General features: G+C 40.8%; 2 protein-coding genes across 2 annotated transcripts; both read left to right on the top strand.

Moving 5' to 3' along the window:
• Positions 1-10,941: 10,941 nt before the first annotated feature.
• Positions 10,942-12,463, top strand: PUP4 (purine permease 4). The gene has a single exon (XM_010262516.3). The coding sequence runs from the start codon at positions 11,112-11,114 to the stop codon at positions 12,324-12,326; it is 1,215 nt and encodes a 404-aa protein (XP_010260818.1). The 5' UTR covers positions 10,942-11,111; the 3' UTR covers positions 12,327-12,463.
• Positions 12,464-33,634: 21,171 nt separating this feature from the next.
• On the top strand, positions 33,635-63,578 carry CEST (death domain associated protein). Its single transcript, XM_010262515.3, has 6 exons — positions 33,635-34,220; positions 34,367-34,411; positions 34,821-34,934; positions 36,477-36,557; positions 57,577-57,741; positions 63,342-63,578. The coding sequence occupies exons 1-6, from the start codon at positions 33,927-33,929 to the stop codon at positions 63,429-63,431; spliced, it is 789 nt and encodes a 262-aa protein (XP_010260817.1). The 5' UTR covers positions 33,635-33,926; the 3' UTR covers positions 63,432-63,578.
• The last annotated feature ends 8,511 nt before the right edge of the window (positions 63,579-72,089 follow it).

Raw genomic sequence — 72,089 nt, 5'->3', positions numbered from 1 at the left:
CCTTAAAAACTTTCCCTTAGACTTTTCTTTTCTCTTATTTTGATCCATCAAACCAAACACAGCTTAAAAAACCTACTAAAAAAACTTGTTACTATATCATACGGTATGCGTGTGTCAATATAATACATATAGTACAATACATGGCCTTCCCAATGCATGCCTACATATAGTATATATTTGGCATCAGTAATGCATATATGTGTGGGTTGGAAACATTGTTTTCTGAGAAACAATGTTTTTTTTTTTTATTGTTTGGACGTTGCTGCCAGGTAGGACATTTCCTGAGGCAACAACGATATCTTCTATTTGGTACCAGTGCTTCATATCTATTTTCAGCATCGGTACCCATTATAAGAAGTCCACATCACTACCACATCATATTCTCATTGGAAGCAATGAGCTCTAAATTGAGGAAACGTTGAATTCAACGTTTCCCTATACCATGCCTTATCGATTTTCAAGGCGTGACTTGAAGCACTGTTTTTATGAAAAAATGGTTCCAAACATGTTACCATTTTCTAAAACACCGATTTTTCCAACGTGATGCTAATGTATCACCGTTTTTTGGAATAACAACATCGGTACCAAACACCGCCATAACCATCCAACTAAGTTGGAAGCTGTTTTGGAACACTCTTGGATAATCTATTTAAATAGGCTGAAGCGAACAGCCCTAAAATTACCAAATGACATTTGATTTGGGCTTTCCGGATATTTCACCAAACATTGCTTATAAATGTCTGTTTGGGACTCACCTCAGAAATCTAGAAGCCGCTGTGATTCAGCCCTCTCAAATGAGCACTTAATTCATAGTAATTAGCATTCGATTTAAAAGTACCGTATTATCTATGAAAGAAAAAATATATATAAAGGAAACAAATGTATTTGAAAATGTATAAAAGATCTAATAAATTTATTTTGTTTTATGTAGAAACATGCAAACAAATAGATGGACCATATTATGTAGGTAAATAAGGTTATAACCATGAAACAAAGAAAAAAAATAAAATAAAATAAAAAACACAGGAATAATGTCAAATATATATGGAAATAAATATAAAATTTTGCTATGAAAATAATTTTAGTATGTATGTATAAATAATTATAGAGAAAGTTATAAACATAAAAAAAATAAAATTTAAAAAACTTAATGGTCATATTAAAAAAGATTATATGAAATAAAAAGAATATATGTAAATTAGCTGGAAAAAGAAATAAGGGTCCAGTTGGTTCGTAGTCGGAATCGGAATCAAAATCCTCCGGAATTAGAATTAGAATGGTCCATTCCCATAGTCTGTTTGGTTCAGACATGAATGGGAATGGGAATTAAAATAATTAGGAATGGGATTTCATTCCCAAGGGAGGGGCAGGGAATGGCCATTCCCTCAAATGGGGGAATGCCATTCCAGTAGGAATGGAAATGGGATTCCGATTCCGCTCAACCAAACAGTTGGAATCAGAATGATTCCAGACCCCTATTATATGTGTAAGTGCGGTGGTTAGGATATGTACGAGGGTCTCTTTGAAGGACAAAGGAAGACTGGAGGTAGGAAGTAGGTCGAAGGCTTTGGTAAATGTGAATGATAAGATGGTAGGATAGAATGATGATCCCGTTATGAGATGGACCCCTATTTATAGGGAGAGATCCCGATGTCCCAAAAGGAATGAGCCAAAAGTGTTTGGTTCCCACTAGGAAAGGGAATCTCAGATCTACTATCAGTTACCAGGGAGCACTGTTAGGGTTTTACCATGTGTCTTACGAAATATCTTTAGGGCGAACTTTCCTTTCGTCTGAAGATTTTCATAACCCGCGTGTGTTACTTCCTTTCGTGACCCATTTAATCAGTGTGGAGTAAGTGATGTCATCGTTTATTTGGCGCGCCTTTGTAAGGTCCACGAGGCATCATGCTGCGCGCGTAGATTAAAGGTGCACGGGCAACTGATATTTATTACCAGTTTACAACAATTCCTATGTTTGCCGCAATTCTACAATGATTTCGAACTCATCGCAGCTCTATGCATGTCCAAAGTTTATCGCAAGTTTGCACGTGTCTAAAGTTCATCGCAGGTTTGTATGCGTCTAAAGTTCATCGCAACTCATTTTCAGTACGAGTTTGTTGTAGCCATGCGATGAGTTATAAGTTCATTGCAGATGTTCGATGAGTTATAAACTCATCGCAAGCGTTCATATAGTATAAATTTGATATCATCTGTGCTTTGATGGTTTGAATGATCACTATATACCTATAATATGTATCTACATGAATATATACATAAATATTGTGTATTATATATATATGCATAAAAACTTGAAACTATAGATATACTTCGACACTTTGCCTTAGGCTTATGCATTACCTCTTTGGCATCCAACCATATTGCTCATGCCTTTAGGCTTCTAAAACCTTGGTTGCAAACCAATAACATCTCAATTTGTCATATGAAATTAAGGTACTTAAATTATAGACCATTTTCTATTCTGATGTAGAACAAGTTGAAAGGTTTTTAGAGGCCCGAGATTGCAAAGAAAAGAGGCCAAAAAAATCTCTGAAGCTTCAAGCAATCATAAGTTTTGATTCAGGTGTCCATTTTCAACATATATAATGTGAAAAATGATCATTTCGATGAGCAATATGCATTGACAAATTAACTCTGGATTCATTTTCGTTTTTGGGCCCAAATTCCAACGTTTTGACCTCAAAATGTGGGTTTCTATAAAGATTCCATTCATAATAAGTTTTATAACTTTGTTGTTTTATCATATTTTGAGTTCAAGTTTGAATAGGAAGACTTCTTTCAGTATGTTTTGGAAGTTTGAATCTGTTCTTCCTTTATGCATGCTTCTTGTTACATCATATTTGTGTATGTTTTGAATGGCTTGGGTTTTAACTTTTAATATTGATGTCAACGTTAATGTTAATAGCCTTTACAATAACTGAAATGAATCTTTAATCTTTAATCGATCTATATTCAATAAATCTTTATGATGCACCTAAATTACCATCTTTCTCATTAATTACAGGTTTGATTTTGTAGATTTGACAAAATAGTTACTGTTGATTTTGATCAAGGCAAAAAAATGCCGCTACATCAACGTTACATAGGCGTTGGCGTTTATTGCATATGAAGCAAAATGAAACAACTATTTGGTTTTACCGTTTATCAAATAAACTGTAAAAAACTGAAATGCTTTGATTTTTGTGCATGGGGTATTTGGGGAAACACCAAATTCTTGTTTCCCCTAACGCCCCATCGTTTCTTGAAACCAAATGCTGATGTGTCACACTTTAATGGGTATTAATCTGATGTGGAGAATAAAAAATGTTTAAAGTGAAGCCCAACCAAACAACAAAAACATGAAACATTTAAAGTAAAAAAGTATAAATAAATGTTTAAAATAAAAACACAAATAAACGGCCACCCATAAATATAAGCGTTACCAAACACCCTCCAAATCTATTCCCAATCTACTTCTTCTCTAAGACTTGCACTCCACAACAATAGCAAAAAGGAAAAGATGTGGAAGGGGTTTGCAAAAGTTGGTAGGTGATCAAGCATTTTCTTGTTGTGAGAAAAGAGGGGCAAAGGGAATAGGACAGAGAAAGGGAAGGGAAAGAGAGAGTCAAAGAGAGAAAAGAATGAGAGACAAAAAAGATTTTTCTTTTCTTTTTTTTTTTTACATTTTCATTTTGCAAATGCTTCTTAATGCATGTTAATAGAAGACTATCCAAAACACCTGCTAGAAAATATAACTTATTACAAGCTGAAGGGGCTAAAAAAAGCTAGGGCCAGACCAAAAATTTTATAGAATATTTAGAGCGAGAAAAGCTCTAAAATAGTGGGGAGTTTTAGTTAATTATGTTCTTTGAAATTGTAATAGAATTGCTCGTTTTCCAGCCAGTTTTGGAACAGGAAGCCAGCGTTGCTGGATTTATTATATTGGTCCAATCCTTTACTTCCTTCATACCAGTTTGGAAAAGGAGTGATGATGTACGCCGTGACTTAAATATTTTGATCAATGGAATGAATGAGCCTAAGGGCTTTTAGAAATTTTAGAAGAAAAAAAAATCTTATATTTTATAACCTGATCTTGAGAATTGTGACCCAGTGACTTGATCTAAACTTTGGAGAATGATAAAAACCTAGAAGAATCGATAAAAAATTAAACCTTTTGATGATTGAGATATGTTTAATCTTAGGTGTCCACAATGAGTTAATTTATCATGGCATTGGCATCAAACAAATGAAATGCTAGATGGGTAGGCGAAGCAGCCAAAAATAGGATGATTTTAATTAGTCAAGTTGCTAGTTAATTTGATTGCTACTCCACCACCCCAATTCACAACTTGTGTGATTGACGATTAACTCAAACCATTCTTGTTGAAGGTCCTAAAAGGGTTTCAGTACCAAGATTAGAATCAAATAACATGATCTTGCCTATTGGTTGCAACTTAGTTGTTCCAAGATACACAAGCAGTTTACGGTAGTTAGATTTCAAGTTGGTAGAATGAGAGTTTGAGATCATGATTAAGAGAACAAAACAAGTCTTAGAGAGAGAGAGAGAGAGTCCTAGTCTCTTTTCTCCCCTCTTTAAGGAGTTAAAAAGAATTCTAAGTCATAGTTCTAAGGGGGCATTCTTTTTTTGGTTTTTGAGAGGGGGGAAATCTGGTCAATGCGATTTTGGTTCCTATCACTTACTTAGGTAAGTGGTACCCATCTCCTAGGTGGATAAATAACTTTTTCATTTGGGGGAAAGTTTCCAATACTTGAATGGGACAAAAATACCTCTTTAATAATGAATTTTTATGGTTAAAATGACAATTTCCTTTTTTACTTGAGAAATAAAAGCATATGGGTAAATACACTTACCTGGGTAAATGTTTTCCAGAAAAAAACTTACCCATTGCATTTACCCGGGTAAGTAACTTAACGAAAAGCGATTGGGGCCTAAGATCAAATACCTAGAGACTAGGGCTACAAATTGTACTAAGATCAAATACCTAGTGACTAGGGCTACAAATTGTATCTGTTTCTTTGAGTTTGAATTGGATTCTTATCCCGTTAATGATGATCTGGCCTTGGCTTATTTGTAATTGGATTGCCTATGGATCCATCTCTATATTAATCAGATGATTTGATCATGTGCACTGAAGATCATCAACAACACCAATTAGAAGAAGTGATTTGTTACAAGTTGATGGATCTAGAGAGGCTAGGGATAGATAAAAAATGCATGGCATTGGTAGAACTTAGAAGTAGTAAAAAATGATTTAAATACTAATAATTTATGGGAGGATATGGTGACTTTAAATAGAATTGATTGGTGAAACAGGATTTGTGTATAACAAATCCCATATAACTGGGATGGGATAAGGCATAGATGATGATGGATCCATCTCTCTCTCTCTTGTAAAAGAGTGCAGACATATACAAATATAAAATTTAAAAATGCTATCTATATAATATTTTACATTGCACATATTTGTATTTGCACTCCTCTCAAACGGAGCAAATTCTATTAGATCCCATAATATTTAAATGTATGTATTTATATCAATATAGAATTTATATATATTTTTTCTATTAGTATAATAGTTTGAAATTTGTATGTTTGCTAAAGGGTCATTAGTTCATGCCTTATAGAGGAAGTTGTTTTCAATGTATTTCATTTGTGACATACAATATCGAAGTTATTTTTAATCTAAATCCAATGGATTTTAAATCTGAATACTAACAAATAAAATTTGGATCTAGGAATACCCCATTATTTGATCCCTTCCATTAACTTTGCAGCCCAAACTTTTATATCGATAGAATGAGTAAGTCGACCTAAAGAGCTTTCTACCGCAAATCCAGATTTCTGGGTTTCCTATATTATTAAAAATAGAGTGATGATTCCTTTTTCTTAACTTCTCAAAAAAGAAAAGAAAAAAAAAAAAATCCCCCAAAGAACAAACTACTGGGCCCTCCTCTCTGCAGACGTCGCATGTCACTCTGTTCCTCGCATAGTCCATACCCTGAACAATTATGTGCCTTGTGTATATATATAACATTGACTTTGCCTCTGGTTGGGTGGCCCTACTTGTTGGATTTTGTTGGGTTCAAGGCAGCCCTACCCACTGTTTGTACATGGTGCTATCTACTTGTTGTTTTATTATGAGGAAGGCCATCATCCTATGTTGGTTCAAGTTATATGGGTTTTTGAGAAGAGTAATCGGATACAGACCTAACATGTTTTTTCACTGGTCACTCTCAGACTCCAACATGCATCCTCGTGTCTGTCAGCCTGAGATTTTACTATTACATCAATCAATGGTTAATTATAGTTTTATTAACATTAATGTAAGGGCATGTGTAAGAGAATCTACATATGGGTATTAATTAATCTCATGTGATATGATATTATGATTTAATTTTTATAATTTACATTAAAACCGAGGCAAGTATCTATATTATATATATATATATATATAGTATAGATGGATGTTGTAACTTTTTTTTTGATGATATTGTAAATATTCGCAATTATTATCTTATGAAGCCTATAAGTATTGTCATATATGTTAGCTGATGTTGATCCCTCATCTACCAGGCAAGGTAACTTTTGGATTGTGTCTATCAGTTTCCTGTATCTTATGTCATCAGAAAACAAAAACAGTTTTTCATACCCCTCTCCCTAAAAGAAAAACAAAATCCTTATATTTAGTAATTTATCCGGAATTTCTATGTATTAGAAACTAGAAGAGACCTGTGCGATGTATGGGCTGGTTTTAAAAAGATCTCCATTTTACATTTCAGTTTGTTTTTAAACCGAATTGGTCGAGGGTGGTTTTAAAAAAAAACCACAAATTTCTAAAGGGGTTGGGGAAGCAATTTTAGATTTCTCTGGCCTTACTTCAAGTTGTTTGGTAATGTTTTTGCGAAATAATTAAGATGGAGTAGATACATAAAAGGGTGAGCAGATGAAACTGAAACTTATTGCTTTGTTTTTTAGTGAACTAAGTTATCAGGAGGTTGCAAACTCCTTGATAGCTGAAACTGAAGTTGGGTTGATTAATTACAAAATTTTTAACTGTCCATGTTGAACAACTTGTACTGTCCACAGTGCTTTTTTCACATGGTAGTTCACATGAAGTCCATGTGACAGTAATGGTACTGGAGGCATGGCTGTGTGGGTTACCATGTTAGAGGGAGAGAGAGCCTGTGTACAGCCCATACTTAGGAATATAAAGGCCATTACCCAATGTTTGTCCCAACTATCTGGGGTCTTGGGAGGGGTTGATTGGATACCCTCTTAACCTTTGACATTTTTTTTTTCATACAAAGTGCGTCATTCTCAGACTTAAACCTGCATTCTAACCCTCGATAGCCCAAAGGTTTTACCATTATACCAAGTAATGGGCCTTGTACTTGGGAACATGGACAGAGAAAGTGTTTGTTGATAAACATACTCTTCAATATTATATTATTTGAAAAAAATTATAACACCAGAAAGTCGTCGACCAATCAAACCACCATGAATTTTGACAAAAACCCAATTGATTGGTTACAAGTTTTTTTAGTATCATAGTCGAACCCTTATTATTTAATTATTTTGATTAAAACACAAAAACAATAAGTTCTTCAGCTCATCCCTTATGAAATTGTGTAGGGTCACTCACTACTAGATCCCTTTTTGCCTAGATTGAGAGTCAAATTTCTGCTTGATAATCGTAAGTTCCATTTAATCAATACAATTGAATTAGTCCTTACATTATAAGCAGGAACAATATGGAATTTGGGTTGTGCTAGCTTGTTTGCTTAAAGCTTCAAAGCAAGCACAGTCCTATGGTACGGGTGTCTAATCTGTGACTCCATGAACAGAGACTGAGAGACTTGAAATGCTTTTTTGCTTTCAACACACATTAGTACATTATCATTTTATATATTTTTGTTTGACTAGTAAAAACAAAAGCCTTTTGCAGACAGTACTAAGTAGTAGCTAGCTCTTGACTGCTAGTGTTAGCCCATCAAGAAAGCAATGTTCAGGACTTGACTTCTTCAAATTAAAACTTGAAAGGAGATGATGAATCACTTTTCATTTCTATGTGCCAATGCAGAGAGCTTAAATCAACTGTAATCATGTCATGATGCTGGTGGCTGTACTGTTTGTGAGTCAGGACTCCTCATGCCCATTGTCCAATTGGCCATGGGGTCTTTTGGTTGGTTGGGATGAGAAATCCCCAAGAATGAAATTCGTGGTCCATAATGAGAAAATCCGCCCAAGAATGGAATATTGGAGTGAAAAGTGAAGCTGCAAAGCTTCAAAGCAATTGAAGGAGATTCATTCATTAATCATCATTATCATGACTTGCCTTTTTTTTTTCTTCTTCTTTCTTCTTTTGGTTTCTCTTCAACTTATAATTATTGCATTTATGTCATTAAGCTGTTACATGTCCACTCTTAATTACTCTTAATTGGGTTTCTTTCTTTTTCTTTTTTTTTTTTTAATAGTAATGCAATACATATCACTTGAGAAGTAGTTATGGTGAAAAACAAATAGTAATGCTTTTATAAAATTACAAGAGGAAGGAAAAAAAATAATATAATGATGAATTAACTTTCTTGAATCCTATAATCCTTACCTCTGAAAGAAATTCTCATTTCATGGATTGATTCTGATGGGATCAATTTCATCCCTATCTCTAAATCCAACCAAGCAACATTGATAGAAATAGGGCACTACACCCATTGACCCCATTAAGCTTTATTTTTATATATTCCTCTCTCCTCCTCCTCCTCCTCCTCCTCCTCCTCCTCCTCCTCCTCCTCTTCTTCTTCTTCCTTCTCCTCCCAATCCCAATCCCAATCCCAATCCCAATCTCAATCCCAATCCCAATCCCACTCTCAGTATCAATACAAAATCCAGGATTTGGCAGTATTGTAAGTAGCTCACATTTTTTCTCTCAAAGTGAAGTTAAGCACCCCACCACCTTCCCTGAATATCCAACCCCCACTATAAGTAGAGAAGAATTTAGTTGTATAGATGGGTCCCAAAAAGCTATGATTCTCCAAAAGCTAATGAGTTCTAATTAGTTGGGTGCCTTGGTGGTAGCATAGTTGATTAGATGAAGATGATGTATGAGGGGGGCACTCCCCTCCCCATTCCAGCATGGTGTTGGTTAAACCTTATCTATCTTCCAAAAATGGGATGTGATGGTAGAATAGACTCGGAACCTCAGCCGACTCCACTGGATTTGGAATCTTTTTCTTTTCGCTCATAGATTGATGGAACGGTGAAGAAGAATTGGGCGGAAGATCAGTACAAAGCACAGTGGAGTTAAGAGCCCATTAAATTAATCTAAAGATTTCTCTCTCAACTCTCAAATGTGATGGATGGGCTGATGATGGCTTCAATTTTGTCAATATTTACAAGTTACAACCTTGGATAGTTGGATTGGATGTAGATACCCCGTCAATTCCATCCATCCATCCATCTCATCACCTACATGATTTCCTTCAAATTCCAAGTGTAAAGGATTCCCTTTTTTTATTCATTTTTTTATACAGTTTCAGACGCGTGTGTCCCTGATAAAGGAGGGTGGCCTGGTCGGTCCACTGAACCACATGAACTTCCACTTCTCACTTCTCTCTCTCTTTCCCTCCCTCCTTTCAACCAATTTTAATTTTCAACTTTCAAGATAGGAGAAGAGAGAAAAGACTACAAATGCAATTAATTACTATAAAGATAGAGAGTCGGGAACGTTCGCACTTCGCAAGCAAGCATGAGTGCATGACGAGAGGGAGAGGAGTGATGAATGAAACAATGAAACAATCAGCTGGGAAAGGCGAGTAGGAAAAGACGGCGAATGCCTCCACCTCTCTCTCTCTCTCTCTCTTTCTCTCTTGAGCTTTAAGTTTTAAAGTTTATCTATCTCTCTCCTCTATTTCTCTCTCCTTATCCTGGGCCTGGCGCCTGGGGCCTGGGCTCACCACACCCTGAAACCTGGTTAATGCAGCCGCTTTAAATCATAAACCTTTCTCCATCTGTACTTTTAACTCTGACACTTCTGACTGCAAGCGCCAACCAGCCTGCTGAAAGAAAAAACAAGGAACCCCAGACCCAGAGAGATAACATCCAATCTTTAATCCCTCAATCTTGTTAGAAATGAATGGGCAAAAAACTAAAAAGCCACCCACCCACCCCCAACCCAGCCAGCGCAGCGCAGCCCACAGTCCCCCCACCCCCCAGTTCTAGGCTACGCTAGGCTAGACTAGGCTAGGCTAGGCTAGGCTAGGCAAGGCTAACCCCCTAAGCCTATTAACTCTAGCCTACCACCAGTACTGATGATCCACAACGACTAAGCCTCATCATCCTCACTACACATCATCTCCTAATGAATCAAATTCTGTACTGGGTCTTCGGCATTTTGGCCATTCAATCCAATATCCCAATTGGAGGGTGGGAGTGGGAGAAGGACAGTTGTATTGTATGAGTCTATGAAATCGGCAAGGCCCGTTCGAACAGTCTTTTCAGCCTTGCATCGGCAACATCTATGTACTTTTATGCTTTATTTCATGGGAATGGGGAGATATTCCCAATCCAAGGCTATAATGATTGTTCGAACGGGCCTTGCAGTGACTGAATCCAATCACGTATTGATATTGTATATGCTCTCGCCTTTCGCTCATACAGGATACAGCCAGCCACCACTATAATAAAATTCTCATTTCTGTCTGATGTCTGAACCAAAAGGCTCAACAAAGGCTTGGAATTTTCTTTTTTAATCTCCTGCTCTGGTCTGGTAGCCCAGCTCCAAGTATAGTATAGGAATAGGATCCCTTTCAAGCCGTCAAAAGGTTGACGAATCCCTCTCGTTTCATTTATATATATATATTCTTTTTCAGTTGTAAAAATCTAAACTTTATTTATTTATTTATTTTATTTGGGTTCCCTACTTCCCTTTCCTTTTTGTTTGATTATAAAAGCAAAGGCTACTCACTCTGGGAAATCAATTACCAGCCAGTGAGTGTCCAGTGAGACATAGATAGACAAGTGAGTGAGAGAAGTGAGAAGTAAGAAACGAGAACCCTCTGCGCTGCCATATTAAAAACCAGGATAAGCAGCATTAATGGAGATTTCCTCACCAGCATCTCCCCAAAATCCATCTCTTAACTCTATGAATAAGCTAGAAAGGGAGGGGAAAAAGGAGGATATTAAACAAGATCAGTCAACCAAGAGTACTGATGGTTCGGCTTCGATTCAATTCCATCAAGAGAAGGAGAAGGAGATGATGCAGCAGTCGACCAAGCAGAAAACCGGTCTGCGTTATTGGCTTCTCCTCCTGATCAACTACTTCTCTCTGTTCGCGGGTTCCATCTCTTCCAGCTTGCTCTCTAGGTACTACTTCATTCATGGCGGTTCAAGCAGGTGGGTGTCTACATGGGTTCAATCCGCAGGTTTTCCTCTCCTGCTCCTCCTCATCTACCTTCCTCGCCTCTTCAACTGCACATACCGACGCCCCTTCTCCCTCTTCACACCCAAACTCCTGCTGCTATCCGTGTTGATAGGTCTGGCCATGGGCTTAAACAACTTTCTCTTCTCGTGGGGAATCTCCTACCTCTCCGTCTCCACCTCGTCTCTTCTCCTCTCCTCCCAACTCGCATTCAACCTCCTCCTCTCCGTAATCCTGGTGAAGCAGAAGCTGAGCTTCACCAACGTCAACTGCGTCTTCCTGTTGACCCTGAGTTCCATCCTCCTGGCCTTGGGTTCCAGCCATGACCGACCGGAAGGCGTCACCAAGACCCATTACTTCCTGGGATTCTTTTCCATTCTGGGAGCTGGTTTGCTCTTCGCTCTCTACCTACCCGTGATAGAGATGGTGTACAGGAAGATCCACAGTTACGAAATGGTGATGGAAATGCAGGTGGTGATGGAGATTGCAGCAACGGTTTTGGCCACCGTTGGGATGGTATCGAACGGCGGATACGAGGATATGAGGAACGAAAGTAGGCTGAGATTCGATCTGGGTCCGGTGGGGTACTGGCTGACGGTGGGATTTAACGTCGTCAGTTGGCAGATGTGTTTTATGGGGACGGCTGGACTGGTTTTCTTGACGACGTCACTCACCGGAGGGATTTGCATGACGGCGTTACTGCCCATGAACGTGGTGGGAGGCGTTTTGGTTTATGGGGATAGTTTTGGTGGATCCAAGGCGGTGTCAACCGTTTTGTGTTTGTGGGGATTTTGTTCCTATGTGTACGGGGAGTACGTGAAGATGAAGAGAGAGAGGGAGGAGCTCAATCAAGGGATGGAGATGGCTGATAGTGCTAGTGATTCTGTGTGATTTTTTTTTTTTTTTGTTTTTATTTCTTTGAGTTGTATTGTAACTTGTTTCTTTGTGTTTTTTTTTTTTTTTTTCCTTTTTTCTTTGTAAGGGGCCGTTTGTGGGCTACTTAATTAATTAGAATTTAAAGGCCTTCAATGTCAGTCTCTCTCTCTCCCCCCCCCTGTTTTTAATAAATTTTCATATATCCCCCTATACCCATTTGAGTTAATTGATTGATTAACACTTTGACAGAAGATAAGTTGTTAAACAAACGAACAAACGAGAACGGGAATGAGAATTTGAAGAATGGCCCACCCCCACCCACCCATGTGGTAGGGTCCTTCACTCAAATCGAAATCTATGGCTGGGGATTGATGTAAAGAAATGAATTAACAAATTAAGGCTTTTGGGCATTTGGGGGTGGGGGGCATCAGGGCATAAGGCCATCAAGCCATGTAATGTAAGCGCTGGAGAGAAAGAGTGCTGAACAAAGTACTAAGTACAATTCCGTGGAACCAAATTCCACTGGCGAGAGAGTGAGACCCTACACTAGAGAAAAAAAAAAAAAAAAGAGAGAAATTAAAAGAAGGGAAGTGCATCTCTGGATGGTGATTGAGTAAGTGGGTGGCGCCCAAAGGAAGCTGCGGCGGATTAACGGAATCCTTGTCGGGCTGAGCTGGTCCAAGGATTTATTCTTATCTCACTTCTCACACCCACCCATCACTACTGATCACCCATGCAAATTATGCAATTTGTACGACCCACCACCACCACCCCTATCCTTCATTCACATTCACCTCTCTTTGCCTTTGCCTTTTCTTTTTTGCTTGGTGCTCACTGCTTCTCTCTCTGTTGCCCTCATGTTCATTTCACCCAACAACTGCCACAATTGCACCACCACGTAATGGGTTAAACAACCCGGATCATGTTTTGTACAATCAATTCTACCGAGTTGTACATGCATCTCTATTTTCCTTTCCCCCTTAATATTCTACATCAATCTCCCATTCGTTGAATTGAATGACTTATTACTTTGTCTTTTAGTGAATGAGCTGTTAAAGAGGTTGGTTACCATCTCTTTAATGGTTGAAACTGAAGTTGGATTGATTCCTGTTCACGGGAATACTTTTATTGGTTCATGATTTGATCCATTATGGGACAAATCATAAATCATTCCATTACCCAACGACATTCCTTTATTTCACAAATTTATTATTTTTAAGCCCCAAAAGGAAAAATTTTCATTCAATAATTCTCAAAGTACAAAACAAGATCAGATCTGAATTCTGTTTAGTCATTCTATTTTGTTTAATGCCATATCCATTGTTAAATTATGATCAATTTGAAAAGATACTTTGACAAAATCAGATATTAAATAAACTTCTTATTATGTGATTTGTGTCAAAGAAAATACTGGCTTAAGGAACATACATTACTAAATATAATTTGAAGTTTTTTTTTGTGATATTATTATTGCATATGATTATTCTATGGTTAATATTGGCTCATAAATATGCAAATAAAATAGTGCATTGAATAAACAAATTAAAATCTTAATTATAAGATTAGCTAAGTTTTCTTATATATTAATAGTTGGAGTAAATTGCTTTTAGTTAGAAAATAAGATTTAGTTATGTTGTACATGGTGAACTGTATCATATTCAATAAAGTTGGGTATTTTAATTTAATGTTTATTTTTGAAGTCTATATTATGATTATTTTAATCTCTCTGCTTGTTGCAGAATACATGATGCAGAGATATTATATAACTTAAGATGCTTTGTGATTATAAAATATCTTTGAAAATTTTTATCTATTTTAATTTATTACAAAAATGTTGAAAATTTTAATAAATATTGCCACTGTTAAAAATTAGGAGTTTTCCTTCACTTAATGTACATAAAAGAATGTAATCCATATGATTGTACATTAGGTTTTTCTTTCTTTTCCTCTTTTGACTATTGATGCATGTTATGATTTTAATATTAGATATTTATATTAACAATTTTAATATTTTTTATTTTTAAGTTTTCAACTTCAACTATTTTAAAATTGATGGTTTCATGCAAATAAATAAACAAATGCCTTATATTTAATATAAAGATGCCTCAAGAAGGTTTGACATGCAACTAGAAAAAAATAATTAATTTCTATCAAGTACAAAAAAAAAAAACTATGATCTAAAATGCAAAAGATATTGGCCCATGTATTGATTTCTCTACTTTCCCTTATATATGATGCATATAACAAAATCTTCACATAGTCAAAATTCTCATGTATTCAAACAATTATAATTATAATTTTAATGTTCTTAATTAATGTTTTTATGAATTTTTTTTTATCAAGACTGTTTAAGAAAGCTCATCAAATCCAACAAATTGTATTTATGAATCCTGTTTTAGATTCTTGTAAAAGACTATTTCTAATATTCATTTTAGCATGGTTTTCTAATACATTCTTATTTAAAGAATCTTTTCTAATATGTTTCATTTATGTATAAATAATTTATTTATAAAAAAAAACAAACATTTAAAAAAAATGTCTATTCAACCACGATGTGAGGTCAGAACTAACCAACTAGAGCTTAATACTTAAGTTGACATGATTTGGCTAATTTTGCCTTTCATTATTCCATGTTCTCTTTGCATTATTGTCAAATTAATAGACACAAATTAAATGACCAGAGAGAGAGAGAAACCACTGTTGTGAACAGAAGTTACTAACATCATAGAAGATAGAAGATAGAAGATAGAAAATAAAAGAATAGGAATAAGAATAAGAATAAGAATAGAGGATCATCAATCCCTCTTTTCTAGATATGCTTTCGTCTTAATTGATTATGTACATTGAAATGTATTATGAAATATTATAATTTAGCTAAGAGTTCTTTGGCATAATTAGTAGTTGATGGACAAAATAAGTTACAGAAGTATATGAAGTTTATCTTAAGGGATGAAAGAAAAAAGAAAATGGAAGAATCATCATGGCTGTAAGCGTAAGGGGGGTCATTGTCACTATAAAAACATAATAGTGAAAAGGAAAGATGAAAAAGACTAACACTGAAAAGGTGAATGTTCCATTTTTTTCTCTTCACATGTTAATGTATTGCTTGTACAATATGACTCCTTTATGCCTGAATTTCTTTTGGAAGGCATAAAGATCATACTTTATAAACCGTTGTTATTGTCACTGAATATTTTTTGTAGAATACAAGTACTGAACTCAACTGAGCCTTTGTCCCAACTATATGGGGAATACAAGTACTCAAAAGAAAATTTAATAAATCATCTACCTTTCTTTACCAGTAAGCAATATGATTTAAAATGAAACTTTGTTTCATTGCACTTGTATACATTGTATTACTCATCAAACAGTATTTATTGAAATTTATTAATTTTAACTTATTGTTTTTAAATACCAATTTGGAATTTAGGTCATACTACCCCATAATTTTTGTTCTACAAAAATAGCATGAGGAGGATTTGAGCCCAAGTTTTCAAATGAGAAGAAAACAAATTAAATCCACCATCAAGCCATGCTTTACGTAGTTGTCATAATTGCATGTGCTTTTGACATTTTCTTAGGGAATGTCTATCAAGAAAAGTAAGAAAGTTATTTATTTATTAAAATTTATAAAGATTAATAAAATAATATTAGTTTCCTAAAGATTAAGGTATACGACTTAGGCTCAGTTTCGAAGGAGTATAAGTGTAAATTTGTAGAGTGCAAAACCTTGTATTTTGTATGTATTTGTACTCCTTCCAAACTGGGCCTTAGATTTAGTGTTTTTGATGTATTTTTGTTAGGGATTTGTTTGAACTTTCCTAACATATCCATTCATATATTAATTATTTTCTATATTAATATCCATGCGTATCTAAAGCATATCCCAATATCTCTTAAAATTACATTAGTGATACTTAAAATGTTCTTAGTAATTAGTATATGTGTATTTTATCATATCTATCAGTTTTACTTGTTAATTTTTTATAAAGTTAAGAGTTTAATTTGCTTGTTAATGGTTGTTCATAAGCTTATCTATGCAAAAAATAGGGACCAAAACTTGGACAAATCTCATTTGGTTTTCTCTTTAAAACTTTTGTCAAAGGTACAAGTTTACCAATTTTAAAAAAGGGGGATGATGGTAGACAAGAGCTTGTTAAGGGGACACAAAAGTATTGTAAGTAATGAATGCAATGACCCATAAAAAGGTGCCAAATGGTGTCCCTTGATCCTTCTTAGACTCATATTTATAGGTATCCTATATATGAAGAGGTTAATATTTTATTGATTTCTCTAGGTTGATGAGTGAAAGAAAGTGGGGGGGACATAGCTAGGATACATGACACTCTCCTCACTCTTAGGCATGGGGGGTATTTGGAACCATGCACTTGTTTCCATTGCATCCCTATTTAGAGTCCATATATGCATGCATGTAAGTGCCTTGTACTAGTCGATCGTCGTTTTAATTAGTTTGATCATACGTGCCGAAATCAAAATCATGTTTGGTTGGACTACTTCAACTTAAAACATTTATACCAGCCTTATTTACTTTGGGTAATATACAATATGGGGTGTTTGGGGGTTGTCTTTTTTTTTTTTTTTTGTGTTTCCACTTTAGTTGTCTTAAGTGATGCCTAGTTGTCACGGGGATAGTTCTACAGCGGAAGAAACCCGTGCGGTGTCCAGGCCATGGTAGGCCAGGACAAGCCTTCATGTGTTTAGAGGCTAGGAGTTGCCCGATGAAATGGCTCCACCAAGATTTGTGTCAGACCGTAACATAGTGGTGATTAATTATTTATTTAAAACTATAATATATATATATATATATATATATATATTATTATTATAGTAGTAATAATATTTATTTAAACCATTGCATGTTATATGACATTATTACTTTCTAAATTTCTAGCTAGTGCTATATATAATTCTAGTGTAAATTAACAACATTGAGACTTAAAATACCAACCAAACACCTACACATATAATAATCAATTGGATAGTGGACATATATAGTTGCACCTGAAAATAAGGATAATTAAGGAGGTAGATAAGATGATTGATATGGTTGTAAAAGAAAATAATTAAAAAAAGAAAGCCAAAGCCCAAAGGATATGATATGTCCAAACTAGTCGGAGTTGAGTTTGGATGTGCCCTTTGATTTTTGAGTTTGGAGTTCTCTCTCTGTAGTAGTTGAATGAATTAGAGTCACACAACGACAACCAAGTGAGTGTATGGTATACATGTGTGGGCAACCTAACTAGGTGGAGGAATTGCTGAGTCAAATGAAGGATATGATACGATATGGCCAATTGGCTATGCATGCAACTTTGATAGCCGCTAACCCAGGCAAAGGACTCGACTCAGGTGGTTAGACATGCAATAGTAGTGATGGGATATATATGCATGTTAGTTGTGTGGCAGAGTAGGGGCCATGTGAAATGCAGATCAGCAGCAGCACCCTCCCCACCACTGTCTGTGCTCTGTGCCAGTGGTGTGTGTGGTCAGGCATAATAGCTTATGTGATGTAGTGGATTGGGCCCACACCATTGGCATGGGAGTAAGGTCCTTGCACCCCATTCACCATATATCCTGCTAGTAATCAATCCGTATCGTATCGTATGTTATGGTATGGTTAATCTGACTTAGACCATAAATACGAAATAAGTGTTTATTTGAGTCGGGACCACATCATTAACTACTTATTTATATTTGGGAAATAAGTTTTAAATAATGCTTATTTTTTAAGTCCAAAATTTCAATTTTTTTTAAGTGATTATACAATAAGCACTTGTTCAATTCTCTTTTTTGTTTTCTTTCAAAATAATCCCTAGTTCAATTATTTTGTAAAAGTGCTTTCATAAAAATACTTTCATAAAAGTGTTTTCATAAATAAAGTATTTTTATAAAAATGCTTTCAGAAAAAGTGCTTTCATAAAATAAAAAAAAAAATGAAAGATAAAATAGTCACAAATGCTTATTTAAGTGCTTATTATAGAAAAAGACTACCAAACACCCAATATGAAATAAGTGTTTAATTTTAAAAATAAATACTTATTTTGGTATAAGCACTCTCAAACATGGCCTTGACTGAATGCAATTGAGTGGTGTTTAGCTAACCCCTGTGATGGAGCGCAATCCGGCCGATCCGACCTGTCAACGATCTTACCTCTGGCTGGAGCAAAAGGTGCCTGAAACAGAGAAGAAAGCGAGTAATCTTCGGGGAGGAACTCGGTGAGAGTGCTCCGAAGCTTAAGTTAGTATTTCCTCAAAGGCAAGATAAACAATCAGATGGGGCAAAATTATCACATACTTCCTTCTTGGGAGGGGAGAGAGCCTTTTATAATCACTTCGCGCACTCACTCCCAAGCTCCTATCAGGTCGGGTATCATTGCCTCTGCACTTCTGCTAATTCGGGTGTCATCACCTTTGCTGGGGCAGACAACCGCCACTGCTTTCTTTGTCGGAGCCATCTCTGTGACTGGAGGTGGCGGTGGCAAGTGGCCGTTGAAGTGCAGCTGTCAAGTGTCAGATCCTAAGTCAGTTAGGTGCGCTGTCTCAGGATACGGACTCCTTTGGTGTCAAGTCAGGTACGGTCGTTTAGTTCGGTGTCCTGAAGACGAAGTGCTGGGGTGGTGTGCGAGGTGAACTCTTGAGTTCGGATAGAGGTGTGGCCCGAATTGCCCTGGGGCGGGCCAGTTCGGGTTGCTGCCCTTTGCGCTCCTCGTAAGGCTCGGGGTCAAAGGGAGAGTTCGGGCTCCTTTTGGGGAGCTCAGACTGCTGGTTCCTCCTCTCAGAGCTCGCGCCTTGAGCGTACTGCCGTGCCGAGCTGTTGCCTCTGCCACGTGTTGAGTGGTCAAGAGGTCGGGCCAAATCTTCCTTCATCAATTGCCCCCCACTCCTCGCGCTAAGGGGCTTGCCCTAGCGTGGGGAGTTCGCGAGGTGGCTGGTGGATTTGACCCGTACTTCGAACTGGTTTGACTGATAGCGCGAGGTGCGCGTTCGTCAGGAGATTTTCGGGTTTCTCGAGTGCCAAAAAGTCAGGAAACGTGCCAATCTGTCTTTAAATGCTGGGAGACGTGATAGCGCGCGCTTATTTCAAAATTTAAAAAATGTGCCACTGGGAGACGTGACAGCGGGTGTTATTTCAAATTTGAAAAAACGCGTCGCTGCCGCCTTTAATGCGGGGAGACGTGCGCCAGCGCTGCTTCAGTTTCAAAAGACGTGCAGCTAGTCACGTCTCGGTCTTAGGAGGCGTGCGGTCAGCTTGATCGTGGGCCGTTGGATTTGCCTCGATCAGAACCGTCGGTTTTCGGTCACTATGGGTATAAATAGTGGGGGACCCCAGTCGCTTTTCATTGCCATTCTCCTGCATTTGCTTCTTGAGCTCGCGTCCAAGTTTTTAGCATGCGTCAACCTTCCGTAGTCCGTTGGCTTTTTCCGGGTGAGTCAGTACTTTCTTCATGGTATTCTTTTCCTCCCGATGTCTAGCTCGGACAGCTTAGACAGTTCTTCGAGGGGGTCAGATGCAGGTTCTACGAACTGAGTTGCATCCCCCGACAGCCTTAGTGAACCCGAGGTAGAGCTCGAGGAGGAGCTCGAGGAAGAGTTCAAACCCGCAGGCCGAGTCACCTCGGGTAGTTTGGCATCCTCCTCCCGTCGAGGCCGGACATTAAACAAGTTTGGGCCTTCAACCATGACGCCTAGGGGGCTTTACTCCCTTATCACCCAGTTCAACCTGCCTAGGGAGTACACTTACTTTATACCCTCGGGCGACTTCCCTTGGGAACACGGTCCCGACGAGATCGTGATATTCCGGGAGAAGCTCGTCGCTAGGTTGCGCCTACCTTTCCACCCCCTCATCATCGACGTTATGAATCACTTCGGCGTTACCGTCGGCCTGCTCCACCCGAATTTTATCCGTAATTTGGTGGGGACTATCTCTTTCTTTTGCGAATAGATTTTGCCTTTAGACCTGGAGATCTTTTCTTCCAATCTAATGCTTAAGAAGAAAGCGGATCCCCTTCCCGGGCGTAGGCGGGCGTACTACCTGTCTCCTCGCCCGGGTTTCAATCTTTTACACGATATTCCCAACAAGGTCCCGGCGTGGAAACGTGACTACTTCGGGGTGTGAAGTGCAATGGGGTGGCCGTTCCAAACCAGGTGGGGGATGACTGCCCCCGATGCAATGGGCTAAAATGCCACCATTATCTGACGGAGGCCAAGATCATCCAAGCCGGCCTGAGTTCGGGTAGGTTCCTTTCTCAGAGGCTTGCCTTTTGTTTTGCTTTCCGTTCTTTCATTTTCCTGATGCCAAGCTCTTTTTGTAGGTGTGATGGACGTAGAAAAGACTCGCGGTGGGAACCTGTTTCATGTCATGAAGAGGAGGAAGCGAGTTGCCAAACGGACTTGTGCCGAACTGCTCCGAGGTACCGGGCTACCCGCCAGTGGATCCGCCCAGTGAGCCCGAGATGGCCCCTCCAGTACAAGAAGCAGCAGGGGCCCCTTATGCCGAGGCTGCTTAAACGGGGCTCCTCCTTACACCGAGTCTGCTTATATGCGAGTTGGGCCTTCAGGCTCGGGAGGCCAAGGTGAGTTCATGATCGTGTTGTCGTCGAACCACGCTCTTCAAAAAGTAGGGAGGTCGTTTACCCTGAGGAGGCCGCGGAGTGAACCGAGATTCCTTTGAGCCAAGTAGCCGGGCGTGCTGCCTCTTATGCCATGGTGGTAAGTCAGCGACTTCTTGTTGGGCTCCTTGTCATTACCTTTCTTGCTATTGCTCTTTGAACATTCTTGTTATTTTTCCTTTTGGTAGGTGAACTCCTCCATCCATGCCTTAGCGGCCCAAGCAGAAAGGAGCTCGAGGCGGGCACGAGCTTCCGAAGAGACTTCTCGCGCTGCACAGGCCAGGCTGGCGAGGTCTCAGAGAGACACCGTGGCCATGGGAGTGGTGGTGAAGCACATGGAGAACCTGAGGCTGGACTTGCAGCATCAGGTCGAATACTTTCAAGAGGATATTAGGGAGAGGACAGAGATCTTTTCTCAGGGCATCGAGGATGCGAAGAAGAAGGCCGTTGAAGACTATATCGCCTCGCCGCGCTTTGACGACCTGATGGTGGGCTCGTACAGAAGGGGTTTTAAACTGAGCCGGTGGATGATCAGGAATACGTACCCCGAGCTCGACATCAGCGCCATAACTACTTCGCGCATTACTTAGGAGATGGCCAACGCGGCTGATGGTGAACCGGATTCTGAGGATGAGGCAGGACCCTCGGGTATCGTCGACGTGCCTTCCGAGGGTGAGGACTGAGATTTGTCGGACTACTGGAAATTATTTTTTTTTGGAATGTAAACAGAGTATTTTGTAATGAAACGTTCTTTTGATTAAGTTGTTGTCACCCTCTTTTTTCCGAACTGACTATATTGCCGAACTTCCCATATGTCTCTGATGATGAGATGCCGAGGTCCTTATCAGTTTGTTGTTTTCACTTTGCTTGTCACCTTGATGTTAGCATTTTGCTTTTGCGTGCCCATGCCGAAGGGGTGACTAAGTCTTATGGTGCCGAGGTTCTTGTTAGCTCGTCATTCTAACCCTCAGGCTCTAATGGTGACTCCTAGTCCACTTCGCTTGGTAATTTATAGGTAGTATCGTCTTAAGTTAACGACGTTCCACGCTCGGGGTACTTGTTTGCCCTCTATTGTTTCGAGCTCATATGCTCCCCCGAGAGCTCTCTTTACTCGGTAGGGCCCTTCCCAATTCGGTCCAAGTTTGCCCACACCGGGCTCGGGTGCCATGATCTTACGGAGAACCAGGTCGTCGACGCGGAAGTTCCGCTTTTTTACTCTAGCATTGTAGTACCAAGCTACTTTTTGCTAGTAAGCTGCGGTCCGGATGTATGCGAGGTCTCTTACCTCGTCTAATAGGTCGAGGTTGGTACGTAACTCGTCTCCGTTTGTCTGATCGTCATATACTTGTAGTCGCAGTGTAGGTACTTTGATCTCCGCCGGGATTACCGCTTCAGTGCCGTAGGTGAGGTTAAAGGGGGTCTCTCCCGTGGCGGTTTTTTCCGTAGTTTGGTGAGCCCATAGAACACTTGGTAGCTCATCCGCCCACAACCCTTTATCTCGGTCTAGTCACGCTTTCAGTCTGCGGAGGATAGCTCTGTTCATCACTTCTGTTTGACCGTTTGCCTGCGGGTGCGCAACCGATGTGAAGTTCTGCCGAATCCCCATATCTTGGCACCATTACTGAAACTTGATATCCTCGAACTGCTTGTCATTGTCAGAGATTAGTACCCGAGGTAACCCGAAACGACATACTATGTTCTTCCAAAAGAAGTTCTGTATGTTTTGAGCTGTAACTGTTGCGAGAGGTTCAGCTTCTACCCACTTTGTGAAGTAATCTTCTGCCACCACTAGGAATTTTCTCCCATCTGTTGCTGGCGGGAATGGCCCCAGGAGGTCGATGCCCCATTGCGCAAAGGGCCATGGACTGGTGAGATACTTGAGGTCGGCGGCAGGCTGATGGTGGATATTGGCATGCTTTTGACTCTTGTCGCATTTTCTAACGAGCTCGACGACCTTTGCCTTCATCGTTGGCCTGTAGTACCCTTGTCGAAGTGCCTTTTGGGCGAGGGCCCTACCCCCCAAGTGTCCACTGCACAAACCTTCATGAGTGTTGCGGAGTACGAGCTCGGCTTCGGCAGGTTGCAAGCAACGCAGGTAGGGGAGCATGTAGGACCGTCGGTACAACCGTTCGTCTATTATGACATATTTGGCTGCCTGGCGTTGCACCCTTCTGGCTGCATTAAGGTCCGTAGGGAGGGTCCCAACTAGCAAGAAGCTCGCAAGTGGGTCAATCCAGCTCGGCTCTGCTTCAAGGACAGGAGCGACCTCCTCTGCCCCACCGAGAATGCTAGGCGACCTCCTCTGCCCCACCGAGAATGCTAGGCCGAGGTAAGTCCTCTATGTACACAGTTCTCATGGCGTTGTGACTGATGCTAGCTAACTGGGACAGGGCGTCGGCCTCAGTGTTCTCTGACCTCGGGATTTGCTTGATGAAGTGTGACTGGAAGTTGAGCAGAGCCTCCTTTACCTTTGCCAAGTAGGCAATCATAGTTAGCTCGCGTGCTTCGTATTCGCCCGTAACCTGGTTGATCACAAGCTGGGAATCGTTGCAGATAACTATGTGTTTCGCTCTTACCTTTTGCGCTAGGGCCAGCCCGGCTATCAATGCCTCATACTCTGCCTCGTTGTTAGATGCCGCGAACTCAAAGCGTAGCGCGTATTCCAATTTCGTGCCACCCGGGCCATGCAGGACTATTCTAGCCCCGCTGCCCTGTTGGTTCAAAGAGCCATCTATGTGAAGGATCCAAGGCTCCTCATCCTAGTTCACGTTTGGCATAACTAGGAGAGATACCACCCTGGCTACTACCTCACGGGGTTCAGACTCTATTGGCCTGGGGGCTCCGGGCTCACCCGAACTGGGGATCTCGGGCTCAACCGGCCTAGGGACTCCGAGGTTGAACGTGCACTCGGCGATAAAATCTGCTAAGGCTTGGGCCTTAATAGCAGTTCATGGCTTATACTGGAGGTCGTACTCGCTGAGCTCGAAGGCCCACTTCGTCAGCCGACCGAAAACCTCGAGCTTGAGTAAGACTTGCCTCAGAGGTTTGTCAGTCAAGATGATGACAGTGTGAGCCTGGAAATATGGGCGGATGAGCTACCAAGTGCAGGTATTTCGTCTCTGCTCCCTACAGAATTTTACTAACATAATAGATGGGTCGTTGGACCCGATCTACTTCTTTTATTAGTACCGAACTGACCACCTCGTTGCTTGCCGAGAGGTACAGTTCTAAGACCTCGCCCTCCTCGGGCCTGGTTAAGACCAGCACACTAGCGTGGTAGTTCTTTAGCTTGTCGAATGCGAGCTGGCAGTCTCGGGTCCATTCAAACCCTTTGCCTTTAATTGCTTTAAAGAAAGGCAGGTAGCGGTCTGCTGACTTGGACATGAAGCGGCTCAGAGCGGCTATGCGGCCATTTAGCCTCTGAACCTCTTTTACTTTTCGGGGTGGTCTCATATCTAGGATGGCCTTTATCTTGTCCAGGTTGGCCTCAATACCGCGCCGGTTGATGATATACCTTAGGAACTTACCTGAGGTGACTCCGAAGACACACTTGTTTGGGTTCAGTTTCATGCTAAATTGACTTAGAATTTGGAAGACAGAATCTAAGTCTTGTATTAATTCATGCGAAAACTGTGGCTTAACGACCATGTCGTCTACATAACATTCTATCTTCGTGCCAATTAAGGGCTGAAACAACTTATTCACAAGTCTTTGGAAGGTCGCCCCAGCATTCTTCAGTCTGAAGGACATGACCTTGTAGCAGTACAGGCCGAACTCGGTTATGAAGGTGGTTTTTTCCTCATCGGACTGGTCCATCCTGATTTGGTTGTAGCCCGAGTAGGCGTCCAAGAAGCTTAGCAAATCACGTCCCGAGGTCGCGTCCACTAGGCGGTCAATTCTGGGGAGGGGGAAGCAATCTTTCGGGCAAGCTCGGTTCAGGTCGGTGTAGTCGACGCACATGCGCCACTTGCCGTTTGCCTTTTTTACTAGCACTGGGTTGGCTACCTAGCTCAGGTAATGAACTTTCCTTATGAAGTTTGCTGCAAGGAGCTTTTCGACCTCCTCGTCGACCGCCCTCCAGCGCTCTGGGGCTAAGTTGTGTTTCTTTTATCTAATGGGTCTGACTACAAGGTCAGTATTAAGTTTGTGAGTTATAAGGCTGGGGTCAATACCTGGCATATTGGCCGCGGACCATGCAAAAATATCTAAATTTTGAAGTAAGAAACTCACTAGTTCGGTTCGTAGAGGTTCCTTGACGGAATCACCGATCTGTAGTGTCCGAGCCGGGTCCGCAGCTGAAGTTGGGATTACGACTGTTTCTTCCGTCGGCGAAGCTCGTTCTTCACCTTGCTCCGTAGGCCGCTCCAGTTCGAGGTCGTCGGCCACCTTGGTTTTTTCCTTCAGGGCGACAACATAGCACTTGCGGGACTCAAGCTGGTCGCCCCGCGCTACCCCCACACCAAAGTCTGTAGGAAACTTCATTGCCAAGTAGTAGGTGGAGACCACTGCCCGTAGGACATGGGTGATTGGCCGCCCTATTATGGCATTGTATGGGGAGGGGGTTGCGACCACCAGGAAATCGTGGTTGAGTCTGACCACACAAAGCCGTGTGCCGACTTCCACAGGTATTGTTATTTTCCCGAGGGGCCTGATTTCCTCTTCGCTGAAGCCCACCAGAGGAGTGTTTGCGGGCTTCAACTCGCTTCTCTACAACTGAAGCTGGTCAAACGCCGATTTGAAGAGAATATCCGTCGAGCTGCCTGAATCAACAAGTACGCGCCTTACTTCGAAGTCGCTGATCCTTAGTTTTATGACAAGCGCATCATCGTGGGGGTAGTGGACCCCTCGCGCATTGTCTTCCGTGAAGAAAATCGGTTCCTCCGTCTTTGGCCTCTTCGGAGGGTTCTGTTCTTCTCGGGCAGCTTCGTGAACTGACGCCCGAGCCACTGCCGAAGTACAACCCGCTACCACCGAACCTCCCACTATCACGTGGATGGTTCCCCAAACTGGCATCTCTTGGAGGCTGTCTTTGCGACGGTTTGGCCGGCCTGCTACTAGACTCGGGGGCATCCTTACCATGCTCCCCTTACTGACCTGTCTTATTATTATTATTATTATTATTATTATTATTATTATTATTATTATTATTATTATTATTATTATTATTATTATTATTATTATTATTATGCTGTACAAAATTTTCTCAAGTACCTGCGACGGATGAGTCCCTCTATCTCGTCCCGGAGATTATTACAATGTTCGATACTATGACCGTGGTCTCTATGGAAACTGCAATACAAGTTTTTGTTCCTCTCGTTTGGGTTCCCTTTTAGGTGAGGTGGCCATTTTACGTACGGGGCGTCTTTGATCGTCATCAAGATCTTAGCCCGCTTCGCGTTTAAGGGTGTGTAGTCCGTCCGAGCTGCTAAGGGAGCTCGGAACGGCTGGCTCGGCTTCGTCCCCCGGGCTGGATCTTTCCTTCTTCTGTCATCTGGGTTGGAGGGCTCGCCTTCCCTCTTCCTTTTCTCGATCCCGCTTTCGGTCCTTTGGTTGATCTCCTCCTCTGTTCTCATGAATTTATCTGCGAGCTTGAGGAATTCAGCTATGGTCGCGGGCTGGCTAAGTACCATGTGCCACTTGAACTTCTTGTGTGTCACTTCTCTCTTGGCTGCCGCGAGCTGCACCGCGGGGTCCAGTCGCGGTATCTGCAAGCACGCATCATTGAACCGCTTGATGTAGCCCCGGATGGACTCTCCTTCCCTCTGGACTACTCCGAAGATGCTCTCCTCGGTTCTGGGGCACCGCTTGCTGGTAACGAGGTGCGCGGTGAAGACCTGCACGAACTTGGTCCAGCTTCTTACTGATCTGGGGGCCAGGTTCTTGTACCAGGTGCGGGCCACCCCTCTGAAAGTGGTAGTGAAGGCCATGCACATGCATAATTCATTGGCCCTTTCCAGGTGCATTTGGGACTGGAAGGCATCGACATGGTCGTTGGGGTCGAAGGACCCATCATACTTGTCTAAAGGGGGGAGTTTAAAATCTCTGGGCATGGGGACTGCAAGGAGTTCTGATGAGAGGGGGGAAGGGACTGAGAGAATAGGGGCAGCTTTTACCTCGTCCGAGCTTGTCTCTTCTTTACCTCGGAGCTCGGGCAGGTCACGGGTGGCAGTTCGACGACTTCGCCGGCGTCTTCGTTGTTGGGTGGGCCTGGTACTAGCGCTGCTGGCCTTTGTGTTGCCGAGCTCGATGGGCCCGGACTGTTGGTAGTCCGCCGCTAGGACACTGAATCGGTTCTCTGTGGGCGGGAGCCCAGACTTGGAGTGCCGAGGTGCTGACTTGGCAGGCGAGGTTCCCGACCCGCCGGTGAGCTGCGAGGCGGGGGTGATTTTTCTTTCCCCCCGGCCCGGGGATGAGGCCTGGCTCTTGGGAGGGTTCTGAAGTTGGGAGGTTTCTCCTCGGTGATTGCGTTCGCCCTAAGGGGAGGGCTTAACCGGCTTTGGAGCGGGGTGCCGAGGTGGAAGCTGTGGTTGGTTCAGAGGCAGTTGGGGGAATTGCTGCTGATAGTGATAATGAGAGATGTGGTGCAGTACTTGATGTTGTTGGAGCTGATGCTGCTGGAACTGCTGCATTTGGGCTTGCATTGCCCGCATGCACTGCATCAAGTCATCAAAGTGGTTTTGGCTAGCCGCCAGGGGGACAGCAGTTGGTTCGGTAAAGGTTGTCTCGACAGGGAGAGGAAGGGGGACGTTCATGGCGGGAAGGTTCACGGGCGCCACTGTTCATGGCGCATTCAGACCGGGGATCCCATCCTCCGGAAGGGGGATGGTGAACTGTCCGATGCACACCACGAGGACTTGAAGTTGTTCCCCGGTGGCATTCATCTTTGTGCTACGTCCGGCATTGCTGGAAGAAGCCATGAGTGTTGGGGTTTCTTGGAAAAAAGGGGTTATGAGAGTTTTAGAGGGAGGCTTTTAGAAGCGTATTTCCACAGGCGACGCCAATTGATGGAGCGCAATCCGGCCGGTCCTAGCTGTCAACGATCTTGCCTCTGGCTGGAGCAAAAGGTGCCTGAAACGGAGAAGAAAGCGAGTAATCTCCGGGGAGGAACCCGGTGAGAGTGCTCCGGAGCTCAAGTTAGTATTTCCTCAAAGGCAAGATAAAAAACTAGATGGCGCAAAGTTATCACATACCTCCTTCTTGGGGGGGGGAGAGCCTTTTATAATCACTTCGCGCACTCACTCCCAAGCTCCTGTCAGGTCGGGTATCATTACTTCTGCACTTCTGCTAGTTCGGGTGTCATCACCTCTGTTGGGGCAGACAACCGCCAATGCTCTCTTTGTCGGAGCCGTCTCTGTGACCGGAGGTGGCGGTGGCAGGTGGCCGTTGAAGTGCAGCTGTCAAGTTCAGATCCTAAGTCAGTCAGGTGCGCCGCCTCAGGATACAGACTCCTTTGGTGTCAGGTCAGGTACGGTCGTTTAGTTCGGCGTCCTGGAGACGAAGTGTTGGGGTGGTGTGCGAGGTAAAGTCTTGAGTTCGGATAGAGGTGTGGCATGAATTGCCCTAGGGTGGGCCAGTTCGGGTTACTGTCCTTTGCGCTCCTCGTAAGGCTCAGGGTCAAAGGGAGAGTTCGGGCTCCTTTTGGGGAGCTCGGACCGCTAGTTCCTCCTCTTAGAGCTCGCACCTTGAACGTACTGCCGTGCCGAGCTGTTGCCTCTGCCACGTGTTGAGTGGTCAAGAGATTGGGCCAAATCTTCCTTCATCACCCTGTTCATCTCGCAGGCCATTGTGAGTACACAACCACGCCATTAGTATAGATTGTTATACGTAAGGAACCATGGAAAAAGGTTACTTATGGTATCCTATAGATTTGGTTGATCTAATCTATGCATGGACTAAAGAAATCTGGTTTACCAATTGATATTTAGCCATTTAGGCTGTGTTTGGTTTGATAGAAAAATATGAAAGAAAAAGTTGAGGGAAATTTCTTAGGCTGCATTTGATAAGAATGCCACAATAGGTTTAGCGCAAGTGTAAATATGTTCGGTTCATAAAAATGTAGACTTGGTTTAGCTTTGAGTTAATAAATTTTGTTTTCTTACCTCTCAGTTCGGAAAGATTACAAATATAAATACGTGTAGTGCAAAACTTTGTATTTTGTATTGTAAACCTTGTATCTGCACTGTACATATTTGTATTTGTATTCTTCCCAAAACAAATATAAAAATATACAGTGCAAAACCTTGTATTTCACTATTTTGTACTTTAAACCTCGGGTAGATTGCTGAAATCTCCCCTGAAATTTCTGATTGTTGCTGAAACCTCCCCTGAAGTTTAGTAATTTTTATAACCTTCCCTGAAATTCCTTATACAATTGCAAGTAGACCCCTTTGGTAGAATCTTCTAAAAAATGCATAAAATGTCCAAAATACCCATGTAGTTACTATTGAGACTGATTTTTAGGGAAAAAACAATACGAACTTTATGAACACCAAAAACAATGAGAATTTAAAGTTGCAACTTTACTTTTGAGTGATTGATATGAAGGGAAAATTTGGAAAATAAATCAATTTTAGAAAAGAGATTGGAAGGGTTTGGGGTAATGATTCATATGAAGAGAAATTTTGAAAAATAAATATTTTTGTTAAAAGTAATTGTATGAGTATTTTGGACATTTTTATGCATTTTTTTAGAAGATTCTATGGTTCTACCAAACCTTGCAACTATGTTAGAAAGTTCAAGGGAGGTGATTACAATTACCAAACTTTAGGGGAGGTTTCAGCAACAACCAAAAACTTTAGGGGAGGTTTCAGCAATTTACCCTTAAACCTTATATTTGTACTGTACATATTTCTATTTATACTATTTCCAAACTGAGCCTAAGAATGCCTTTGATTACGGTGTAAGTTGATACAAAATTATGGTAATGAAAATGATTTAGGTGCAAATTCTGATTTATTTTTTGTTTCAAATTGTATCTTTTTTTTTTTGTTTTATTGCAATACAAATGAAGAAAAACAAGATCCGAAGAAAAATAAAATAAAACACAAAACAAAATCAAATCAGAATTTTCAATCTTTTCATTTGCACTTCCAAAAATTGCGCTGCAACCAAACACAACCTATGTTGCAATTGGTACAACACAAAACCTAACATTGAGTGCAAATATTTAACCTATTGCAAATTAATGTATAAATATTACATAATGCATTAGCCGTTTATACTTTATAGATGGGATCTGAAAACCAACAATTCAAGTCTACTTAATATGCCATATAATTATTTGTTATTCATTCTGATCTACAATTTTTCTTTTATTTTCAGTTATTTTTTTGGAAAAATATTTTAGTTAAATTTAATTAATAGATACATTTAAGGCTTCGTTCATTTTTCGGTAAGTTATTTATCTGGGTAAGTTTTTCCTGGAAAACACTTACCTGGGTAAGTGCATTTACCCATGTTTTTTTATTTCCTAGGTAAATAAGGTAATGACCATTTTAGCCATATAAATCCATTATTAAAAGGGGCATTTTCGTCCCATTCAAGTGTTGACAACTTTCCCTCTATGTGGGAAAGTTATTTACTCATCTAGAAGATGGATACACAGGAAAATAAACTTTCCCTAGTTTCCACATAAAACTGAAAAAAGAATATAGGATTCTTCATTAATGGGAACCAAAATCCCATTGACCAACTTTCCCCCCTCTCAAAATCCAAAAAAAAGGAACGTCCCTGTAAGTTTCACATGAAATTGTATTTAGATCCATTGTTGTCTCTACCGGTTCTTATTAACCTATATATCGATCTAATACAATGAGAACTATATGGAAATGACCCTGATTTTGGGGTTCAATGGGTGTATATGAGTTGGAATCTCCTACCAACAAAATACGTTCTAACGTCCTACCAATATGATCTAACACCACACATTTTATACATGGTGAGTTCCAGTCTCATGATGAGATGTGCGGTGACCGATTTTATTGGTAGGGTGTTGAAATATGTTTTGTTAGCAGGTGATCTGGATTGGGTGTATATTGCCCCTTGCAACAAAAATTGATATGAGGGACTATTTTTTCTAATCCAAAATGAAGTAATGTCCAATCTAACTCGATGTCACCTTTGTATCGGGAACACCCCGATACGCCCCTATAGAGGGTATATTGAGGTTTTGACCGATTCAAGGGGTGGAGGAACATTAAACCAGCCGGCCTCCTGAACCGAATTTGAAAAAAAAAATAAATAAAAAAGTGCCGATGTCCAATATGCCCCTACTAACGTATCGGGCGTATCAATATTTAAAACCTTGCGTGAATTAGAGATTCAGCATCTTAGACTCGGATTTGGTGATCCAACTTTTTTTTTGGTTTTGCATTGACCGTGGTCCGACAAAAGTTGCATTTCAGTTTACTTCGAGTCCGGATCTCCTCTCTACAAAACACTCCCAACACCCTATCAGCATGTACTATGAGACTGAGACTCGTCATAAAAATAGGGGGCTGGATCTAGGGGTGTTAATGGACCGGTTTTGGGTTGGACTCCATTCAAATCAAAATCCATTTGGACGGATTGGATGGACCAATAAGACATATTGAATTTGGATGGATTGGACGGACCAATATAACATATTAGATTGGACCTGGTCCCTTCATAATGAATTTATATTAGATTGAGCCAATTTCTGGTCCATTGATAGAAGATTAGAACATAGGTGTCAATGGAGCAGGTTTGAGTTGAGACCAATCTAATTTAACAGGAATTTGAACAGATTGAACAGTCTCTGGACTGGTCCAAAATGGTTCAAAATATTCATTGGACTGGATTGGACCAGGTCCATTTGTAATGGACTCACATTGGACTGGACCGGATTGGACCAAATCCAGTCCAATTGACACCCCCAGCTGGATCTGCTCATAACAAAAAGCTATTGCAACACATTCCAACATAATATATGTCCACACATCACATGCATGGTGGATCATAGTCTCATGATGGGTGCTAGTTTTATGGTGAAATGTGTGAACATAAATCATGTTGGGACCATGTTGAGATAGCTTTTATTGTGAACAGAATCAGAATGGAAATCCCTCAGAATCCAAATTAGAATGAGAATCTTTCAGAATCGGAATCCAATGATCTATTCTTATAGTCTATTTAGTTTAGATAGATGGGAATTGGAATCAGTTAGGTTGAGATCTCATTCCTAAGAGATGGGAGGGAATTGACCATTCCCTCTGATTGAAGAATGCTATTCCACTAGGAATGAGAATGAGATTTAGATGGAAATTGGAATTAATTGGGATGAGATCTCATTCCTAACAGAGGGGAGGGAAATGATCAATTCCCTTTTGAAGTGAAGAAATGCCATTCCACTCAAATTGAAGAATGCCATTCTGATTCCAATTGTAGACCCCTATTCCTGTGAACCAATATGAGATATGTTGAGTCGAGTCTAGATCTCCTGCCCACGTCTACCCACATAACATCGCAGTCACACATGGAGAACATCTCATCCTCCTACATAGTATTATGCAGGGGGAGATGTTACCAATTCACGGGGGGTAGTGTGTTGTGGGTAGACGTGGGTAGAGTTCTTGTTGGCAGGAGATCCAAAGTCTACTGGGTCTGAGACCCACCATGTGTGTGATGTTTGGTGTTGGTGTTAGAACTTGCTGGGAGGGTGTTGGGTGTTGGAATGTCTTTTATTGGCAAGTGATCCCAACTTGAAGTCAAGATATGCAATGTCAGATCATGTTAATAGGGGATTGGAAGATATCAGATTGATGCCACACAAGTAGGGTTGGCCACGAGCCGAGCCTTTCACGAGCTATTTGAGCTCGGCTTGGCTTGGTTTAAACTAAGCTTTGAGTCGAATTTGAGCCTGATATATAGGCTCGTTTGCTAGTCGAGCCAAGCTTGAGCTTAGTGAAGCTCGACTCGTGAGCCTAGAATTAAATAAATAATTTTTATTATATATATACATACATATAGACATACATACATACATATAATAAATTATTTTATTATATATAATAATATTTTTATTTTTATGCATAATAGCAAATAATTTTTATAATCTTAATTTTTTGTTTGAAAAAAAATTATACATACAATTTTTATTTTTCAAAAAAACTTAGCTTATAGTCGAGCTCGGGCTCAAGTCTCTATCTCAAATCGAGCTTGAGCTCGAACCTGATACTATTCCTGCAAACCGAGATTGAACAGTTAAGTATTCGGCTATGCTCGACTTGAATCCATCCCAACCCACAAGCACCTCATGTACACATCTTAGCATACATTGGGAAGATCTTTCGTACTTGTCATGGGGAGATATTCCCAATACACAGATGGGATGGGCTGTGGGGTGCTGATGAGAATTCGTATTGAAACGTCGAACGTGTTTTGTTGGCAGAGATCCCAACTCGTTCACTTCCTCCTCACATGAGCAGCTGATTCCGACGTTCCGTTATGTCGCCTTTCTCACACGTGTCTGAACCTATGATCCAGTATTTCTATTAATAGAGTGACTGGAAACCCTGGCCACGAAATCTTTATATCGTGTGAGCAAGAGGAGATAAAAAGTGAAAGAACTAAAATCATCAACTAATTAACGGGTTTGCTTTCTTTGGAGAAGAAGTCAAAGAAAAGCTGGTTTCTTACTTCTTTGGTTAACCTTATCGAAAATCGAAATTCCAAGCAAATGTATTATCTAATCAAACCGGCAAGAACTTGATCCGACGCTATAAACCACGAACCGAACGGAGTGAGAGTCCGAGAGAGACGTCACTACCTCACTACCAGTCTGTCACTGCTACACGCCACAGCATAGCCATAGTCTTTCCGTTTCAGCTTCTCTTCCTGTTTTTTCTTTTTTGGGTTCTTCAGATACAGTTTGGAATGCAAAGCTTTTAGATTTTTTTTTTTTTTTTCGGAGAACCCAGCTGCCCAGGAAGGAGATAAGCCCTCCTCTTCCTTATCCTTTTGGCCTGTCATGGCTCTGCAATTGCTTCACCTGCCAATAGCTTCCTCTTCACCTTCAACTTCTATAGAAAGCCCACTTCTCTCCTTACGCCACCAACACCATTTCTCTCCCAATTATCGATCTACCTGCGCCAGTGGTGTCACTGCCATTTATTTGAACCGCCGCCGAAGAAGGGCCAATGGCGTTACCTTTGTTGGCAAGGAAGAGACAGAATTACGTCTCTCGCCCGCAGAAGAACAACAAGAACAAGAACAACAGGACCCAAGTCCAGAAGACCTCGAATATGTGTACCAGATCCAAAGAGTTATCCTCCCTTCTCTCTCTCTCTTTCGCTTTGACAAAATAAATGGCTACCAACCGCCTGCGTTTTTATGAAAACACTTCAGTTTCTCTCTCATAAATGAGATTCTCTTAATAATTTTCCTTTTTTGGATATTTTGTTTGTGTAGGTGTTGGAGCTTCTCAAGAAAAACAGAGACATGCTTTTCGGCGAGGTGAGTTCTATGCAGTTTTACTTGCATCCCAGTTGCATGAAGTCGTTTCTTTTAATTTTCTTTAATTCTAGACATAATTATACATTTTCCTTTACCCACTCGTGATTATAATTATTGGTATTTACTTGAATCATGAGCATATCTAGAAATTTGATATGCTGGATTTCTTTATTGACTTAATTTAATTTATGATTCTTTGTATCCATGTTTATCCATGAACCGAATTTTGGGTTTAAGATATAATTGCCATTTAAATTTAAAACTATAATTATTTGTTAATAGTTACTAGCTATTCTTTATTTCATCACTCTTTCTCATGCTCGGCTTGCTGGTGAGCATTTCAAATCCTTCTTGGGCACTTTGTGTGCAAATGAACTGTAACCAACTCTTTGTTCCTGCCTTTTATTAGGTTAAATTAACTGTCATGATTGAAGACCCAAGAGAAGTTGAGCGCAGGAGATTACTTGGCATAGAAGATGAGGATGGTCCAACAAGGGATGACTTAGTTGCTGCTCTAGAAGATGTATGTACTTCACTTCTTGATTCATACCTAATTCATGAATAAAATGCGATCAGTTAATCAACCAACAAAACTACTTGTTATGTATAACAAACTACAAACTGTTTGTTGTGAGGAGGCATATAAATATTGACTAATTTGGCTAACGTTGAACTTGGTAACATGAAAAGGTTGAATAATTGAAAAATGAGACCATACAGGAATAGATATTGAATGTTGAGGTTACACAAGTCAATTGGCCAATGGATCTAACTTTGCATAATGACCTTGAGTTCATGAAGTTGATCTCACTTTATTCTCTTTTTTTTTATCGCTACACTATTATGTTTTTTTTTTTGAAAGGTGATGAAATATTACATTAAAGATGAAAAGGAAAGAGAGAGGATCTCTTTGTACTTTGTACAAGCACATGGAAGAGAAAACAACAAGATTACTTCAAATTGGAGAAGTGACTGAACTTAAAACCCCTGAAAAGGCTGTGAGTAGAATCCCATTTCACTAATAACCTTTCCAATTAACTGCAAACTTTCTCCACTGGCAAAGCTTGATTATGGAAAGTTCTCTAATTCCTTTCTTTCCACACATCCCAGCATAGAGCACCAGGCGCCATGCCCCACATAATCTTTCCCCTGTTTGACAAGCCTACTAATTTCCAAGAGGAGACAAGAGATTCTAGGTCTTGTGGGGCCACCCACGAGGCACCAAAGGGGTTTAATAAGTGAGATCAGATTGCACAAGAGAATTTGCAATGGAGGATGTGCTGTACATTCTCTGCTGCCATCCCACATAAGCAGTAGTAGTTCACCAGGATCATACCTTTATATTGCAAGAAGTCAATAGTTTGAATCCTACCCTTACTGCTGCCCACAGGAAGAAAGTGACTTTAGAAGGGGTTTTGGCTTTTCAAATCTAACTCCAGGTCACCCTCTCAACAGGGGCAGTTAGCAGGCTTCTGAATATTGAGCTCACAGTGAAGCAAGAGGATTTATCGCTGGACCAAACTAAGCTGTCCTCTAGAGCTGGATGAGGTTTAAAGCCTCCCGACAAAAGCATCAAATTAGATAAGGCATCAACATCCCAATCATTAATTTCCCTATGAAGCTGGGGAATCCAAATCTGTTGTCCCCCCAAGGTTTCAAAACAATCACTTACTTTAGCTGATCTGTTTGAAGCTAAAGAATAAATGCTTGGAAAATCCAGGACACACTTTATTATGTTTTCTAGGAATTCCTAGTTTGGAGACAGAATTATATCAATTTAGGCAGTAGGATATCCCTTTTGTGTCCAAAATTATGCCTCATGCATCCGAAGGTTGTAGCATTTTGAGTCACAACTTCACCTTTTAAAAGATTCTTTAAGTCTTAGTAATTATTCTTGTTATGTTCTTAAAACTTTGGTTTTACTGCTGACCTCAAATAATCCCACATCAAGTTGACTTTCTGCTTTGCATATTGATGAATACCAAGAAGACCGTGCTTAATTTGATCTTCAAGGAAAAAAAGCTGTGTTATTGCAACATTTATGAGCAAATTCATACTTATACAGGTGAACGAAGGAAGAATTCCTGAAAACCGTGTTGCCCTGCGTATGCTTGCAGAGGAAATGGTTCAGTGGCCTAACTTGGAGGTATTTCTTCTAAACATATTTTTCATATAAATTAAATAATGAATTTATTTTAAAATTATATTGTGTGTATTTAGTTTATCTATTCTATCAATAATTTGTTGAAGTAGGCATTTCCTCATGATTGCAGACATATGGGTGAAAAGGTAATGTAGAGTTTTTAGCTCTAATACCAACTAACATAGGGACTGGTAGATGGAAGGGAAGCTCAATTGGTTGTCTTGCTTCAAAACCCAACAAAATATGCTCTGAATCTAAAAGAAAATCCAGAGAATAGTTGTTGGTTTTCTTCTAGTGTCAGAGAATCACTAGAGTATTACAAAGAGACAAAGAAGAAATCATGTATTTTTCCGAACTGATTTCAAGAGCAACTGTAGAGAGAACAAGAACTAACTCATCGAATTTTGCTGTTCTAAACAGATTTACATGTATATATAGACTCCTCAAAGCTTAGATTTAGCAATTACTAATACTCCACTTGATTCCTAATTAGAATCCTTGAAACTTCTAACGTAGAAACCAGTAAATAGAAACTCGAAGAATAGAAACACAGAAAAATAGTAGTTGACTGAACTAATAATTTCCTAAACAGAAAAAAAAGGAAACTACTAATTGCAGATTTTTTAAAACAGCATCAGGATAAAAAAATAGAAGCCATAAATTCAGAAACTGCTGTTAACTTTTAATCTGGGTGCAGCCATTAGTTTGTCCTTTTCTCATATGTTTCGGTAACTTTGGGATGCTCAAATCTCTCCAGAAATTTATTTGTTGTATCTTCTATTTCTTAGAGGGCTGTACTGCGTCAGTCACCCCCTCTTGAAAAGAAGTCGCCCTCGAGTTCTGACTGTAATGCTCCCTGTAATAAGGTGAAAGATGCTTCACATTGAAAGTGTCTTACAAATCTTGTAGCAGCTTCACTTTGTAAACATGGCAATTAATTCTTGCTAGAATATCAGGAGGATCAAGCTTCTTAGGATTGAGGTTATGATTTCCTACACTATGACACCTTTCTTTACAAAGATGCACCCACACTTCATCTCTAACGTCAAAGACACGTTTACAACAATGTAGATTCACTTGTTTCTTTAGAGACATCCTATAATTAGACTTATTGGAAGAGCTTCTTCAGGTGTAAGATTAATATGGTGTTGCATGCTAAGTATCAATTTAGGTGGCAAATCTTTAGTGAAACCATCCTTAAACTCTTCTAATAGGGTCTTTACTTGTTCTAGAACACCTTGCTTGTCCAAAATATATCCGTTTTCTACACAAGCAAATATCATCTCTTGGTCTTCCAGATCAAGTTTAAATTCAGGTTTTAGAAACACATACCATATTCTCTCCCTTTTTGAGTTCATTAAACTAGGACCATAAGAGTCTTCATAGAGAATATAATCAACATCCACTGCCTCTTCTTCATTAGGAACTTCAGGTTCTTCTAGCTGATATTGATTGACAAACTCTCCACCTTCTTGCACCAGTAACTCTTGTTGGGTGTGCATGCAATCTAATTCAATGTGACCCCATTCTCCATAGAAAATCACTTCACACCAATCTTATTAGCAGCTGGTTTGCGAAAAGTGGCTCGTTTGGCAGTAGAGAAATTATTTTGAAATCTTGTGGACTGAAGAGGGCCTTGACTAAGGTTGGGGCAATGAAAGTTAGAGATAGGCCTAATGGGTTGGTAATGTAGCTGAAAGAGATTTTTGGGGCTGGTTTGCTCCACAAACTCCGTGGCTGCTTAGAAAGTTGTGGTCCTTGGGGTTTTACCAACTGGTGAATTAAGTTGCTAAGCTATGCAACTAATTCTTCTTTTGAATTTTGTGTTTATGTTTTTCTTGTCACCGTATCATGTCTAACATTCAATCTTCTTGGTGCTGCAATAACTCCTTGATAATTTTAATATTATTTTCGTTGGTTTCCTTGTTGGGAGAAGGATTGAAGGCCATTTTAGGAGGCATCTTTGCTTTGGTACCAACTAATGTAGGGTTGCTGGTAAATAAAGGCAAAGTCAATGGGTATCCTTGTTTCAAAATCCAATAAAGTATGTTCTGAATCTAGAAGAAAATCCAGAGAATAGTTGCTGGTTTGCTTCTAGTGGCAGAGAAGCACTAGAACATAACAAAGAGAAAGGAAGAAATCTCATGTTTCTCCAACATTGATTTGAAAGACAACTGTAGAGAATAAAAACTAACTCATTCAATTCTTCTGTTCTAAACAGATTTATATTAGGGTAAATTACAAAGACCCCCCTTGTACTATGGGGTCTGTGACAAAGACCCCCCCTGTACTTTGTTTTGTGACAAAGACCCCCAGTACTATGACCGTGAGACAAAGACCCCCTTCCGTTAGCCTTCTGTCCAAAAAGGCCGTTGCAATATTTTTTAATCCCCATACTATCCTTATAATAACTAGGAGAAAAATACTGTTCATCTTCCCCGACCTTCCTTCACATTTCTCTCCCTCTCTCTCCTCTCTCTCTCCGATGTCTGTCTTCCTCTTTCTCCTATCTCAAATGAATCTTCTCCTTTAAGAATCCAAAGAAAGATATTGAAACCCACCCCACAACACCAGCTTTATCATCCGCGAGATCGTCACAGCAACTGATGCCTCAACCTATTGTCTCAGCTTCCCCGCTCAAGAGACCAATTCCTTCTCATAAAGAGCCCGATAGCTCCGTCGACCAATCTTCGTTTCCACTCCGATACGATATATCCCCCTGCCCTATATGCAGAGAGATTTTCCCCAAAAACCAACTTCTCGAACAACACCAATTTCTCAAGCAGGCCGTTTCAGAGCTCGTGGATGGCGATTCAGGGAAAAATATCGTTCAAATCATTGTACGTGAAACTGAAAGCTGTACGAAACAGGGTTAGAAAACGAGATGAAAGGTGCATTGCAGATGGTAACAAACTGTTGAGATTCCACTGTTCGACTTTTGTTTGTGATTTGGGAATCAACGGGAATTCTAGTCTCTGCACTCAGCAGTACTGCAGCATCTGCGTATCATAAGGTCGGGGTTCTCCGCCAAGATGGATGGCATATTGACGCTATCGAGCAGCTGGAGATCACACGTGGCGCTGCCCGATGAGATCGAAGAGGAATTCGCCTTCATGAATTTGAAGCGTGCCATACTGGTGTGCCGAGTTGTGGTGGGTTGCATTGGAATCATCGGATGTGATGAAGATGTGGAAAAGGCAACTATGAAAGAAAGGGCAAAGGATTTTAGAAGGTTAGTTCACAATCCGATGCCATCAACATAAATTGCTCAATTAATTGATACCTACTTCACAATTTCGTGTTTATCAGTTTAACAATGAAATAAGCCCAAGATGTTTTGAACCCAGATGAACGAAGTTAGTGAAACATTGGTTAAGATCGGAGCATAAGAAGGCTAGCGTACCCTCCGACACCGGCGAAACGGATTGGGAATGGACAGAGCTTCTTAAGAGACGCCATGAGATGAGAAGCTATGACATCTCCTGAAACTTCTCCAGAGACCATGAAGATCCTTAACTCTCTGTCTTTAGCAGCCATTTCCACTGCAGCTTTGCTACAAACAGTTAGTGTTCCTCCCAGAAACCTTGCTAACTTCTTACCCAACTTACTCTTCACTTGTCCAATCGTTCTGATCAACATTTTCAAATCAAGTTTTGTGTCACTTAGAGATGAAAGTGAAGCAGTTAAACTTCCTCTGCTACCGTGCTCAAGGCAAAAATATTGAAGTACGATTCTTTAACAAAATATTGAAGAATCTTCTGCTGTATTAGAAAGTAAGATGATCATGACACTCTATTTCTCTGCACTACATGGATTATACGGCTGTTGATTTAGAAAAGGGAACCATGGGCCATGAGGGGAAACTTCATATACGCTCCAAATTTGGGTAAAATACTTAATCCAAACTAGAAGGATTAAAAAAATCACTTAAATTATCCCTAAGTTTTCTTCAATCCAAGGGCTGTACTTCCTTGCTTCATTATTGTATACAGTGCGTATCGGTGAGTGTGATTTTCCGGAGCAAACGTGAAGGAAGGTCGGGGAAGATGAACAGTATTTTTCTCTTCGGAATAGTTATTATAAGGGTAGTATGGGAATTAAAAAATATTGCAATGGCCTTTTTGGACGGAAGGCTAACGGAAGGGGGTCTTTGTAATTTACCCTTTATATTATATATAGACTCCTCAAAGCTTAGAAACTTATCAATTACTAATACTGCATTTGTCCTCCTAATTAGAATCCTAGAAGCTCCTAAAAATAGAAACTTGTAACATAGAAACCAGGAAATAGAAAGTCAAGATATAGAGACACGGAAAAATAGACGTTGACTAAACTAATAATTTCCTAAACAAAGGAAACTACTAATTGCAGATCTTTTTAAAATAGTAGCTGAATAAAAGAACGAAGCCATAAATTTTAAACTGCTGTCAACTTCTAAATCTGGGTGCATCCATTAGTTATTCCTTCTTCCCTCATATGTTTTGGTAACTTTGGGATGCTCAAATCTCTCCAGCAATTGATTTGCTGGATCTTCTATTGCTGTAGTCTGTAGATGGCTGCACTGCATCAGTTGCAATTTCAAGGACCTTTTTAAAATAAGTTTTATTTATCTTAACATTTGAGAATAACTTATTCTCCAAAAAGTAAAAGAAGATTTGATTTTTCTCATCTTGTGCATTTTGATGTTTGGCAACCTTGCTCTTTTCTTTGTATGGGTGGATGTGGATATTTCATTTTAGGAGCAGGGAGGAGGTACCTCAAGTCATTAAGAACTTCTACAATATTGTCTAGACGCAATATGAGAAGAAAATAAAAGCATTTAGATCAAATAATGTAAAAGATATTTTGAGAAGAGTTTGGAAAAATTTTTAGAAGAGAAAGGAGTATTATATCAGAGTTCATGTGCTTTTACATCCCAGCAAAATGGTGTGGCTGAGAGGAAGAGTTGGCACGTGGTAGAGGTGGCAAGAGGATTGTTGTTCCATATGAATGTTTCCACTTGCTTCTAGGGAAACAGTCTATTTCATTACTAAATTCCCATCCAAAGTTATATGCCATGAACCTATTTTGACTCTTCTCTTGAGTTTTGTGTTTGCTTATTTTGCGCATGATATGAATCCTACTAGGGTCAAGTTTAATCCCAAGATTCTCAAATGTGTCTTTTTTGGTTATTTCTCTACTTAAAAGTGGTATTGACATTATGTACCCACTTCTAGTAAGTGTTCTGTTTCAAAATATGTTATGTTCTTTGAGTTTGTATATTACTTACCTTTCAGTGTCTTTATTTAGGGGGAGAGTACAAGTGAAGGGAGTCAATTTTCTTGTCCTTGATCTGTTCCTCTTCCTAACTCTTCCTATGTTCATATTGTTCATACTGCTATTGTGTCCATTGGTATGCCAAGAAGAGGTTTTTAGGTGTATGCTAGACAAAAGATGGTGACTCTAGAGGTTGATCAGCCAGAACTGTTTAACACCTAGGGCTTAGGTAATCCAGGTAATTGGTCTCTTGATCCTATTGCTGTTCCTTTAACATCTTTGCCTTGTACCTATTTGGACATTGATTTACCTATTGCCTTGTGTAAGGGAAAAAAGGAAGTCCACCCGGTCTTCTACTTGTATGTCCTATTTTTCTTTGTTTCTACTCTATTTTGCTTTCCTTTTCTGATGTGTCCTCTGTTTCTATTCATAAAAGTGTAAAGGAAACTATGAAATTTCCTTAGTGAAAGGATGCCATGGGTTAGGAGCCTCAAAAGAATTAGACCTAGAATCTAGATGATCTTCTGATGGGCAAAGAACTTGTAGGATTGTAGGATGAAAATGGGTGTACAATAAAGTATAGTATAAATATAATATAATATAATATAATGACTTGAAAGAAGAAGAAGAAGAACTGTTTACTGTATTACAGGTTTGAAGAGAAGAAAAGAGAGAAAGAGAGAGAAAGAGAGAGAGAGAAAAAGTGAAGAGAGGAGAAAAGAAAGAAGGGGTTCAGTGGTGAATGATCTGCTGCCCCATACACTCCTTTATTTATAGCTTTTAGGATCCTTACAAGAATAGGAAATAAACAACAAAAAGAAACAATAGGGCCAGCCAGCCCAACTTAACAGAAATTAGAAACTTCTAATAACAGAAATTAGAAACTTCTAATAACAGAAATTAGAAACTACTAAAAAGAAATTAGAAACTACTAAAAGAAATTAGAAACAACTAGGTGTGGGTATGAAACCATACACACTAGAGCTTGAGTGTGGGTATGGAACCCCACACTCGTGGCTAACCAACTATTTCTTCACTCCCCCTCAAGTTGGGAGTAGATATTTGTCATGCCCAACTCGCGTAGATCTGTCTCCAATTTGCCTTTTGTGACTGCTTTGGTGAAGAGATCAGTTAACTGCATGTCTGAGGCAATGTAAGGAAAGCATACTTCTTGAGATGCGACTTGCTCTTGGATAAAATGTCTGTCAACCTCGATATGCTTAGTCCTGTCATGCTGTATTGGGTTGTGGGCAATATTAATTGCAGATTGATTATCACAATACAACATCAGGGGCTTCTCATAATCAACCTCCAACTCATTAAGCAAGGATCTCAGCCATAACACTTCTGCAACACCATTGGCCATGGATTTGTATTCCGCTTCTGCATTGGAGCAAGCAACAACATTTTGTTTCTTGCTTATCCAGGAAACAAGATTTCCCCCCACAAATGCATAATATCTAGAGGTGGACCTCCTATCATCAACACATCCAGCCCAATCCGCATTTGTATACACTTCTATTTTCATATGACTATTATTCTTGAAGAGTATACCTCTCCCTGGACATCTCTTTAAGTAGGCAAGAATCCTTTCTACTGCAAGGAGATGGGTGGTCTTAGGAGAATGCATGTATTGACTGACAACATTGACGGCATAAGAAATATCTGGTCGGGTTAGACAGAGATAAAGAAGTTTCCCAACCAGCCTTTTGGTACATAGCCCTGTCCTTAAGGAGCTCTCCACTTTTTGCACTTATTTTATGGTTAGGCTCAATGGGAGTATCAGTAGGTTTCACTCCTAACTTGCCAGTTTCTTCCAATAAGTCCAGAACATACTTCCTTTGGGAGATGAAAATGACATGCTTAGATCGAGCTACCTCAATTCCTAGGAAATAGTGTAACTTTCCTAGGTCTTTCACTTCAAATTCCTTGTGAAGGTGCTGTTTAAGGGTTTCAATTTCACTAGTGTCACTTCCTGTTATCACAATGTCATCTACATAGGCTGCAAGTAGAGTTAGGGAATGACCTGTCTTCTTAAAGAAGAGGGTGTGATCTGACTGAGCCTGTATGTATCCGAATTTTGTCCAAAGCTAGTCTAAACCTATCAAACCAAGCTCTCGAGGATTGTTTCAGCCCGTACAAGGCCTTCTTCAAAAGGCAAACTTTCTTTCTTGCTTCTGTACTATAAAAACCATGGGGTATTTCCATGTATACTTCCTCTTGCAAGTCTCCGTCGAGGAAGGCATTCTTAACATCCAGCTGAAATAGTGGCCATGAGAAGTTTGCAGCAATGGATAGAAGAATTCTGATAGTGTTCATTTTTGCAATAGGTGCAAAGGTTTATGTATAGTCTATGCCATAAGTTTGTGTGAATCCCTTTGCAACCAATCTGGCCTTATACCTCTCTATAGTACCATCAACATTATATTTCACAGTAAACACCCATCTGCATCCAACATGTTTCTTCCCTTCAGGCTGGTTAACTAGTTCCCATGTGTTGCTCTTGACAAGAGCATCCATCTCTACTTGCATTGCTTCCTTCCATTCAGGTACGAAAAGAGCTTCTTGCACTTTTTTGGGTATAGGAATAGAAGAAATAGATGCCAAGTAAGATCTGTAGGATTTTGAGAGACAATTATAGGAAAGGAACTTGGAGATGCAATGGGTAGTGGATGAGGTGCAACGACACTTCCCTTTATGAACAGCAATTGGAAGATCAAGGTCATCTGTCGTGAAGGCTGAACCTCTGTAACAGTGGGATCAATAGTGGGAGCAGTAGTTGTGTCTGGATCTGGAGCTGTAGAAGATGTTGGAACTGGCCTAGGTTGCTATTGAGTACGAGAATCAACCTGCCTCCACCACTTTCTGTGATACACCCTCAACTCCCTGCATTTTTGACAACCTTCTTTGCAATTCCCCCCCTCAGTAACCGGGACAAGTAAATGAACTCTTGGAGCTGGAACTGAAATTCCTTCCTCACTATTCTCTCCCTGAGGAGAAGCCTTATGATAGTAGGGTATATCCTCAAAGAAGGTGACATCCATGGACACAAAGCGCTTCCCTGAAATTGCCTCATAACAGCAGTATCCCTTTTGATTTTGTGCATACCCAAGGAAAATACACTTAGTGGCTTTGGGATCAGACTTGGAGCGATGAGGTCCAAGGATTTGAACAAAACAAGTACACCCAAAATTTTTGAGGGGAATAGTGAATAGGTCCTTATCTGGATATAGAAGACTGAACGGGGTTTGCATGTTTAGGACCCATGAAGGAACCCTGTTAATGAGGTATATGGTTGTACGGGTTGCATCTCCCTAGAAGTGTATGGGAACATTGGAGTTGAGCGTGATGCTTCTGGCCACCTCTAAAATATGTTTGTTTTTTCTCTCAACAACCCCGTTTTGCTGAGGTGTCTAGGGACATGTGCTTTGATGAACGATCCCATGATCAAAGAGATAGGATGCCAAGGGTTTTGTAAAGTATTCCTTGGCATTATAAGATCTAAGAATCCTGATCCTGATTTCAAATTGAGTTAGAATCATTTGATGGAAAGCTTGGGTCAGAGAGGGGACTTCATCACGAGAGTGCATAAGATAGACCCATGAAAAACGGGTATAGCCATCAACATATAATAAGAAATATCTGTACCCCCCCATGGTGGGAGTATGGTAGGGCCCCCAAACATCGGTATGCACAATCTCAAAAGGAATGTTGCTTCTTTCATTACTTAAAGGATAAGATGATCTACTATGTTTTGCAAGTTCACAACTTTCACATTTTAACCCAGACACTTCTACCGACTCAAACAAGTTTGGAAAAAGACTCTTTAAAGACCCAAAAGATAGATGACCTCAGTGATTTTGAGGCACGCCTAGGCGCACAAGTGAGGCGCATTTTAGGGTAGGCGCCTCGCCTAGGTCTTAGGCAAATCCCATTCAAAAGGCGCATGCCTGGTGCGCCTTGCGCCATAGCCCAGGCGTGCGCCTTTTGAAAATTTGTTGCCTTTTCCTTTTTTTTTGAGTCTAGCGACTGGGCCGGGGGCTCCGCCCCCGGACCCCCGTGCTACGCCCCTCGAAGCCAACCGAAACAAGTCTATGTTAGGGTCTCAAATTCTTAGCTTTCACACAAAAAATAATAATTTTATAGTTTTAATTGCTTTCACTTGCTCACCGAAGCTTCAAGAATCCCCTATTCAGTAATGTTGTCCATTCCTTCATCCTAATAAAATATTTTCTTAAAAGCAATTAAAACTATAAAATTATTATTTTTTGTGTGAAAACTAAGAATTTATGATCCTAACATGGACTTGTTTGGGCTTGCCTCGAGGGGCGTGGCACAAAGGCGGCTCATAGAATTAGGAATGTAATATGTCACAGCTATTTGATGCAATTGAGAAAAAAAAAAGAGATTGTGGGTTTTATATGCTTGAAAATGTTTTATATGTTTGATTTCATTTTTAAATTCTCATTTGAATATGCTTTACATATTATATTTATGTATTTTACTTTTAGATAATAGGTTTTTTAAAACATTTATTTTAAAACTTAAGTTTATATTTTTATTAATATTATGTTTTATACTTTTTTGATTTTTTTTTGAATTTTAAGTTTTTTTTTTAAAAATTGTATGCCTTGCCTTCAAAAGGCACGCGCCTCACCTTGCGCCTCAGGCGCAAAATGGCCCTTGTGCCTTGCGCTTTTAAAACACTGAATGACCTAAGTGGTTGTGCCAAAGCATAATCTTACTACAAGACTGAGAAACAAACAATTTCCTTGCTTCACTCTACTCCCCCTGTGAATATTCCAGCATGTTGACTCCATTCATCTCACGACCAATCCCAATCACCTTCTTTGTTTCCAGATCCTGAAAAATACACTGATCTGGGAAAAACGTTACCAAACAGTTTTGATTTTTAGTAATACTACTAATTGAAAGTAAGTTAGCACTAAGCTTGGGAACATGCAAAGTTGAGGATAGGGTGATGGTATCTGATAATTTGATGTCTCTCTTGCTAGAAATTGGTACAAGAGAGCCATCAGCAATAGAAACTTTATCTCTCTCAGAGGATAAACAATAGGTGCTAAATAGAGTAGATATGCTGGTCATATGATCTGAAGCACTTGAATCTATTACCGAGGAAGGTCTAGTATTATCTGGGACAGAAGCATGACAAGCAATAGCTCTTGTACCTGTATGAGCAAGGGCTAAAGTAGGTTGTTGAGCTGATGTAGGCTGAGCTGAATTACTAAATTCATTTTCTATCCGAGTCAGAGCAGCTTGGACTTTAGCTAGGGTATCTAGAGGAGTGCCTCTTGTGCTTGATGAAGTTGTACTATCAGTGTTGACAGCCATATTAGCATTCCTTTTCTTATTTCTGAGCTTTGCTGGAACTAAATGAAGTGCAACTTCCAACAGGTGTCCTTAGTATGTTTAGGTTTCTTGCAATGTTCACATACTAAGTCCTTCTTAGTGTCCTTCTTCTCCTTATCCCCCCTTGATTTAGGTCTAACTACTACCAAGGCTGATTCGGAGGGTTGTTGCTGCAACATAACCTTTCTCCTAGTTTCTTCACTATGTACTAGGGAATAGGCTTGTGATAAAGTCACACTATCTCTTGTCAACAACTATTGTTTCACGATGTCATATTCAGAGTTCGGACCAACTAGGAACTCAAAAACTCTATTAGTTTCAACCTGCTTTCTATATGTTTGTGCATCTTTCTGACTCTCCCACTTAATTGTTTCAAGACGGTCAATTTCATGCCACATGGATTTTTAGGTTGAAAAGTAAGCAGAGACCTGCTTCTCTCCTTGCCTCAGATTTTGAAACTCACATTTTAGCTCATAAGCCCTAGCAATATTAAGAGGCTGAGAGTAAGTTTCCTTCATAACATCCCATATTTCCTTAGCTGTTTTGGCCCAAAGTCGTTTCAGCTGATGTGTGGCTGCATAGAGTTGTATAGCCATGTCATCATCAAAAAATTTTCTTGGACTCACTTAGCATAAGTAGGGTCCTCCTTGGAGGGTTCTTTCACATCTCCTAGCAAGAAATTCAATTTTCCTCTACCCCCAGTAGCCATCATGGCTGCTTGGGTTCATTCCAAGTAGTTTGATCCATCAAACTTAACAGTTGTAATCTGAAAGGTGTTTTCAGTCATGTTACCTGAACCACCAGTCCCAAAAGCACCTTCCCCTTGGTTCTTATACTCCATTCTAAGTTAAGAAGAGGCTTTAAACTACTGTGACAAGAAAAAACCGTATTTCAAGGCTGATAACAGCCGACCTAGGACAATGATTTTGCAGTTAGATAATAATCAACTACTGTCTCCTGGACTGATTGATATCAGTCCTTAGATTTTTTATCCGTACCTCTCTGAATGAATAACAAAGTCCTTTTGAGTATCAATCTCAAGAAAGGTACTTTATGAAGAAAAAAGCCCAAAAAACTGAATGCTACCTTCAGTCTTCAAACTTGACCAATCGATTACTGTCCGCACTTTGAATCTTGATCAAAGAACCAAGAAAAAAAAACTGATCGGCACTTCCAATCTTGATCAAGAATCGATCTTGATCACTCAATTCCTGCCTGATTCTTCCTGATTACAAGAAGCTCTCTCCAATCTTAGGATAGCTGCTAAAGCCTTCTTGCAACCTCCCAGAATCAGCCAAAATAAGGATCTTTCTGAACTTTCAGCCCTAAACAATTCTCATGTGGTCGGCTGAATTAAATCCACATGAGAAACCGTAGATCTAAGGTTCTGATACCAACTTGAAAGAAGAAGAAGAAGAAGAAGAAGAAGAACTGTTTACTGTATTACAGGTTTGAAGAGAAGAAAAGAGAGAAAGAGAGAGAGAGAGAAAAAGTGAAGAGAGGAGAAAAAAAAGAAGGGGTTTAGTGGTGAATGATCTGCTGCCCCATACACTCCTTTATTTATAGCTTTTAGGATCCTTACAAGAATAGGAAATAAACAAAAAATAGAAACAATAAGGCCAACCGGCCCAACTTAACAGAAATTAGAAACAACTAGGTGTGGGTATGAAACCACACACACTAGAGCCTGAGTGTGGGTATGGAACCCCACACTCGTGGCTAACCAACTATTTCTTCATAATGTAATGTAATATATATATATTCTTGAGTCTTGGATACCATTTAAATTTTCTGACTTCATTTCTAAAGCTCCACACTGCACTTTCATTCTTCGCTAGCCAACTGATCACCACTTTGGAGTCGCCTTCAATAACTAGCCTTTCCACTCCCATTTCTTTATCCTTTTGCACCCCCAAAATTGCTGTCATTACTTCTTCCCTAACTGAATCTCCCTCACCAATTGGAGCTGAATACAACGTCCTTATGGTTCCATTTTAATCCCTTATAACACCCCCAAATTCCAGAAGGCCTAGGATTACCCAATCCGCTACCATCAAAGTTCAATTTCATCCACTCTCTAACTGATGGTAGCCACTCATTTCTAGTCTATTAGAATTCTTCTATCTCTTGCTACATATTTGGCTTGTCCTCTATATAAGATGGCTGGTTTGGTAGATTCAAGGGTGCTATTTAGAGGGTTGGCTTCATGTATTCTCATTCAAATAATACTTTCTTCATAAGGAGAGGCAGTAGTTCTATTACTATTTTCATAGTTTATGTTAATGACATTGTTGTTATAGGAAACATGCTAGAGATAACATAATTGAAATAATATTTTGCCATTGAGTTTGAAAGCAAGGATATTGGAGATATCAAATACATTTTGGGCATTGAAGTTGCAAAGTAAGAAGAAAGGTGTTTTTATTTCTTTTAGAAAATGTGTTCTTCATATTTTGAGAACTACAAGGAAGTTGGGAGCTAAGTTAGCTGAGGCATCCATTGATCCTAATCACAAGATGTGTTGATAATGGTGATTTAGTACCGAATAAGGGTGTATATCAGAGACTGGTGAAAGATTTTTATAGTTGTCTTGATATTTTTTCATTTGCTGTCAATGTGGCTGGTACATTTATCAGCCTAGATCGACTTCCTTATATGGTTGCAGTAATTATGATATTTTTCTACTTGAAATGTACTCTTGGAACGGGGTGAACTTCTAGGAGTTGAAGCCTATATTGATGTTGATTGGGAAATGTTGGTTGATGAAGAGAGATCTACTTCAAGATATTTTTGTTGGGGAAACCTTGTTTCTTGGAGGAATAAGAAATAACTTGCAGTTGCTAGACGTTGAAACTGAGTATAGGGCTATGGTTTATGGGGTTTTAGAGTTGTTGTGGTTGAGAACTTTATTGACGGAGTTTAGGTGTTAACTTTGAGAGCTCAATAAAATTATGTTATGATAGTCAGGTAATCGTAAACACTGCAGATAACCTGGTACGATATGATTGTACCAAACATATTGGAAGTAGATAGCATTTTATTTGTGATATTGGAGAAGCATGTCTACCTTTATTTAAGTCCAAATCTCAACTGGCTGATTGTTTGACAAAGGATGTAGTGATGTACCATAGTCCAAGCTTGAGGGGGAATGTTGAGGACTAATCACTAATATGTACATTTATGTCTTAATATTTGCTGGGGGGATATTTTAGTTAATATACTAATCAGTGGTTATATTGTAACTTATGTTCATTAAGTATAAAGATGAATGAGAGGATTATGCCCAATTTTTTTTTTTCTCAATGGTTATCTTGTCTTGTTTTCTCCTTTCTTCATCTTCTTTAATAATAGGTCTTCTTTCTATATCTCCGAAAACCTGTGCAGCTACTGCACTACTCACTTTTTGGAACTTCCACTTCTATTCCTAATCTGGTCATATTTGATTGATTTTAGGTTATCTCATATCATACTGTCGGGGGGGTAATACTAAATTATATTACCAGAAGTGTATAGCAGAATGTAGAGCAGAAATTTTTTCTTTTCCCTCTTCATTTAGCACAGATACAACGGGGGCTAGCACTGGATCTGATATCTGAGTTCTTATGGGTGTAAATTGTGTAATTGACTTGAATAATTTACAGCTTCAAATTTCAAAAAATGCTCAACCTGAGCCTTCCAAACCCCTATGAGTCCTCCCATATGAACATTTGGACCTGGAGTCGTTTCTTGGTGTAATGGTAAAATCTTGGGCTGAAAAGTGTGAGAACATGGGTTCAAGCCTGAGAGTGGCCACAGCCGAGTCCCATAGAATCATTAGAAGTGATTTCCAGTTTCTTGATTATTTATAGTACAAGAAATTGAAATCTCCTTGGAAAATTTTCACTCCCTAGATTTATTGACACAAGATACTCTTCAGTCTTCAGTGGTATATCTATTTATCTATTTATCTATACTATTTGAGAATGAGTACGCATGAGGTCTCAGTATTTCTTTCTGTGGTTTGTCGTCACCATTACCTATATTTATCTCTACACAAAGATCTTGCCACGTGGCGAAATCGACAGTATGCAGTGTGCCTCGTGTATCTATGAAGTCTGACTGACTACGGAATGCATACTGTCCGACTGACGTGTACACAGATAACTTGCCACATGGTGAAAATGCAGCATGACTCACGTATCCATGTGGCCTGACTGACTGTGTGCCGTTTGTCTGGCTCGCGTCACGAGCTCGCTTTACGTCTTGTCTTCGCTGTGGCTGTGTAAGAAAAGGCTTGCGGAGGAAGCCATTCTGGAGGATGCTTGGCAGGATTCAGAGAGGGGTTTCATCTGTGGAGTGGAGGATTCTTGGGAGGTTTCATCTATGGAGGAAGCCATTCCGGAGGATTTTTGGGAGGTTTCAGAGAGGAGTTTCGGAGGTTTCAGAAAGGGGTTTCATTTGTTGTTTTTTCAAGGACCGCCTAGGCTTTCTTTCTTATTACTGGCTATTTGAGAATGACCTTTCCCTGCACGAGGACCGCCTAAACTTGCGGAGAAGCCATTGATTCTGAACAATTGCTTAAGGATCCAGCTTCTGCCGTCACGGTCTACACCTCTCATTGTGTCCTTTTTCTTCTTGTTGTTCTTTTCATCCTTCTCCTCTATCGCCGTTGTGGGTCCTGTTCCTATGTGGACGGTGTCGATCAGAAAAAGCACGCGATAACTGTTGCCGTGGCAACTACTGTGGTTGCCGCAGTTGAAATTGACGAGTAGTGGCCGCTGCAGCACGGTGTATGTTAGTGGAACAGTGGGAGGAGAGATGTATGGTCAACTATTAAGATTCAATCTGCTTTTCGAGGATATCTGGTTAGTATTCACTTCTACTGATCTTTTTTTTTTTCTCTCACAAACCCACAGAAATTTTAGAAACCACACCCGATACCCCATCTGTTGGGCTGAAAGGATGCGATTTCCTTGTTTTTTAACAATTGATCAGCTGCACTCTTCTTCATTTCTGTCTTGGAGTAAAAAAAAAAGAACAGTCTACAGCCAAACTTGAAACTACGAAGCTTCTTTGCTCAATAATCTCCCGAGGAAAGCTGACACATTTTCTGTTCAAACCCTTTTTAACTTCCTTTTTGTTTCATGTACAGTTTGAACAGTCCCATCTGACTGCCGGAAAATGATGTCTTAGCTTGCCAGAAGAGCTTATGTTTGTCTATGGAGTGCCTTTTTTTGTGTTTCTCTCGAGTAAAAGAAATAGAAAGAAAAAATTCTGGAGTAGGAGTGGGGGAAACCCATCTGCAATGTTACTCTCTGGGGAGGAACCCATCTACAACATTGTTTTCAAGTTAGTATGGTACAGCTGCTACACTTTCAGTGTGATAATGCATTTTTAATTCTGCCTCAACCATCCTATGTTTCTTTGTGTATAATTGATAATGATGAACAATCTCTAGGAAGACATTGAAATGGGGTTCTAGATGTGGAATGAGAACCAGATAGTCAATAAATTTGAGATTCTAATTATATGGGGTTATATTAAATGCATTTTGGTGTTTCATAAAAAAAGTGCATTTTAGAATTTTGGGTTTAGGGAGTTACAATTGGAGTATTTTAGGCTTCTATCCTAAAATCATCACACAAGTCACTGGAAATGATGAGAAATCAGAACCCCTTTTGTTTTGGGTTTCTATAGGCCGGGTGAGGGGCATATATGCAGCTTGTGGGATTTGAAAGAGTTTAGTATCAAATTGGAGTTAGTGATCTGAATGTGTATGAAAAATTATTTTTCTTCTTCTAAAAAAAGGTTTTTACGTGCTACGGATTAAAATGTGAAGATACGTCTATACCATGTTTCAGCTCCCTGAATATTTAACTGGTGATGAGCTGCTCTCTCTCTCGTTTCCACATTTCCACCCTAATAAGAGCTACCTTGGCTAACTTACCTACCTATTATTTGTCTGTCTTTAGGATACCAGTTAGGGAAGCCAGGGAAGCCAGGAAACTGGAGAAGTTGATGAGAGACTTCTTATGGGAGTCGGGACAAGAAAAAAAGGATCACTTGGTTAATTGGGAAATTGTGTGCAGAAGTAAAGAAGAGGGGGGCTTGGGAATTGGGAGGGTAATTAGAAAGAATCAAGCTCTGTTAGGGAAATGGTTGTGGAGATGGCCTTTGGAAAGAGAGAGATTGTGGCATGAGGTGGTGGGAAGCATTCATGGGAGGTCAGAGAACGGATGGGATGCTGGTGTATCGAGGCAAGCTAACCTAGCAGCACCATGGAAGGCTATTCACAACACCCTTCCTCAATTCCTTATCAGGTATGAAGTTTGTTCTGGCAACTCTGTTCTTTTTTGGGAGGATATTTGGGTAGGAGACTCACCGTTAAAGGACTTGTTCCCTTCGCCCTTTTCTATTTCTTTGTACAAAAAAGAGGTGGTCTCAAAATTTGTTTCACCTTTGGGAACACCCTTAGATCCTACTTGGGATTTTGGGTTTCGTAGGGGACTTAGGGATGTTGAAATTGAGTCTCTTTCTATTTTGCTTGGTTGTCTTAATGAGGTTTGTTTGGATCCCTCCAAGCCAGATAAGAGAGTTTGGACTCCTAGACCCATTGGAACCTTCTCTTGTGCTTCTTTCTTCAAGTCCATCTCTCAACTTTCTTCTCACCAATCCTTTCCGTCTAAAGAAATTTGGTGCAGGCCAGTCCCCCCAAAAATTATGGCTTTTTGTTGGGAAGTATTCCATGGGAAAGTAAACACTTTAGACAACCTACAAAAGAGAAGACCTTTTCTCTGTATTTCTCCTAATTGGTGTATCCTCTGTAGAGCTCACGGTGAGGATTGTTACCATCTACTAGTATCTTGTTCCTTTTCTGCAGACCTTTGGGTTTGGCTACTTTCGTTGTTTGGGGGTAGTTGGAGTCTACCAGCAGAAGTTCACATGCTCTTCAACCACTCTACCTTTTATTGGCCTACAAAAATAGGGAGAATTATGTGGAGATGTGCTCGTGCTGCTTTGACTTGGACTCTTTGGGAAGAAAGGAATCTCAGAATTTTTCAAGACAAAGAAAGGAACAACCAAGATTTGAAAGACTGTGTGTTAAATAGGGCAATACATTGGCTGAAGACCTTGGAAATCTTCCATCAATTCTCCTTTAATGACCTTTGGAGAAATTGGTCAGCAGTAGCGTGGTGCTCATCTTTAAAGGACAAATCAATTACAAGCTGGTCTCCTCCCCCCAAAGGCTCAATAAAGTTGAACTTTGATGGAAGCAGCATGGGTAATCCAGGATTATTCGGAGTGGGGGGTGCTTTGAGAAATGAGAAGGGAGAGATTTTGTTGCTCTACTCAGGTCCCTTGGGAATTGGGAACTCCAACAGGGCAGAACTCTTAGCTGCTGTACAAGGGGTGCAATTTGCAAACCAGCTGGGGGTACAACACCTAATAATCGAGGGGGATTCCAAAGTGGTGGTGGGTTGGTTAAAAAATTCTGAAGAGGCTATGTGGCGATACAAGAATGAAATGAAGAAATTTAGTTGGTGGTGGGTTGGTTAAAAAATTCTGAAGAGGCTATGTGGCGATACAAGAATGAAATGAAGAAATTTAGTTGGTTGACAAGGAATATGTTGGTCACTGTACAGTGGGTGGGGAAATCAACAAATACTTTGTCAGATGTGTTAGCTAAGCAAGGGGTAAATAGGGAAGAATTATTTTGGGTTCAGTTGTGATTATTGTTTTTCTTTCCTAGTTTACTTGTAAGACTCAAGGAGGGGCTGCAGCTCGTGCCTCTCGTTGGGATGATGTATGAACTCTCTCTAAAGTTGATTCTGAATCAATAAACTTATTATTATTCATCAAAAAAAATTACTTTTTGTTCCTGGGTTAGCCAAATAGGTATTGACCATTCAGATTAGTCTTATTCCAACTATTTAAGATTTGATACATGAACCCTGTTCTGTTTTATTCTAATCTACCTAGACCCTTTTTTCTTAACCAATACAATACTATTCAGATTAGTCTTCTTCCAACTATTTAAAATTTAAAAGCATGTCTGAACTTGATCTGAACTGCATATTCTAAATGATTATTTATCTTGTAAAAAGAGAGAACAGAATAATCTCAAGAAAAGTCTGGAATTAAGAAAAAAAAATCAAAACAGTAAACCTGATTTCAGGTCAGGTTTCTCTCTCAAAGCTAATTTTGGGTTTTGAACTTCAAAGAAAGACATGATTAAAGATTTGGTTTCAAGTTGTCGAGCAAAGGTAAACCTAAATCCAGGTCTGAAGTGTCACTTCTAAATGACTTCTATCCTTGAGTTTTAAGTTTGAAAAAGAATAGTAGGTTTTAGGTTTGGTTTCAGATCTGGTTTAGGATTGACAGGAATTGAGACCTAAAGGGATGCATATCCATAGAAGAAAGAAAGAAAGTAAGTTTTACATTTGGAGTTATCTTTCCCATTTAATTGATAATCTAAAGGTACTTCTTGCTTGGGATTTGTAAACTTGTGGTTGGCTTGGTAGCTTGAATGCCCCTGGAGAAAGTGGAACTTAGGCTTTTTTATCCTCTATTTTTTTTTTTTTAAATCCACCTGCTATTTCAGTTTCATTAGACTTCTGTAATTTCAGACATTGGTTGAACTGAGCCATCAACTGCAGTACCGCACCCATCACTTTATTTTTGTTGCATATAATTTATATTAACAATGAGAATTGCATATATTTGACCTTTAGATTGGTAGAGGTTTGACAAGCCCTCAACCTAACCTAATTTTGTGGTGACGAATGTTTTTGGAAACCTACATGAGCTGCCACCCAAACTTAAACAAGCTTACCTCAGATAAGTTGGTTATGGTGAACGTGCTTTGAATATTACCTGAAACCCCAGTTTCTTGCTACTTATATCTGCCTTGTTAGGTTCTTTTGATTGCTGATTGCTAAACATTTCTTAATAGAAATGATGATTTCGATTATTTAAAATTTAACAGAGAATTCAGTCATTGTCTTTTTGTTTTTGTTTTTGTTTTTCTTTTTGTAGAATGTAGATTAGATCAAGTACTCAACTCTGACAGGGGTATGGAATCTTGCAATGTTTTATCAAATCCAAGTTGTCAAAATAATGTAAATTTTATGGGGGGCATTATAAAATTAAAAAAAAAATAATGTAAATTTTAAATGTCGTCATTTAAAGTTGAGATTGTATTTGAATCTGGTAAAATACAATTGGACCTTATGGTTAAAATATAAAATAGCTAGAAATTCATTTTATATACGAGATTTCATTGTGAAAAGATGTACACAGTTCCACCAAGTAATGATGAAGGAAAAGAAAAAGATCATCTCTAATAACTAACTAAATTTTACACCTTGTACGTGATTAAGACCACATTTGATGACAAATGTTCAAATATTCAAGGGTTTTTCCTTTGTAACATGTTTAAAGCATTGAGTCCATGTGAAGAGAAGTGCACCAAATCTGTATTTAAGTAGGACTGTATGGGACAAAAATGTTAAAAATGTATTTATCTTCTCTATTTTTTAAATTCACCTGCTATCTTCTCTATTTTTATATAAAAATGTCACACACTTTGATTAATGATACATGAATAACCTATCCATTGATAGTCTTTTGGCCCATGATAAGCACGGGCCCCCTTCCACTAGTTGTGAATCTAAAATTTAAGCTAGCATTTTGGGTCATATACTTTTTGAGAGTCTACAGGTAGAGTACATGAAGATGCTTTGAACAGAAGTATTGATATTGATAATCGTATACTGCACTGGTACATCTAGGCAAATTCCTTGTTAAGGAAAGATGTTATAAATACAACACCTTGAATAAAATTCAGCATGGTACAAACACCAAACCATGATATTGGTGTATAGATTGAATACTAGGATCTATATTCTTGTCCTGGATTCAAGGGAATTTTATTGCATTGCACTTTCCTTTATCAGTGGAGATCCATTTTCCATATATTGGTAGCTTAGCTTAGGAAGCTTCTTCTAACTAGCAACTCATCTTGGTGGGCACCTAATATTTATTATTTGCTAATAACTTGAAGAGGGAAACTAACTGGAAGTAACTTTTGCTTCTGAAAGTTCCATTTTTAGATCGTTTATTTACAACTACCTTTTTAGTTGTGGCAATTTCTATGGTGCTGGAAAGGTATGGGACCTGAAAAACTTTAACCAATCAGAAACCCACATGACTTTGGATGAATACCAGTTGATTGGTTATCAGTGTTAAGGTACCATAGTATCATAGTGGGACTCATTTGTTAAAATTGTTTGTGGATTGGGAGAAAAACAACTGAATAGATTTCTGTTCTGAAGTGACTTGTTTGAGAAGTTTCTTATTTTTCCCTTGGGGATTGTTTTTATTTTTATAATTTTCTTGATGCTCTGTTTTTTCATAGGTTGAAGCACCGAAGCAAAAACCCAGCAAATCTCTATATGCAAAAGCCACTGACACGGGTGTTAATCCTCAAGAGGCTGCTAAGAGACTTAACGTTGACTGGGATACAGCTGCTGATATTGATGAAAGTGATGTCAGTGATGAGGCAGAGGTTCCAGCTGCTGTGGTTAGTTTCCACTGCTCCTATAAATTTTTGATTATATATTTTACAGAGTGGAGTTACATTGGCCCAATTTCAAAAGTCAACATTATGAAATCTGGCCTTGGTATCAACCCATTTTTCTTGTCTGATGATTGGTAAATCAGGCTGACCTGCATTTCACAAGTTCGTTAAAATAAAAAATATAATAAAGTAGTATATTATGTATGCATTAATACCCAGAGTTTATACGTCCTTTAGTTGCTGCTATTTGCAGGTTTTTTACATTTTTAATAAAGTTTTAATGATATTCTTATAATCGGTAAAAAACATCTAATAATTTAGTATACAATATTATTGAAAATCTATTTCTCAAAAAATATTATTAATAATATATTTACTTTATCTTATCCTTGAAAACTGCAAAAATATAATTTTAAATAAGGGAAAATTCCCGGTTAGTACCCTGTACTTTGGGCCTAGTGCCACTTTGGTCCCTGAACTTTAAAACGCGACAATCAGTACCTAAACTTTCAAAATGTGCAATCCAGTACCTCTTGTTAACCAGCCGTTTAATCAGCCGTTAAGTGGCATTTGAAAGACACAAATGCCCTTCAAGCGTCATTTAATTTTCTTTATCAACCATCCAAACATTTACAAAAAATGAACAGTCCCAAATTCTTGCCTCTTCTATTCAAGAAAGTTAGTCACGTCTCAGTGGGCATTCTAGTGACCCCAGCTTTCTTGAATAGAAGAGGCAAGAATTTGGGACTGTTCATTTTTTATCAACATTTAGATGACACTTGAAGGGCATTTGTGTCTTTTAAAATTCCACTTAACAATAACATCAAAGACATATGGGGTTTTCTCTGTATGACAGTTGTTTAAACTTTAATATGTATATTGCAAGGTGCCAACCAGCTGGTCGGTAAGGTCTCCTGTTGGTTGTAGTGGAGACTTGGGATCAAATCCTGCCTGCACCTGGGTTGGGGGGGTTATGGGTCGGGGGATGGGCTACCCCAGTTGTGTAGCCCTTCAAAAGATATCAATTTAAAAAAAAATGTATATAGAAAATGGTGAGATACCGCTCACCTCGGAAGCCCCTTCGAGGGTGGCTTAACCTCCTGAAACAGAAAATGGAGAGGAAGAAGAGAAGGGAAGGTAGGAAAAGAGGGATTCAGTGAAAGAGAAAACAAGGGATATTCATTCATGCCTTCTTTAAAAGAGGGAATATCCTCTGATTGGCAGAATAACTAACTGATAGCAAACTCTGGGAAATATCATGGAGGGAATATCTTCTGTCGACAGAATCACCCTCTCTGTGTGTAACTAATTCTGAGGCTCCGTCGCCTGTCCTTTCTGCTTCCTTGAGAAGGGAAGGTAGGAAAAGAGGGATTCAGTGAAAGAGAAAACAGGGGATATTCATTCATGCCTTCTTTAAAAGAGTATGGCCTTATATATCTGGCCTACAGGTGTAATCATAGAGGGAATATCCTCTGATTGGCAGAATAACTAACTGATAACAAACTCTGGGAAATATCATGGAGGGAATATCTTCTGTCGACAGAATCACCCTCTCTGTGCGTAACTAATTCTGAGGCTCTGTCGCCTGTCCTTTCTGCTTCCTTGAGTACTACTGATGGGTAGTGGCCTTAAGAAAGGCCTGAAGATGTCATTCATGAGGGCCTGAAAGGTGGAGGGGGCATTGGTAAAACCAAACGGCATAACTAGAAACTCATAATGGCCATCGTGGGTCCTAAAGGCTGTCTTGTGGATATCAGCCTGGTGAACCCGGATCTGATGATACCCGGACCGCAGGTCCAGTTTGGAGAACACTTGTGCTTCCCCTAACTCGTTCAACAGTTCATCAATGAGAGGTATTGGGAACTTGTCCTTCATTGTAATCTGATTCAGGGCTCGGTAATTTACGCAAAACCGCCAACTACCATCCTTCTTCTTCACTAGGAGTACGGGGGATGAAAACGGGCTGGTGCTGGTCTGTATATGCCCCTTGTCCAGTAGCTCTTTTACTGCCTTCTCAATTTCCAGCTTTTGGAAATAAGGGTATCTATATGGCCTCACATTGGCTGGTTTGGATTCGGGTAAGAGGGGTATCTGATGGTCATGGGCCCGGGGTGGAGGTAACTGGTTTGGTTCCTTGAATATGTCACCAAATTGATCGAGGATCGATCTTAGGCTCTAGTGTTGGGCTTTAGTAGGTTAGTCATAGTCCTGATTGTTTAAAATTGGAACTGTGGGCCGAATGCTTAAATGCATAAACAAGGGCTGTCCAGTATCCTTGGAGGCCCGTATTATAGAGGCTAAGGTATCACCTCGGGGACTAGGGGGCTGCACCCCTTGCAAATGGTAGGTCTGTCCATTTTGGCAAAAATCCATTGTCATTCTGGCCCAATCACACAGTGTAGGACCTAGGCCACGTAACCAATGGATTCCCAAAATAATATTAGCCCCCGAGAATTCTAATGGGTGGAGATCTACCACGAAATTATGGCCTTGTACGAGGATCATTTCTTTCTTACGTACACCATCACATAACATCCGATTCCAATTAGCCACATGGATTGAAAAGAGAGGAGTGGGGTGTATGTATAGTCATACCTAGTTGCTTTGCCAAACGGCAAGTGATGAAATTCAAAGTAGAGCCACTATCAATCAAAACCATCACAGATCGGCCACCCAATCTTCCTTCTACTCGCATGGATTGAAGAGGGTTGAGGCCCATGAGAGTGTGTAGAGAGATCTCGGCTCCAACCGGTTCTGGTTCGCCTGATATCAGCTCATAGTCTTCGAGGTGCTCTGGTTCTGTCCCCTCCGGTTCTCCCTCTGTTTGAAGGAGAAATACTCGCTGGACCCGACACTTATGGCCCGGCCCAAACTTATCATTATAATTGTAACAGAGGCCCTTCTCGCGTCGGGCCTGCATCTCAGCCCACGAGAGGCGCTTGAAAGGCACAGTGGGCCTGGGCAAAATGGGCTTCTGAGGATCCCCAACTTGTTTTTGGGGTTGTTGTTCAGCCCGCTGGAGAGCCCTCACATTCAGATAGGATGGCTTGCTAGTCTTGCGCATGCTATCAATCTTCTCTTCTTGCAAGCGAGCCTTGCCCACCGCTGCCATGACTGTCGCTGGTCGAAGAGCTCTCACTTCCAGGCGGATGTCTTCTTTGAGACCTCCCACAAAACACCCAACCAAGGCCTTCTCCGGCCATCCGTGTACTCTGGTCGCCATTCTTTCGAACTCGAGCTGGTAGTCTACTACTGTCTCTGTCTGTTTTAATCGAGTGAGGAGTTCGTCATAATCCACGAACACCGTCGGCCCAAAACGGATGCACAGAGCTTCTGTGAACTCCGCCCAAGCTACCTGAGGATGGGTTTGTCGATACCACTGAAGCCAGAGAATAGCGTCTCCTTCAAGGTGAATGGAGGCGATGGCGACGCGCTGGTGTGCAGGGGTTTCATGATACTCGAAGAATCTCTCTGCTTTGAAGATCCAAGGAATGGGATCTCCACCGGAATAGTTGGGAAAATTGATTTTAGTAACCTTTCCAGCGGGGTAACCCCCAGTTCCCTGGCTACTGGAAACAGAGGCGTCGGCCCCTGTTGGCTGAGTGGTCTCGCCGGACTGTTGTTGGGAGGCGAGGTTTGAGATGACCACCTTGAGATCCCTGAGTTCGTTTAGTACTTGGTGGAACCCAATCTCAAGTTGGTCAACTCTGTCTTCCATGGTAGAGGATCTTGTCTGCGGCATAGCTGGTCTACAACCTTGCTCTGATACCAACTTGGTGAGATACCGCTCACCTTGGAAGCCCCTTTGAGGGTGGCTTAACCTCCTGAAACAGAAAATGGAGAGGAAGAAGAGAAGGGAAGGTAGAAAAAGAGGGATTCAGTGAAAGAGAAAACAGGGGATATTCATTCATGCCTTCTTTAAAAGAGTATGGCCTTATATATCTGGCCTACAGGTGTAATCATAGAGGGAATATCCTCTGATTGGCAGAATAACTAACTGATAACAAACTCTGGGAAATATCATGGAGGGAATATCTTCTGTCGACAGAATCACCCTCTCTGTGCGTAACTAATTCTGAGGCTCTGTCGCCTGTCCCTGAGGCTCTGTCGCCTGTCCTTTCTGCTTCCTTGAGTACTGCTGATGGGTAGTGGCCTGCTCCACTCCCTGTGTTGGGTTTGGGGAAGGTATTTGCGTCCCAACAGAAAATCTGCCAAACCCAGTATGAACTACACCTCGTTTTTCTACTTGGTGGTACATCAAATGGTCTTACTTTCTGGCGCCTGGTAACACTACACTATCAATATGTATAAAATATTCTTGTATCTTCAAAATATCTGGCGTAGTGAGCATTTTTGCACCTCAATAGCCATTTTGTGATTGAAAACATGCCATCAAGACTGTTACATAGCCTGAGGTTTGTGAATGGTGAATTGGCCATTGAGGTGAAGAATGAATAGTTGAGTGGCTGATCAAATCCCCAAAGTTATAATTATTGACACACTCAATACTCAAAATTGACTATCCATTTTAAGTTTGATAGTTTGCAGATAGGTATGGTAAGGTAATCATTATAATTTATATCCATTAAATCCACCCAACTCTAAAATATTGCACACATTGATGACCCTGAATTTTTTTTTCTGATAAGTAAAATAAAAATTTTATTAAAAAGAAAAAGAAGTTACAACAAGAGGTGACAAGTCATCACCTGAGTACAAAGACCCAATTTCAGATTAGAGAACATTCTCCACATTACATATCTGATAATCCAGGACCTCTCCTAACCTAAAACCAAAGTCTTCTTTTTCTAGTTGACTAAAGTCTGGAAGAATTAGCAGTCAATCTATCTGATCTACCCACAACTGCAACCATTTTGTCCATGCTGCGAGCTTTGTCTTCGAAAGTCCTGTTCCTCTCGTTTCAAATGTTCCATCAAATTGCAAATGGGATACACCTCCATAGCATTTTCACCTTCTTACTTCCACTCAGCTTGGACCAAGTAGAGAAAACTTCTGCTGTTGAAGTTTTGTGAAAGCCTGAGACCCCGAACATAGCTGTAAACACTTTCCATAAGAAGTTCGAAAACTTGCATGAGATGAATAAGTGAGTAGCATTCTCTTCCTGCTCCTCACACAGACAGCATCTGCTAGCCATATTAAAACCTCTGGATTTCAGATGAGCAGCTGTCAAGACACTGTCCATGGCTATCAGCCAGGCCAGAGCCTCAATTCTTGGAGGGACTGGGTTTCCCCAAATGCCCTTAATATGACTTGAGACTGAGATAGATCTGCTGAGAGCCATATAACATGACTTAACTATGAATTTTCCATTCTTGCACTCCTTCCACCATAGCTTGTCTCTCTGCTGAAATGCAGGTTTTACACCCTCTAGCTTGTCTAAGAGCAAGATACATTCTTCAACTTCCCTGTCCAGCAGAGGCCTCCTGAACATATATGTTGGATACACATTGATATGTTGTGATATTTTGAACCTTGATTAATCCCCAAGATACTTTACCCTTTAAATTGTTGGATGGATGTTGTACCTGGTTTTAGGATTAATGTCAATTGGCCTTGTAAGTGATGAATCAATCCTTGTGCAGGGATATGGAGCATTATACTTGGTCACTGCCTTTCCAGTAATCATAGGCATTTCCGTGGTGTTGATTTTATTCTACAATTCTCTTCAGTAGAAATTTTGCCTTTTTATTTGGTGTTGTATTTCATCTATGATCTCAATGTTCTTTAATGCAATGGATCAAGCAGTATTTATCATGTGTCTTATTCCATATGATTTTGTATATTACAAACGTGAAATGAAATGATAGAAAAGTTCATAACTCTCAGGACAGGAGCATTGCATGCTCAGAAGTTTGTTACAAGATGGGTCAGTACTCCAGTGTTACTGCCTTTAGGAATCAGAATCAATCATGATTTTTAATTTTGCCCCTAATAAAAAACATATAAAGAAATAAAAAATCTATAAAAATTCGAAGTCCAATACAATCCAATTAACATTTAAAGAGATAGATAGGGCTATTAATTAAACCGGGTTTGGTCCAATCCTTGTACAAACCAATCCATTTAAATTTAAATGGATCAGATTGGATCCAATTGATCCAATCCAAACACTCCTATAGGTGTAAAACGGGTCGGGCCGAGCTGGCACGACACTACTTGGGGGCAGCCCACACAAAGTGTAAGTCGTGCTGTGGCGGCCTGTGGACCATCTTGGGCCGTGCCGCCCTCCCATGGGATAACTTGGGGGATTGACTTGACATGGCCAATGGTTTAAGCCTGTGCTGGCCTGTGCCATGCCATGCTTGGCCCAAGCCACGAGTGGACCTAAAACTTCAGGCCCAACATGACACATACCATCGTGTTGGGCTTAGCACAATCCATGTGTCATCGTACAATGTCATGTCTGGCCGGGCCACAGGTGGCATGGCCCGATTTACACTTCTAAACACTCAATGATAAGTATGAAACCACTGAATTGTGCAAAAACATCAGAAACAAACCATGAGAAACAAACCATGACAAACAAGTGATCAAAGAAATGCGGGACGAATTGAACCAGAAATGGGCGGTGGAGCAGGAAGACCCATGCGGAATACAGACAAGAAAAATAACTGTACGCTTATTGTGATAATCCTCGAAGCTGGATCGACAAGCTTTGACAGCCACCCTCTTCTCCCCATGTCCATGGGGTTCCAGACAACGATCGTTGGCCTATCGTAAGGAGTCGATGGACACTCCGAAACAGCTTCTTCCAAAAATTTCCACCTGCTCCCTCGTACCCTCCTGCCGTTGTCGCCGTGACAGCTCAATTCCAAGCTTGACTCAAGACAGAAATGGAAGCAACGCTCACCTATAATAGGGTTTTTACTTTTTCATTTTCCAGAAGAAGAGAAGGAAAGAGAGAGAGAGAGAGGGAGAGAGAGATCCATGATTAATTACTTGGCCGGAGTAGTTCAGGTTGGATCTTTAGAGTTCGGCTGCCAAACTGTTGAAGGGTTTGAAGGAGGGAGTGACGAGAGATGAGAAAGAGGGTTGGACTTGGATTGGGGGTTTGAAGTTTTTTTTTTTATCATTTTCATTTTTCGTGTTTTAATCGCATGGAATGGGACTCTGATTCTGAGGGGGTGGGCAGGGAATGGCCATTCCCTCAAATGGGGGAATGCCATTCCTCTCAAAGGGGAAATCTGATTCTGATTACATTCAATCAAATGGCCGGATTTCAATTCCAATTCTGGGTCTATTCCTGCAAACCAAACATACCCTAAATGATTTTTACTTGTTTTCGGAATGGGCAATAAGACAAACAATTCACGCTATAGGACACCTTTTTAATGAAATAGAACTATCAAATCTGCCATGACCCTAGTTGATCTACATCATAGGTTCATAAGAAACTGACCAGCTAGCTGACTTTACTTCAGTTATGTTATACCACATCTCTCTCTCTCTTGATTGGGGCGGGTTAAGGGTGCCATCAATCAGATACCTGATTAAGCTCACCCAAGTTGAATCCTTACTAGTTAACTGACAAACTCACACGGGCCTCACAAATACATCCCACTAGTGTATTGGGAACATTTCCCACAAATAATGACACACAAATTATGAAAAATATTAACGATATGTGGTTGAGACCATGCTATGAGATTGGTACGAGGAGCGTTCTGTGAGGAATAGATCCGAACTTGTGGAAATAACATAGGTTTATGATTGGGGTTGGGGGTGTGCTACATGTTCTCATAATCAATGCATGGGCAAGTCCTTTGCTTGATGATTTGATGGCTAATGAATAGATGAATATCTTTCTTTCACATGATGCTTTGTCATCTTTTTTTACTTTCCAAAGAAAGATGCAAGGTGAGGTGAGGAGCTCAGCCCAATGGGAAATGGCAAGGAGTTTATTTCTTTGTTTGACAATACTTTCTTTGGAAATCTCCAATTAAATGGAGATGGGATCTCCTGAAAGCCAAAACAGTGTGAATATCCTAGGAACAGGGCATTCAGCCATACATCAGGAATATCACCCCATCAATTTAACATACAAGCATGGGAAATGATCGCAAAACGAGTGGATTGAGACCATGCTTTCAGGGTGTTGGTACAGTCTTTTGCTTTAAAGAGTTCCTACTTCATTAAACGTAGATCCACCAGTGATAAAAGTAAAAAAGAAGATCATCTGAATAATGTGATTCTTTTCATTTTAGCAAAAGGGCTGGCGTGTTCATATTTAATTCATTTTGAGGTTGAAACTTGAAAATGTGATGTGGCATAATGCCAAGCAGCACTTTAATTTATTTTAGGTCCTGTTTGTTTGTGTTTGGCAGCAGACGATATTTCCTTGCTTAAAACTTACCACCCAAATCAACGTTTCCACACTTTTTTTTGGTGTCCTTTGTTTGATGCAAAACTGCAGCTTCGAATTTTTAAAATAGGAAGTCGAAGTTGGTCAGGAGTCTGTTGGTTGGCAACAGAAGAAGAAGATTCTTAGCCCGCCCTTGTTATCTGGGTGGTGGTCCTCGTCCTTGGGCTCAGTGTCCATTCAATAACGGCCTTCTTTCCAAATTCCAACCAAGGAATTGGTTGATGTCATAAGGTGGAATATTAGTTGAATGGATCCTACGTACTATTAACGACGAGGATAAGGAATAGCACAGTCCCCAGAGATCAAAAGCACAAATAATCAGGAAGAGAATTCATCATTAGTAGATCTAGTTTGCTTCTAATGTCGCTCGATCTGGGAAGGCGAGCTTCAAGGTGAACTCTGTTCCTGAGCCTGCCTGCAAAGGAGATGGCGTTTGAGTGTCCGAGTTGTGAGTCCAGGCGTAAAAACTCTGACGATCAAGTTAGTACCGAACTGCATGAACTGCTGGAAGTAGAAGCAGAGAGAGTAAAATAACTAATTTTTATTTTTCTAAAGCGTACCTTGTAGAGGCAAAGGCTTGCCTTTTATAGGAGGCGAGGAGTGATCAAAGCGCCTCCGAGATTCCCAAAGTAACAGACTCCGATCATCGGATTCTTGAGCATCCTCGGGAGCGCTCATCCGACGGGACGCTCGTCGTTTCCCTAAGAGACGGGGAGGCTCCTGCTGTTACCTTTAGGTGCACGACATGCCTCCAAGGATCTCGGGGGCATTTAAATGATCTGGAACGCATTTTACACACCGACAAAGTAGGTCGGCTTCATGAGGTCGGAATGTTGATATGGTGCCTAGGCCGCATGAGTGTCCTGAGGTGAGGACTAGGGTCTTGGTTGGTCTTCTTGGACCGTCCTTGATTCATCCCGGGGTCTTTTGATAAAACACGAACATGTCTTGTTGGCGGATGAACCCCGACTTAGACGTTCTTTCAAGTTCCGAGATGGCCAGGGTGACATGTGGCGTCAAATGATTGGTGTGCCAATTTTGTCCATCATCAATTGCCCCCCACTCCCGAGTTCAAGGTGGGGATCTCGGGCGATGGGAGTAAGTCGATGGAGTGTATTTCCAATCGCTTTAGGTATTCAAAGATCGGATCTATCCAGCTCAGTTCGACAATTTGCATAGCGACAACTTCTTCTACCATCATCTCTAGACTTGATCGGGGTAAGATGGTTCTTGATTCAAGGGTAGGTCGTCGGTCATTAGTGTGCTGAATTTACACTCTAAGATGAAGTCTGCTAAGACTTGGGCTTTAAATGTGGGACATAGTTCAAAGCGTATGTCATACTCACTTTGTGCAGTCGCTCATTTCGTTAGTTGTCTTGACACCTCAGGCTTCTGTAGGACTTGACGGAGAGGTTGGTTGGTGGGCACAATGACGGTGTGAGTTTGGAAGTATGGTCACAGTTTCCAACCGAAATGATAAGCGCAAAAGTGAACCTCTCGATGTTAAGGTATCAGGTCTTGATTGTATGTAGGACCCTTCCCACATAATAGACAGATCGTTGTACCTTGTCGACTGTTCGGACTAGTACTGAGCTAAAGACTTTACCACCAATGGATAAATATAGAATAAGTTCATCACTTGGCTTCGGCCTTGTTGACAACAATGGCAAGCTTAGGTAACGTTTAGGTTCCTCAGAAGTGGATTGACACTCTCATTCCCTTGAACGGGAGAATGCCATTATTCCACAAGGAGTGAAAATGGGATTCCAATTCCACCTGATAATGAGCGATCTGGAAGCTCCTAGCTGGAGGGTTGTCTGGACGTGCTTCGCGTGGTGAGCTGGATCAATATGCAAAATAGAGATCAGAGAGACTGGGGCAGAAGACCCGGGGAGGTCACTCTGATGCTTAAGTCAGTAATGTGTTGCTGTTGCGAGCTAAAATTTTGGATGCTAAAGAGCTTAAATATAAACAATAACACATACTCGGGCCCTGGTAGGGTTGCTGCCCTTATATAGCTGAGCTTCCATGGGTCTTACGAAATGGTCTTGGGATCTTCAGCCTGAGTAGATGAGATCCATTTCCACTTTAGTCGGGGAGTGCCATATCAGTTAATGAAGTCTATCGTCTCTGCCCGATTTGGGCGGGGAGAGGATAAGGCGTGCCGTTATGCTGTGTGATCCCGTGAGGTTTGGAGTTCATTGGGCAGCTTCTAGAGTCGATGATGTGTCACTCCAGGTCTTGAGTCCTGAACTGGATTAGGTGCCAAGATGCCTTTACACCGAGGCGGTTTTATGTCGAGGTACCCGAGCTCTAACTACTATTGACTAGGTTCTTTTCGCTGAGTTGTCATCCCTCGGGCAGATCGCGTCCACGTGACCTCTACTTACTGGGTCGTGCCAAATCACCCTCCATCAATTGCCCCCCACTCCTCGTGCCAGGGTCCTGACCCGACGCGGGGAGTTTAAGACGAGCCCAGGTGGATTTGGCACGAAGTCTAGGTGATATGGAGGGCGGACCGTTGGTCGGACCTCTTCAACCATCTGGCTCAACTAGGAAATGACCCAGGTCCCGTATAAGGTACGCATAGACGTCAAGCCAATTATAGTCTCTACGGACGTGAAAACGCGCGCTAAACTGATTTTGACCTCGAGAAGCATGCAGTTGGTTTTCTTATGAGTCCTTGGATCGTATAGATCTCAACCGTTGATTCCCAGATATACTGGTTATAAATAGGGGCCGAAGGACCCATTTTCTCCGCTTCAAAATAGTGAATCCAAAGTCTTTGAGCTCGCGTTCAAGTTTCTCAGCTTGGTGTCAGCTTATTCTTGGGTCTGAGGTCATCTTGCTCTTTTCGGTCTTCATTTGGTGAGTTCGTTTCTCTTTGCTTTCAATTTCATTTGTCTTTTCCGTTAGTATGTCTAGCCTTAGCTTAGATAATCTTCTAGGTGGGAGCAACGAGTCCGCAGGGGCCAAGGTGCGGACCTCGGCGCAGACCGTGGAGCCTCATCCTGCCGAGGTAGGCACTTCGGCACAGGATGTGGACTCCAATCCATCTGAGGCGGACTCACCTCGGCGAGACCGAGAAGCTTCTGGCAAGTCAGCCTCCACCTCACAGCGAGGTTGCCTTCCGGATGGCTTCGGTCCGTCCACGATGACGGTAGATAGGCTCCTCTCCCTAGTAGTTCGATACAGGCTTCCCAATGATCTTGTTTGTAGCATTCCCTTAGGCAACTTTCCTTGGGATCACAGTCATGACGAGATCGTGGTCTTCGAAGAGCAGCTCGTAGCCGAGCTGCGTCTTCCACTCCATCCTTTCATAATCGAAATCATCAAGTTCATTGACATTGCCCTAGACCAGCTACATCTGAACTCCATCCGTAACATCGTAGGTACCATTGCCCTTTTCTACGATTACAACTGACCTCTAGACCTCGACATCTTCTCTTCGATCCTTTACATAAAAAAGAATAAAAAAGAACTCGTCCTGTGTTCTACCCGAGCACAGGCGAAGTTACTATATGTCTCCGCGCCCTAGGTACAAGCTGTTGCACGAGCTCCCTAACAAGGTCCTAGCCTGGAAGAGACTCTACCTCGTGGTCCCTAACACCGAGGGGTGGCCTTTCCCGACTCATTGGAGGGCAGCCATCCAGGACCTCGACGTCAGACTGGACTCGAAGACAAGGGAAGAGGTCCGATCCTATGCGAAGCTCAGCCTGAAGTTCGTAAACTTTGTGATCGAGGAGAAGCTTGTGCAAGTCGGTCTAAGCCCTCTTGGTAGGTTGCTAACTGTTGTACCTTTTTCCTATTTGTTTTACTTCGGTGTCATATCTAACTTGACTCGTCACTTTTTGCAGCTGTCATGGACGACATTCCCGCCTATGAACTCTTCGAGAGCATGCAAAAGGGGAAGAAAAAGAAGAAGAAGGCCTCCAAGAAGGCTCACCTTCACACCGAGACCACCACCTCTGACACCGCTGCCTCTGCTCCCGAACACCCACCTGTTGCCAAATAGCCTCCCATGATTGATTGGTCGAGGAAGACCTAGACAAGGCCACCCCACCCCTCGTGCCCAAGGAGACCACCTCTTCAGAGCCTCAGCCCATACCAACGGTCGCCACCTCTTCGGGCAGTGATACTTCAGTCCGAAGCATTCTGACTCCGAAGTTTGGCCTTCTCAAGAGCAAGGACGTAGTGTTTGCGGAGGAGATTGCTCACTGGGCTGACCTGCCGGTTGCCCAGCTCGGGGCCCAAGTGGCCACGCACTACATGGTGGTACGTATTTTTCCTTTAGATTGCTTCATACATAGATTTTTCTTCATACTTATGCTTGTTCTCTTCTTTTGACAGGTGAACTCTTCTATCCATGCCTTAGCTTACCAGTCCAAGCTGAACTTGGAGCGAGCTCTTAAAGCCGAGGAGTCCTCTCGAAATGCCCACTCTGAGCTTAGCTTAGCTCATTGCGAAATCAATCAGCTGAAAAAAGACACGCGAGCTAAGAATGAGCTATTGACTCTAATAATGATGGAAAAGGAGGAGCTTGAGGTGGAGAAGAAGCAATTTGAGGAGCGCGAGGTGGCCCTGAAGAGAGAGAACGAGAACCTCGAGGCGCTTGTGAAGGAGCGGACTGAAATTCTGCTTCAGGTTATAGAGGATGCCAAGGCCAAGGCTGTAGAGGAGTATAAGTCTTCGGCGGAGTACCGTGAGAAGATGGTCGAGGTTGGGGCAGCGGGCTACCGCAAGGGATTTAAGCTCAGTAGGTGGTTGACCCGACGTGGATTCCCCACCTCGACCTTAGTGCCATCACGATACTTAAAGTCACTAAGGAGATGGTTGTCGAAGCCACAAAAGACCCTGATTCTGAAGAGGAGAGCGGCAATGACCTTCTTGACGATAATACAATGGGAGAGGGAGAGAGAGCTGATGCCACCGAGGAGCGCATGGAGACAGATCCACCCGCTAATGCTTCTGTTGAGGATGAGGTGCCCCGAACTTACTGATGCCTCTTCTCTTAGACCCCCCTTTGTAAATACTCGATGAACCGAGCCTCCGAGCTCAGATAAATAGTTGTAATCTTTCTCTCTTCTCTTTTATTTTACTATGTACCCAAAGCATCTTATTAATGAATTACAAGTCTTTTTGTAAAAACTCCTTGTGCACAAAATTTTTCTAAGTATATATTTCTCCCGAACTCGTGAGCTAAACCATATTGGAGCAAAATTTTTCTAAGTATTGATCACTCCCGAACTCGAGGTTACTCCCGAATTCAAATAGGCATCAATCGTTATTGAATGTTGGGGTGGGGGCAGACATTGCAGGGTATATATGCCCGATCTGTCTGTACCTTAGTCCTTATGTGGTGCCGAGGTCTTTTATTAGCTCGACACCTTAGCCCTTAGGTTTCTAGGTGTGACTTAAAGACCACTCTCCTAATCCTTGATCTTGCCCATGCCGAAGAGGCGGCTAGGTCTCATGTGGTGCCGAGGTCTTTTGTCAGCTCAGCACTATAGCCCTTAGGCTTCTGGGAGTGACTTAAGGTCCTCTCTCCAGTTCGTTGTCCATAGGATCAGCTCGGTGATCTAAGGGCTTAGCCGGTTTTTGCTTGCGTTGAGATTTATAGGTAGTATCTCTTTAAGTTGTCGTTGTTCCAAGCTCGAGGTACCTGTTTTCCTTCCATGGTCTTGAGCTCATAAGTTTCTTCTCCGAATACCCGTCTCACCCGGTAAGGACCTTCCCAATTCGGACCAAGCTTTCCCACACCGGGCTCGGGTACCATTACCTTGTGAATGACGAGGTCGCCGACTTGGAATAAATGCTTCCTAACCTGGGCGTTATAGTACCGAGCTACTCTCTGCTAGTAAGCCGTTGTCTGAATGTAGGTCAAGTCTCGTACCTCTTCTATCAAGTCAAGGTTGGTATGGAGCTCGTCATCGTTTGCTTCCTTGTCATAAGCCTTGAGTCGCAACGT

This window comes from Nelumbo nucifera, chromosome 7, assembly GCF_055504915.1.
Source record: "Nelumbo nucifera cultivar China Antique chromosome 7, China Antique-T2T, whole genome shotgun sequence".
Taxonomy (NCBI): domain Eukaryota; kingdom Viridiplantae; phylum Streptophyta; class Magnoliopsida; order Proteales; family Nelumbonaceae; genus Nelumbo; species Nelumbo nucifera.
This window is presented reverse-complemented; position numbering and strand designations above follow the sequence as displayed.

Coding starts and splice junctions, on each gene's coding strand:
- PUP4 (XM_010262516.3), top strand. CDS start 11,112: ATGGAGATTTCCTCACCAGCATCTCCCCAAAATCCATCTCTTAACTCT.
- CEST (XM_010262515.3), top strand. CDS start 33,927: ATGGCTCTGCAATTGCTTCACCTGCCAATAGCTTCCTCTTCACCTTCA. Junction 34,412..34,820: donor GAGACATGCTTTTCGGCGAG/GTGAGTTCTATG, acceptor GCCTTTTATTAG/GTTAAATTAACTGTCATGAT. Junction 57,742..63,341: donor CAGAGGTTCCAGCTGCTGTG/GTTAGTTTCCAC, acceptor ATCCTTGTGCAG/GGATATGGAGCATTATACTT.